General features: G+C 42.7%; 1 protein-coding gene across 1 annotated transcript; it reads left to right on the forward strand.

Annotated features, from left to right (window-relative positions):
* Positions 1-5,773: 5,773 nt before the first annotated feature.
* TYRP1 (tyrosinase related protein 1) lies at positions 5,774-52,048 on the forward strand. Its single transcript, XM_033948485.1, has 8 exons — positions 5,774-5,904; positions 8,647-9,129; positions 13,073-13,395; positions 23,811-24,015; positions 25,577-25,744; positions 34,162-34,341; positions 36,402-36,548; positions 51,770-52,048. The coding sequence occupies exons 2-8, from the start codon at positions 8,751-8,753 to the stop codon at positions 51,973-51,975; spliced, it is 1,608 nt and encodes a 535-aa protein (XP_033804376.1). The 5' UTR covers positions 5,774-5,904; positions 8,647-8,750; the 3' UTR covers positions 51,976-52,048.
* The last annotated feature ends 20,041 nt before the right edge of the window (positions 52,049-72,089 follow it).

The following is a 72,089-nucleotide window of genomic DNA, read 5'->3' on the forward strand; positions in this document are numbered from 1 at the left end:
GAGAAGTGGGTCTATTTGGGACCAAGTAAATAATATGTTAGAGAATCCAGTGGCTTTATCCTATGATACTATTTTATTTGGTACTCTTATGAGAGCTTAAAGCCAATTATCAATGAGAAATAACAAACTTCAATTAGTAATGACAGGGGTTGCCATGCAGCTTATTTTAAGAAATTGGAAAAACTGGGATAGGTTGAACGACAAATTCTGGTGGGAATCCTTGTGCTATACATATAAAATGGAGCGTTGCTTGGCCGTACAACAGGGACGATTTAAGAATTTTATGGATGTTTGGGAGCCATTGCCTAAATACTGTAAAAAGTAATAATTAATTTTATTTCATTGACAAGTAAACATACACATCTGGGGGTGGGGGGTAAGGGAAGGGAGTGGAATTGGAATTGATCTGGGAATTTTATGAATAGTTTCTTGAAGGTTTTGATATATTTATTTATTAGCTGGGGGAGGGGAAATTTCTTTGTGTAGTAATATTTGTAAGTTTGTTGCGCTTATTATATAACGTACAAAAAATGTGAATTATTTATTGTGCATTTGTAGTTTGAAAATCAATAAAGAATTAAAAAAAAAAAAAGAAGAGAAGTGGGTTGTGAACCAAGGAAGCCAGGATTCAAATCCCAAAAATGAGTATCCATTTAAAATGACATGAGAAATATCAACAACATACGTCCTGTTCATTTTCCATTGAAAGCAAGTAAAAAACACATTTCATTTTTTGTATATTATAAATAAATGTGCAAATTTATAAGAGTGGGCTCCTTTTATGAAGCCACGTTAGTGGCTTATCACGCGTGACTTTTAATCACGAGATAACCCCCGCGCTAGCCGGAAAACTACCACCTGCTCAAGAGGAGGAGGTAGCGGCCAGCGCGGCCAGAGGTTTAGCGTGCGCTATTACGCGTGTTAAACCGCTAACGCGCCTTCGTAAAATGAGCCCTTTATCCAGAAAACACATAAAACCTATCCAGCACAACCAATCCCAACCCAATATCCAACACTCTATTTACCCTTAGATCTCTCTAATACTCTTTTATCTACCAAATGTTATCTAAAACCCATAATTTCACCCTATTCTTATCTCCTAAAGACCTCCACTTCCCTTTGGTAACTCTTTACCCAACATATATTACCTTAAAAATTCTATGTCATCGCTTATTCTTTTCCTTCAAATTTTGAATGTCATTTTTGTTTTAGTTTGGATGTAATCCGCCTTGAACCGCAAGGTAATGGCGGAATAGAAATCACTAATGTAATGTAAAGAATGTACACTCTTTCCAAAAGAACATGCACTCTTAATGGGAAACGCCATAAATAGCGCTGAAAGTTAGGTGCTGAAAAGATTTGCACAGACTCATTATTCTATGAAGTGCACCCGACTGGCAGAGTGTAGTCATGCCTAACTTTGGGTGCCAGACTTACACCTGAAAGAAAAGGTATAAGTCCAGTACCCAAAGTTAGGTGCAGATTGACACTATCCATGACTAGGCACCTAACTTATTGATCACCCATATCTAGGTTTGCCAGATTTTCTAATATTAGTAACATAATGAAAGGTCATTTTACATACTCATATTTAGGGGCCTTTTTACTAAAGTGCAGTAAAATCTGGGATTAGTGTGTTCTAATGTTGGACTTTCCTGCAATCTATTTAGTGGCATAGCGAGGGTTAAGGATGCCCAGGGCAGAGGTGCCTCCGCATCCAACTCTCTGCCCCCTGCTCCTTCTGCGCCCCTCAAGCCCCCCAATACCTCTTTAAATCAAGTTCATTAAAATTTTGCTATCTCACTCCAAGGGAAATACCATCTGTGCAGCTTACAGTCTAAAATAATAAAAGCAAATACACAGACGCATGAAATTAAGGGAAAAAGGGAGGACATACAAATTCTGAAAGAAAGAGTTTAAGGGTAACACATTTGGGATATTTTGGATAATACCTCCAGCACAATCAGTAACACCGAATTTAATATACATAACATAACTTTATTCTTTATTCTTCTATACCGCCTCAATCAAACGATTTCTAGGCGGTTTACACAGAAGAGAGCTGGACAACCAGCAAAATACAAATAGTTAAAAAAATATAACATGTTTCCTATATATACACAATGTAAAATTTTTGTTATCAATAAAGCTTCAGTTAAGAAATGAATTTATCAAACAGTACAGTCTTAATTTCTTTTCAAAATGCGCCATAGGACAACATGGCTCCACTAATGTAACTACCCAACCAGGACTGTTGCTTACTTGCTTGAAATGCAAAAGTCCTGTCCAAAAAAGATCTGTATCTGCAGCCGGTAATTTTAGGATAGGTGAATAAATTGTAATTCCTAGTTATACTCATAGGGCTGTATAGCACGAAATGGGATAGAAGGTAGATTGGGGCCAGTCCCCAAACCAGCTTAAAGCAAATACAAGATAATTTAAATATTACTCGTGCTTCCACCAGTACCCAATGCAATAGAAAAGAGAAAAGTTTTCAGATCGGATTTAAACCTATCGACCAAGGTTGTTGACCGAAGAGATATTGGTAAAGAATTCCAAAACTTTGGGGCACTAACAGAAAAGATGACTTCTCTAACATGCTCATTGACTAATTCCCGATAAGATGGAACAGTAAGAAGTTGTTTATTTGCTGATCTTAAAGGTCTGTTATATACAGGCTCAAAAGGCATACAAGGTAAAGAGACTCATCTGTAGTTAGTACCTTGCAAGTTATCAAAATTATTTTATATATGATACAATGTTTTACGGGAAGCTAATGAGCTTCTTTCAGAAATGGAGTAATGTGAACAGATTTACGAAGATTATGTATTAACCGGTTAGCAGTATTCTGTATAATCTGAAGTCTGTGTATATCTTTCTGATATAGCCCGACATAGAGTGAGTTACAGTAATCAAGTTGTTGGATCACTAACGAGTGCAACAAAATATTCAAGCTTCTGTGAACAATAATGAACGAATTGATATAATCAGACACAATTTGAAAAACAATTTTTTACAACCTTAGAAATTTGTTGAAATGCTACTAGATCCTGTTATTCAAGGATTACAACAATATATAAACTATCATTTCCTTCTTTCAGAGGACTTAAATCTGCTGGGAAGCTTAGTAAATCTATGGCATTCAAACTGGTTGAAATTTGGAATGGGCTTCCTAATTCCACCAGAATGATAGGATAGTATTTACAATTCCGGAAAGATCTAAAAACTTGGCTGTTTACATTATATTTGAAAAGTTTACCTGCTGAAGTGCTGTAGCAACAGTATACCCCAATCTTTTTAGCTTTTAATTAATTTTATTTTTTAACTTTATTTCAGTGTTGTCCTTGAAATGATGCACTTATAATTACTCCACTCTTAGGCTTTTTTTCATAGGTTTATTCTTATGTCATTCTAATGTAATCAATTGTGAATCGAGTCGACCTCCCTCGGGAGATGACCCGGTATATAAACTGAAGATTAGATTAGAGTAGAAGATTACGCCTAAGATCTTAGTCCTTGTTGCAAGAGGAATCGGTGTGTATCCCAATTGAATCTGTGATTGTAAAAATTATTGATGTTGATTTGTCTGGAATTAGTTTTAGGGCTCTTATTACTAAGCTGCGATAGTGTTTTTAGCGCACGCAGAATTGCCGCACATGCTAAACCCGCGCTACGTGGCTAGAACTAATATCAGCTCAATGCTGGTGTTAGCGTCTAGTGCGCGCTAAAACTGCTATCGCAACTTAGTAAAAAGAGCCTTTAGTCTTTGAGTATTCAACCAATTTGTTATATGTGTTAAGTTCTCATTTATGGAAGCAGTTTCTGTTTTCGAACAAGATTCAATGTCATTGGCATATACAAACAGAGTAAATCCTAAAGACTATGCCAATGTCAAAAGTGGTGCAAGATAAACATTTAACAGGAGGGGTGATAGAATTGATCATTAGGAAACGCCCAACCCTGTATTGTAAGTTTTTAATTCTGTATCCTTCATTCGCACTATGCTGAATCTTCATCGTCAGCTTCTCCGGCCTGTTGTTTGCTCCAGCATGTCACTTCCTGGCCTGTGCTGCTCCATAATGGGAAAACAGTACTCTTTCACTAGCTCATTCAGTGTACCTCAAAGAGGATTACAACAGCATCAAGACTTTACTGATTCGTGAAAGTGACTTACAATCAGAGAATGATACGGTGGTTGTTACCCGCGGCTAGCCACGGGTAACCCTCCAAAACGGTGACCAAAAAAAAAAGTTCACCGTGAGATCGGGGACAAGGCCATTCACTGCCCCATGGAGCGGTGAATGGTTAGCACGTGTGGTGAATGAGCGTGAACGTGTGGTGAACAAGTGTTCGATCCGGCAGCCCCCTCTCTCCCGCCAGCCATCCGGCCATGCATCTCCCTCCCTCCTTCCCTCCTTTTCCCTTACCTTTTCTTGTTTAAACTGGCAATTTCTATAAGCTATGAGCTGTATTACAGCTGGAGCCTTGAAGTTGCGTCGCATTGCCTGCTGGAAAAGTCTCCTCTGACGCAACTTCCTGTTTTCGGTTGCATTGGAGGAGACTTTTCTAGCAGGCAACCTGACGCGACTTTAAGGCTCCGGCTGTAATACAGCTCATAGCTTATAGAAATTGCCAGTTTAAACAAGAAAAGGTAAGGGAAAAGGAGGGAAGGAGGGAGGGAGATGCATGGCCGGATGGCTGGCGGGAGAGAGGGGGCTGCCGGATCGAACACTCGTTCACCACACGTTCACGCTCATTCACCACACGTAATACAGCTTTATACAAATTGCCAGTTTTGCCACAAGAGAAGGTAAGGGGGAGGGAGGGAGGGAAATGCACGGCTGGCCGGCGGGAGGGAGCTGCTGGCGGGAGGGAGCTGTGCGTGAAGGGTGCTGGGGGTGGGGGGGATGGAGAGGAGAAGACGCTGAAGATGGGGATGGGGCAGTGAAAGGGACAGCGGGGATAGGGATGGGACGGTGAAGGGGACGGCAGGGACGGGGCAGTGAAGAGAATGGTGGTCCGGGGACGGGGCAGTGACGGAGACAGAATTTTTCCCCGTGTCATTCTCTACTTACAATATGATCACAAATCTCAAAAAACTACTCCCTTTTAATCTTCTGTATAACTTCAATACATGTTAATTGTGATTTATATGTTGCTTTTCATGACTTTATAAGAATGAAAAGAAGAAAATTTGGTGTTTTCACGTTTTAAATAGGTAAAGTTCAAAATTTGACTTTCCTGGTCACACAAGCAAAGTTTTATGGAAATTTTCTATACTCTTTAGCATAAACAATTAGGAAATTACATTGACTGCCCAGGAACAAAAATTGTGTTACATAGTGTTATCAAAAGTTCATGCTAGCCTCTGTTGCTCATTAGAATTTAGTCTCGTAGATCAAAAGACTTAACATAGTTTTTGTATTACTCTGTAATCAAAAGGCACCATGTAATTGGTGCTCTAATTAAAAAAAAGACCCAAACCCTTAATAATCCACTTCTCTTAAAGGAAAGAATTGATTCATTTTATTACGTAGAAATGTTGTGCCCTGATTAAAAAAAAAACACAAAACAAAAACTGGTTCTTCAAACCATTCTATGCTTACTTTGTTTCTAATTACCACAGCCCCAGCTTAAATCTTAAAATCACAAGCAAGTCAGCATGAAACTAGTCATGTGCTGGCAGTCATTGAAGTTGAAAAAGATTATAGGGGCGGGTGTGGGGGGATGAAAAAGAAGTCACCAGGCAGAGGTTGCCAGGCCAAACCCTTCTCGCTGCAAGACAGGATTAACAGAGCCTAAAACATGAAACTCATTTGCTGGACTGCTACAGAAGTTTGAAAGAAGCTGCTAAACTTTGAGGACACCTCTGAGAACCAGAAAAGGATTCATAGGCAGCAGCAGGTACTGTATCTGGAATTCATTTTGGATAGGATTGTAGTCTACCTTTTTGGCTTTAACCCTTTCAGGACCATAAGGATCGTAGGCCAATTTTTGTGGTTTTGACGACATTTTTATGGTAAAAAGGGCTTGCAGATGCCAAAAAAATGATTTTTTTTTGTGAAATATCATTATTTTTATTTTAAAAAATCACACTTCTGGCTTATGGACAGTGTGGCAAGTGAATCTTCTCATCAATCTAGCAACGACGCTAATGAATGAATGTCGGAACCAGTTTGTTTACATAAAGGCAGTATCATATGGAATCCGTACATATCAAATTTAGAACTGTAGACTATCCCAATCAAAATTTATAGGATTTTAAAGTTATGGGACAAATATGTCCCTTGGTCCTGAAAGGGTTAACTTGCTGATGGTTATTTAACTGTTTGCTGACTTTTGCTGTGCAGACTGATGTCAATGATGCCACAAAAATAGTATAATTTCTTGGTTTCTTCTTTGTAAAACTTTTAAAAAAGTTTGTGTTTTGAAAAAAAGTTACTGTGCTAAATATTTAAGAACTGTTTTAACACCCAAAGACTGCATGATTAAACTGAGCTGGTTGTATTACTTGTAGAGACTAGAGGAGGATCTTTAGTTTTCTTATCCTGTTTGAACAGTAAACCGTGCCGTGCGTTTTTGGTTGGTGTTTACATTTTTCAGACTTTTTCCTAATTTTGAGGTTATGTTTTTTCTTCAGTTCACTTCAGATTTCACATTAGGATTTTATAATATGGGCTCCTTTTACAAAGGTGCGTTAGGGCTTTAACGCGCGGAATAGCGCACTCTGAATTGCTGCGCACGCTAGAACTTAACGCCAACATTGAGCGTTAATTCTAGAAGCATTGAGCGTTAGTTCTAGAAGCATAGCGTGGGTTTAGCATGCGCTAAAATCCTGCGTGCACTAAAAATGCTAGCGCACCTTAGTAAAAGGAGCCCTATGTGTGAGTCAACTGTGTGTTAATTGTAAGACAGTTATTGTTAAATAAATTTTACGCACACAAAATTTTCAAAGATATGCTAGTGAATGGAATGTGTCTTAGTGAATGGAATATGTCTTATCAAATGCACACCACTAGTAATAAGCAGTTATTTCACACATTTCAGAAACGCTAGATGTTTTCAAATTATCTTTGCTATTGTGGTAAATCATCTAAAATATTGTAATGAAGAATCTGGAATAAATATATCTTCCAAATTCTTCATTACAATACTTTGGACGATGTACCACAGTGTTCAAAGAATCAAACTATATATATATATATATATATATGCACTGATAGATAGACAGATATTTATTTAAGTATTTATATACCACTAAGAGGTATATATTTGGGTACTCAAGAATTTTTCTCTATCTGTCCTGATAGGCTCACACTCTATCAGATGCCCGATATGGTGGTGCCTCTCCCCCACCCTCTTCTCCACCCCCACCTCCACATGCTCCTTCCCCGCCCCTCCTGCCTCACGCGTACTGTTTCCCTTCCCCCATACCTCTGTAACTTTGCAAGCAGAAACTCCCAACCTACTGTTGCCCCAGTGTCGGCTCTTCCTCTGACATCATTTCCTAGGCCACAGGAAGAGTCGACGCTGGTGCAACAGCAAGTTGGGGGCTGCTGCTCATGCCAGGAATGTTACAGAGGTATGGGGGAAGGGAAGAGGTATGCACTAGAGAATGACACGGTGGCTGTTACTCATGGCTAGCCACCGGTAGCCACGGGTAACCTGCCGAAACGGTGGGGAAAAAGAAAGTACTCACCACAGGTATGGGGACAAGGCCATCCACCTCCCCGTGGAGTGGTGAATGGCCTTGTCTACGCAGTTAAGGAAGGGAACCCGCGCAGTCACTTATCACATGCAGCCCCTCCCTCCCTCCCGATCGCCGCCGTATCTATCTCCCTCCCTCCTTCCTACCTACCGATCTCTACCACATCTATCTCCCTCCCTCCCTCCCTTTACCTTCGTGGTGCATATTAATTTAACTTGTTCAAGCAGCTCGAGCCTGAAGTCACATGTGTCTGCAGAAGCTTCTCCTCTGGTGCAATTTCCTGTTCCGTCAGAGGAGAAACTTTTGCAGACGTGACTTCAGGCTCGGGCTGCTTGAACAAATTAAATTAAAACAAGCCATGAAGGTAAGGGGAAGGGAGGGAGATGCACAGACCACATGAAGGGTGCTGAAGGGGGGTGGCGAGAGGGAAGGGGATGGAAAGGAACAGATGCTGAAGGGGGTTGGAGGAGGAGGTAGTGGAAAGGAATAGATGATGAAGGGAAATAGAGAACAGAGTGGGGAGAATATGTTGAAGGGAAATGTGGAAGACAAAAGTGGGGAGAAGACACTGAAGGGAAATGGGGAACAGAGAGTGGGGAAAAGACGCTGGAAGGGAAGAAGACAGAGATGCCAACCAATGGGGGTGGGTAGGGTGGAGGGAGAGGCACATTAACAGAGCAAATGGAAGAGGCAGAGAGAAGGCAGAAAGTGGATGGAAGGAACTGAATGAGGAGAAGATGAGGAAAGCAGAAAACAAAGAACAAAGATAGAAAAAAAATTATATTTTTCTTATTTTTTGCTTCATGATAAAGTAGTATATTAAAAAAACAAAACTGGTCCAAGTAATATTCATAGTTCTGATATGTTTTTGAATAAAGAGGTACCTCATAAAGCTTTACCTCATTTTACTTTTATTTTTCTCTCCATTTTTCTTACAGCTTTACATGTGAAATTCCTTATGCAGAATCCATCTGTTCCGGATACCAAGTGAATTAAGTTGTTGTTTTGCTTCTTGTCTTAGCTTCTGTTCTTTGCTCTCGCCATGCTGCAAAGAGTTAGTCCCTGGAATGGTCTCCCACTGTTGCTACTACTACTGCATTTACCTCAAGGGGGAACACAGTTCCCACGTCAATGTATGACACCTGAGATCCTTAAGAGCAGAGCATGCTGCCCATCACTAACCCAAGAGATCTCAGATCCATGTGGCTTCTCACTGGGAAGGGGCCAGTGCATGCCAGTCACTATAGACTCACGACCGCATGGCTCCCAGTATCCATATGTTGGCCGAGACGACCGGGAACGTTGGCCTACTCGCTTCTTTAGCTGGACCTGTCTCTGCACTGGCAACTTCTCTGGATACAACTGTGGGGCATGTAAGCCAGGTTGGACAGGGGGCAACTGTGATCAACCTGTCCTAGCAGGTAACTAAAACAAAGGGTTGCAGCTTGCTTAACAGACATTGTAGATGCTTCAGAGGTAGACAGGGGAGTATGGGGCTGAGGGTGAAAGCTAGACTAAAGCAGTTTAGGATATATTTGGTCAAACTGCCTTTTTTTCATGAAAAGATTCACCCAAAGCAGTTTACAATACTTATTTATTTATTTTAAAAACTTTGTATACTACCTGAAGTCACAGTGGTTTCCATGTAAACATATATTAAGCAAAAACAAATAAATGTAAATGTTTTGTTTTTTTAAAAAATAAGATTGGATTTAAGCTCCTGTGTTTCTTGCATTTGTGGTGTTCCTCATTGTTCTTTGAATTTTTTTGAAAAGTTAATGAAGTTATAATAGTTTAGGGGCTCATTTTCAAAAAAGAAAAATGTCCAAAAAGTGGCATAAAGGGGCAGATAGATGGTTTTATTTTCACCAAACCCTTCCAATTTGCTATTTTCCAAAACCTGTTTTCTAGCTGGATTTCTATGCTGTTCATCTGCAGTCATCTAAATCTCAAAGGGGCATCTAAGAGGCATGGAGTGGGTGGAACTAGAACTGGCTTATGACTTGGATGTTTTTCTGCCATAATCAAACATTTAAGAATATGTTTAGGTCACAATTTGGATATATGGGGACAGACTTGTTTAATAAAGAACAAGGGTGTCTATTATCTCCTTTGCTGTTTGACATTGTTCTGGAACCCTTATTATTGGCCATTCAACATGCAAAGTAGATTCAAGGTATTCCTTACGCAGGTCGGGTATATAAAGTCTCTGCTTACGCAGATGATATTTTGCTTCATTTGAGGAATCCTGAAATTAGTAATATGTGGAACATTACTGTATATTAAGCCCCCCATGGACCGCTATAAATGCCGGCTTTTTCAGATTATGACTGGGGTAGCTATGCAGATGATAACTCGCATTTGTAAAAATTGTGATCGACTTAATTTTTCTTTCTGGTGGGTGAGCTTATGTTTAACCTATAAGTATGAGAAAATGAATGCCGACATACTAGGACTTCTAAGATATTTAACTTAGTTTGGGGTCCATTGATGTCTTTTGTACAATTGTTATAGTTCTTTTATCCTTCTTTTTGCTGGTATAATTCAAACACATTCAGGGGGGGAGGGAGGGGAGGGATATATCTTTAGTGTGATTCCTTGATGTAATTGTGGGGTGGGGGAGGGCTTATATTGTTGCAATGCTATTGATCAAATTTAAGTGCTTAGTTGTTATTGTTACTGATATGAATATTGTGTTGCACTTTTTATTAGTAATGGAAAATCAATAAAGACTTTAAAAAAAAGAAAGAAAGAAAAAACAAGTGCTAAAAAGGTGCCCAAACTGACCAGATGGCCATTGGAAGGATGTAAGCATGACCCCTACACACATTTCTTAGTGGTCACTGACCCCTTTCTACCCCCTAAAGATGTGAATAAAATAATACATACCTGCAGGTTTCTGGAATAGCCTAGTGAGTGTTGTAGTCAACCATAGAGATGCAGATCCAGGCCCATCTCCCATTCTAACTACTACACTTATAAGGGAATATATGAGCATTCCAAAACATACTGTACCTAACTGTATACCACCCCAATAGCCATTATGCCTGTATGGTGGTTATGGTGAGATGTGTACTGTACTGTATTGCATTTAAAATCCTATTTGGCATTTTCGCTACTTTGATTCCTTTAGACTGGAATATTCATAGTAGAGAATGATACAGAGAAATATTTGTCCCCGCGACCCCTGTCCCCGCCCCATCCCCACAACCACTTTCCCCGCAGCATCCATACAAACCTCAGTACTGCAATATTTAGCTTATTTCTTCCTTAGAAATCAAAATTCTGGCTGCTGAACTAGAGAAACAGATGTTCAGCTGGCAGGGCTTTGTTTATAAATTTTTATCAACACAACTAATATACTACGTTAGCCTAAAGCAAAAAAAAAAAAAAAAAAAAGAAATATAATTTTTTTTCTACCTTTGTTGTCTGGTTTCTGCTGACCTCATCTTCTCATTCAATTCCTTTCATCCACTGTCTGTCTTCTCTCTGCATCTTCCATTTGCTCTGTTACTGTGCCTCTCCCTTCACCTCCCCCCCCCCCAATTGGTTTGGCACCATCTTCTTCCCTTCGCTCCCCCCTAGTCTGGCATCTCTGTCTTCTTCCCTTCCAGTGTCTTCTCCCCACTCTCTGTTCCCCATTTCCCTTCAGCGTCTTCTCCCCACTCTTTCTTCCCCATTTCCCTTCAGTGTCTTCTCCCCCACTCTGTCTTCCCCATTTCCTTTCAACGTCTTATCCCCACTCTGTCTTCCCATTTCCCTTCAGCGTCTTCTCCCCACTCTGTTTTTCCATATTTCCCTTCAGCGTCTTCTCCCCACTCTGTCTTCCCCATTTCCCTTCAGCGTCTTCTCTCCACTCTGTCTTCTACATTTCTCTTTAGCGTCTTCTCCCCACTCTGTCTTCCCCATTTAATTTCAGCGTCTGTTCCTCTCCACCCCCCTTCAGTGTCTGTTCCTTTCCTTTCCACCACCACCCTTCCCTCTTGCCACCTCACTGCCCTTTAGCACCTCTTGAATGGTCTGAGCATCTTCCTCCCTCCCCCTTACCTTCGCGGCATGTTTTAAGTTTAGAGAGCAAATTGCTCAAGCTGCCGGAGTCTGCCTGCAGTCGCATGCGTCTGTGGGCGGAAGCTTCTCCTCTGACGCAACTGTGCATCAGAGGAGAAGCTTCCATCCACAGACGCAAGCAACTGCAGGCAGACTCTGGCGGCTTGAGCAAGTTGCTCTCTAAACTTAAAACGCACCGCGAAGGTAAGGGGAAGGGAGGAAGATACACATGATAGATTTGGCTGGTAGGTAGGAAGGAGAGAGGTGACCGTGTGTGTTCCTTCCCATAACTGCGGGGACTACTCCTTGTGACCCTGGACAAGTCACTTAATCCTCCATAGCCCCAGGCACGTTAGATAGATTGTGAGCCCACCGGGACAGACAGGGAAAATGCTTGAGTACCTGATTGTAAAACCGCTTAGATAACCTTGATAGGCGGTATATAAAATCCTAATAAAAAGGCTATTCACCCCTCCACGGGCGGTGGATGGCCTTGTCCCCGTACCCACAGTGAGCACTTTTTCCCCCTCACCGTTTCGATGAGCTAGCCACGGGTAAAAGCCACCATGTCATTCTCCAATTCGGAGATCTCATCTTGCCAGAAGTTCTCAAAAATTAAAAATTACATTTTCCACTCTCAGTTTTAAAAACAGAACCTTTAAAAGATTTAGTCATTCTTTTGCTTTTAAATTAACCAAATTCTGGAATGCTTTACTGCTTACATTAAGAAATTTGAGTTCTTTTGCTTTATTTCAGAAAGCTTTGAAAACTTTTTTGTTTGCTAAACATTTTGGAAATTAACTATTTTAGTTTACTTTTTTTGTTAAGTTGATGTATTATGTATTACATTACTGTTAATTGAGTTGAGCTCCTCTTGGTTGATGACCCGATTTATAAAACTAAGTTTTAGTTTAATATAGTTTAGTTTACCTGGACCTTTTTAAAATGAAGTTCACTGCAATGCCTTCTAGGGTACCTCATTCCTCTGATGAGATGTCTCTGTGGCCAGTCTAACGTTGACCCCTCCTAAATCTCAATGGCTTCTTTTGTGCATTTTTCTTTTGAACATTTTTTAATGGTTCAAAAAGATAGACACACATCTGAAAAATGGCCATTTTGGGGGAAAAAAACCAAAAACAACAACCCAACTACAAGATATAGACATTTTGCAGTTTTGAAAATGGGCATATTTGGTACTGGATTTCTGTGCATCTTCTACAGAACATCCAAACTCATTCTTGGAAGTCATGTAGAAAATATCCTTCCACCTCACTTTTATTGTATATTACTTTCAAACTTTTTGTTTTGCATCCTTAGTAAGGAGGAACGTTCTGGATCTAAGTGCAGCAGAAAGGCTTCGTTTCATCAGTGCCCTAAACATGGCCAAGAGAACAGTGCATCCTGTTTATGTCATAGCTACTAGGCGATATGAAGAAATAATGGGGCCAGGTGACAACACAACACAGTTTGAAAATATATCAATTTACAATTACTTTGTATGGACCCATTATTATTCTGTCAGTAAGACCTTCTTAGGTGCTGGGCAGAAAAGTTTTGAAGCAATAGATTTCTCTCATGAAGGACCAGCATTCCTTACCTGGCACAGGTACCATCTTTTGCAGCTGGAAAGAGACATGCAGGTAAGAACATTTCCAACACAGTTTCATCTACAACCTGTTAATCTCTTCTAGCCATTCCCTGTCACATAATTTTGTTTTCTATTAGCCACCAGGATATATTGACACTGCAGACTGATATTTATTGAACCAATATAAATATCAAAAGAATGTTGTACAAGAGAAGAAATATGTGGTCTCAAATGTTAATGTCCAGCAATTCTTATAAATGCCTCGGTGTCCCATTGTGCTAAAAGTCTACAAATATATTCTATATTTATATTACTCACTGTGCATGATAACACCCAATTTTAATGTTTATTTTTTTAGTGCATTAAACGTGTTGTTCACTAAAGAATATAGCAACCTGAAATAAATAGCATGTAAATTGTGTTATAATAACAAGCATTAAAATTTATATGATCATGGACCTATGACAGTAAGCAAGTGCTTGCAAGCTCCCTATTACATTTTAACCAGCTGTTTTGCATAATTTTGCATACTATAAACTCATGTTAATTTTTTACCACAAAGTGCATCAAAACCAAAATCTTTAATATTGTATCACAATTTAATATTTATTTTGATCCAGCTATTTCTACTTGCATCTTTGTACTTTTAGCTTAATTGGATCCAATGCTGGAATTTTGTGCCGTGGATACTTCCTTCGCAACTGTCATAGGCTGTCTCCCCTATTTTATATTTCCCCAACATCCCTGGAAGGTCATATACTGAAATGCATCATTTTACCATACATTAATAAAGAATTTTGTATGGTATTTTGCACATGTGCAATTGAGATGAATAAAAAATAGCATATGTAACAGCTCCAATGCTCATAGGAATTCTATGAGTGTCAGAGCTGTTACTGCTGCAGACGGCACTAAAAACCATGCTACGCTTTTGTAAAAGGAGGGGTTAGTTATGCAAAATTTACAATCCATAATAAAACCCTTAGCATTCCAGCGTGCCTCTGTGCCTCCGCATGCGCAATGGAATCAGTCTGCAGCAGTTTCCCCATCGCCCTCCCTCGGCGATGCTGCGAGCCTGGAGCCAGTGTCAACCACCACGACGGTGACTCCCACCCTCTCTCCATCTGCCAAGTAAACCCCGGGTGAGACCAAAAATAAAAACAACCGCTGTAATGGCTTAAATCGGCGGCGGTGGCTAGAGGGGCAGGGAGAGAGAAAGAAAGAAAGAAAGAAAGACAGACAGACAAGGGGGCAGGGAGAAAGAAAGGGGCCAGGGAGAGAGAAAGACAGACAGAAAGAAATAAAGAAAGGGGGCAGGGAGAGAGAAAGAAAGAAAGAAAGACAGACAGACAAGGGGGCAGGGAGAAAGAAAGAAAGGGGCCAGGGAGAGAGAAAGACAGACAGAAAGAAATAAAGAAAGGGGGGCAAGGAGAGAGAAAGAAAGAAAGAAACGCCTCAGTGTCCCATTGTGCTAAAAGTCTACACATATATTCTAGCACCCATTAATGTAATGGGCTAAAAATCTAGTATATATAATTCATTGAGAAGTAGCTTTGGGGCATTTACAAGAAAAACAATTTGAAGCCTGATTCAAATTTGGTGTAAGTATTATGCTGAGGTTCTGTATCAGGAGCAGTAAAAGGTATGGGAAAAAAAAATCCTGGCTTCAAGAATTAAACAGAAAAATTCACAATGTAAGCTGATTCCTCTGTCTGGAGTCTTTATTTTCTGATTCCAACTAGCTAAGTATGAAATGTTGAAACAAAATTTAATTCACCATAGTTTGGGATATAAACACAAAATTCAACTACAGATATAGGCATTCCTTTAGAATTATCTCAGTTTTGCCTCCCTTTACCTCTTATATAGGACCCGAAAGGGATCCAACCATATGCCTTTGAACCTTTATGCAAATGAGCCCTTCAGCAGCAGTTTCCTCCACTGCCTTTCAGATGGTCTCTTTTAAACAACTTAAACTGTTTTCATTATCAGTCTATGGCGCATTTCCAAATTTTCTGTTTTACAGTCTCAGTCCATGAAAGTCCTGGTGCAAGTAAAATCTGCTTGGCACCAAAATGTTCATTACATATTTTCTGTTTGATCCCTCCTACAAGTCTAGAGCTCAAATAGCTAGTAGATATTTTGCATAATCACTCTTAATAGAGAAGGCCTGACCTCTGTTATGCCCTCCCTTATCTGCTAGCAGCAAAATATACTATATATATTTCCAAAAACAGGCAACTTGATTTTCTATCCATTTACATTTGCCCATGGGAAGTATAGGAACTCACCTGCTAGATATAAAGCACACATCTTTAGGGTTAATTTCCTATCTCCATCTCTTCATTATCCTCAGGAGCCCTCTCTTACTTCCACAGATATATTAGTGACTTCAACTTCCAAGGGTTGCAGAAGACACTCCTCCACTCTCACTTCCCAGGTTGTAAGAGTTAAAGCAGTTCTCTCCCAACCTCTTTGGGTAACCAGAACTTTTTTTTTTTTAACCTCCTTATACCTTTCCTGGACACCTAGCAACCCTTTACTCAAAGACTGTGGATGCCCACTGTTGTCTGCCATCTTACTTGCAGCAGGGAAATACAGGGAAATACTTATAAAACCAACTGGAGGAAATTTTTTTTTCACTCAGAGAATAGTTAAGATCTGGAACACGTTGCCAGAGGATGTGGTAAGAGCGGATAGCATAGCTGATTTTAAGAAAGGTTTGGACAAGTTCCTGGAGGAAAAGTCCATAGTCTGTTATTGAGAAAGACACGGGGGAAACCACTGCTTGCCCTGGATCAATAGCATGGAATATTGCTACACCTTGGGTTTTGGCCAGGTACTAGTGATCTGGATTGGCAACTGTGAGAACGGGCTACTGGGCTTGATGGACCATTGGTCTGACCCAGTAAGGCTATTCTTATGTCTTCTATTCTTAAGGGGATAGGGTGTTTCAAAGGATATTGGGCTTGAGATGGCCACTTTCTTAAAGTCCCCTCTCTTTCTTCCTCACAGTTCATATTAATATCTAATAAGCTGTTTTACATGATTTTGTATTGCAGTAATTCTAATTAGTTATTTGAACAAATTTTTTGGAATGCTGTAAATTACAAAATTCTATTCAGTAAAAAGGTAAAAGTCTTTGCAAATGATAGGCTGCATTCTAAACCTTTTTTCCCCCACAAATAATGCACACTAATTAAGGAGATTAGGAAGCACTATTTATAGAGTTTTCCACTCTAGTCTATAATGGAGTATATAGGAAGATGTTGTGATATCAGAGAGAAGGCTTCCGGTTCAGGCGCAGGCCACGCATAGGAGCCTTTTCCCATGGCTTTGTGCACTGCAGCACTCAGGGATCCAGCCCGAAGACACCGCATTGATTGCATTGTGGACCGGCGGCTGAAGAACGCTGTCTTGGGCCCGATGGGCGTGCTGACCTTGTGGACCGGCACCGGTCCATGGACCGGTGGTTGAAGAACACTGCCTAAGACATCAGAAATATATGTTTTCTGATGGTCTTAGGGTGACCCCTGTGAAAGGGTCATTCGACCCCCAAAGGGGTCACGACCCACAGGTTGAGAACCGCTGGTCTAATGGAAGTGTAACTGGATGGGAACCCCTGCCAGGTTCTAATAGACTCTGTCAGCATCAAGACTCTTATACAAAGAGAGACTGTGACCTGGCTGCAAGTATATTATGAATGGACCTTGGTACTTTAATGGATGAATGGAAACCAAAGATAATATCCTACTGCCCAGGTGTCCCTCAAGACCCCCAGTAGGACAGGCCCAGCTGGGATCAGCAGTCTTGCTGTAGATCCTTTACCCTGTTTGGGCTGAGATTTCCAAAAGTTTGGAGCTCGCTGGGCACAGCTAACTGCTGGTTCTCAGGGAAAGGGTCTTTCACTAAGATATTTCCTTTGGAAAATCCTGACCTCTCTGTGGAGGATCCCATCGACAGAAGTGGTGGGAATGCACTGACCCCTGAACTTGGGGGCTGCAGTAGATGAGGATCCAGAATCGGGAAAAGAGGGACAGGATACCCCAGACCCACTGGATAGCCTGCCCGAGTGGAGAGGGGGTGGGTCTCCAGGGGATTTTAAGAGAGCACAGGTCGAAGATGAATCCCTTAGGAAAGCTCAAACTCAAGTTGTGATAGTCGATGGGAAACCCGTGGGCAATCAAGATAGCAACCCCGTACTTCATAATTAAGAGGGACCTGACATATAGGGTAGCCAAAGGAACCCTGGAAGGGGAGGAGATAAAGTAGCTGTTAGTTTCACCTTAATGTAGCCTTATTGCAGGCAAGTTATGCAGTTATCCCATAGTCATCTGCATTGAAATCACTTGGGGGGAGGAGAAAACCTGAGAATGGATCTTGAACCGGTATTTCTGGCCAGGCCTATACAAAGAAATAGAATTATTCTTTCAATTCTGCCCAACCTGCCAGTTCAATAGTCCTGCAAGGGTTCCACCGGCCCCTCTTGTGCCTATGCCCCTGGTCAATACCCCCTTTTATCAAGAGGCTATGGACTTTGTGGGACCTCTAGAGTGTACCATATGGGGCAACAAGTATATCTTAGTTATTCTGGACTATGCCACTTGATATCAAGAGGCTATTGTTCTGTGCAACATGAAGGTCACCATGGTGTCCATTGCCTTGTGGGAAGTTTTCTTCAGGATGGACCAAGGGACCACATTTATGGCCAGGGTCATGATGCAGATGTGTGCCCTGCTAAAGGTGAAGATTTTACAGATATCTGTTTACCATCCAAAGATGGATGGTCTAGTGGAGTGTTTTAATAAGACTCTTAAGCAAATGCTAAGAACATTTGTGGTTGAAGATAGTAAAATTGGGATTCTCTCCTTCTGTATGTGCTGTTTGACATTTGTGAAGTACCCCTGAGTATTATGGTATTTTCTCTATTTGAATTATTGTATGGGAGGAGGCAGAAAGTTGTACAGAGAGTCTTCCAGCCAGGGGACAGAGTCTTGGTCCTACTGCCATCCTCTGAAAGCAAGCTTATGTAAGTGACAGGAACCATATGAAATGTGCAGAAGACCTAATCTGTTAACTACAATGTGACAAAAGAAAAGGCAAAGGTCTTCCATGTCAGTCTATTAAAGAAATGGGTCCCTATGACTGCAGTCTTAGTTTAGAGGGATGGCTGTGGCCCGGAGGTCATGACTGAGCTTGGACCCTTATAAGTTCCCTTTAATAATAAACTTCCCTCTTCACAGAGAGCTAATCTGGAACAGTTGCTAAAGCAAAATCAAGATGTGTATGCAGGCCGGACTCACCTTGCAATTCATGACATAATAACAGGTCCAGGAATAGTAGTCCGACAGAGGCCCTATTGGATTCTGGCAGCTTAGCAGGAGGCTGTGTCAAAAGAAGTATTGGATATGCTGAAGCTGGGTATTATTGAGGACCTGACCATTGTGTTGGTGCTGAAACCAGAAAAGAACATAAGAACAGCCTTACTGGGTCAGAGCAATGGTCCATCAAGCCCAGTAGCTCATTCTCATGGTGGCCAATCCAGGTCACTAGTACCTGGCCAAAATCCAAGGAGTACTAATCCAGAAGGTGAATACTGTCTCCAAGCTGAAAGGACAACCCATGCCATGGGTCAACAAGCTCCCAGTTCATCTCTACTCTGCACCAAACCTGATATTCGTAGGTACCCCTTACTCTGCCTGCCAAGAAGAAGACAGCCTTTTCCATACCCCATGGTTTGTTCTAGTTTACAATACTACTCTTTGGCCTTCACAGAGCTCTTGCTACTTTTCAGTTCTTGGTTGACCACCTTCTAAGACTGCATGGGGACTATGCGGCTGCCTACTTAGATGATATTGTCATCTATAGTAAGGAATAGAAGAGCCATCTCATTCAAGTAGAAGCAGTTCTGGACAGTTTATTGACTGGGGATTAATGGTCAATCCAAAAAAATGCTTCCCTGGAGAACAGGAGGTTCAGTACCTGGGATACTTGGTTGAGAGGGAATGGCCAAGTGAAACCTCAGATTCAAAAAGTGGAATCCATTACCTAGGTGTCAGTACCTCAGAACAAAAAGCAGGTGTGAACCTTCTTAGGGCTCATAGAATACTATAGATGATTTATCCCAGAATTTGCTGGAAAGGTAGAACATCTGGCCCACCTTCTACAGAAGAATGTTCTTGAAAAAGTGCAGTGGATATCAGAGTTGGATAGGGCATTCATTCAACTATTATTATAGCTTCAGTAAAGGAACCATGGACATCATTAGTTTCTATGAGATAGGAGAAAAAAGATTTGAGTATGGGAGTTAGAATAGATTTAAATGCTAAGTAGAATTTTACTTGTTAGACCATCTGGCTCAATTTTTGACCATACCTTTAAGGGCATTGTCTATATCCTAGGTGTTAATAGGTTTTGCTAATGGCCCAATATCAGCAGAAGAAATAATAGGATGTGCAAAATTGGTAAGGAAAGTATCTACATGATTTGATGTACCTTGTTCTGTAGGGTATAATGATTTATAAAATGTTTGGAATTGCTCTGATGGTGTTTTATTTCAGATTTGGATTTTAGATCATTGGCAAGTAAAGGAGAGATTCTATAAATGGGTGTCCTGATTGCAGGCTTCAGTAGGCATCCTACTGCTGTCTAGCAGACAATTGGGACACATGTAGGTGTTTGCAGTAGTGTACCAAGGACGGGGTGGGGGTACGGACCGCCACGGGTGCCAGCCCTAGGGGGGTGCACAGCCATCTGGATCTGGAACCTCCCGTACTGCTCTAAACGGCACCTGCACCTCAGTGCAGCTGCCGTACTTATTCCGAAGCAGAGTCAGCTACCAGATTCTCTTGTGCATGAAGTGCAGGAAGGTCCCGCGATGACTGCTTCTGCTGCCTCTGCTCCAGAAGATGTAAGTGACATCGGAGGGGGTGGACCGGCATCCGCAGTCATTGTGGGACCTTGCTGCAACTCCCTGCGTATGCCGGCCCACCTCCTCCAATGTAGACCTTGCTGGTTTGGGGGGAGAGAGGAGCATAGAAGGGTGGTAGAGGGAGAGAAAGGAGGTTTGGGTGGTATGGAAGGGTGGTGGAGGGAGAGAAAGGGGCAGGGTGGTATGGAAAGTGGTGGAAGGAGAGAAAGGGCGGCAGGGTGGTATGGAAGGGTGGTGGAGGGAGAAAAAGGGGCAAGGTGGAATGGAAGGGTGGTGGAAGAAGAGAAATGGGGCAGATGCTGATACAATTGGTGTTCAGGGAAAGAGGAGAGAGACAGAAGGGGGATGGATGCAGGATTGAATTGGGTTGGAGGGAAAAAAAGGAGGCAGATGCTGATGCAATTGGTATGTGGGGAAAGGATACTGGATGGAATTGTGTTGGAGGAAAATAAAGGGGGCAAATGCTGATGGAAGTGGGGGGAAGGGAGAGAAGAGAGTGAAATGCTAGACCATTGGAGGAGGGAAGGGAAGAAGATGGATGCCAGACCAATGGGGGTGAAGAGAGCGATGGAAGGGGAGGCATAAAGTTTCTGGAAGGGGAATAGAAAGAGAGAAGATACCATATAGAAGGGGCAGAGAGAGTGTAGACGGTAGATGAAAGGAAGAGAGTGACAAGAAGATCAGGAAAGCAGAAACCAGAGAAGACAAGGTAGAAAAAATTATATTTATTTATTTTTTTGCTTTAGGGGAGATGCATTGCTGTTTCTGTGGTGTTGCATTGTATGCAGAGTCCAGCTTCTTAGTGGTTCAGTTTAATCTTTGTCTACTTATTTCTATTTTAAACCCCTTTTACAAAACTGTAGAGCATTTTTTAGTGCCAGCCGTGGTAGTAACAGCTCTGATGCTCAGAATTCTATGAGAGTCTAAGCTGTTACCACCATGGCTAAAAACCACACTACAGTTTTGTAAAGTTTTGATGTGTGAATTGTTACTAAAAATCATGTTTTTCATACAGATGGGGGGTGTCAAAAAAATGATGGGCCCCGGGTGCCACATACGCTAGGTACACCACTGGGTGTTTGTTGTAATTGAGGGAGATGCGTTGAGACACTTAAGCTCACCCAAGGCTGGGCGTGGTTTCACCCAAAAGTATCTCCATAGGTATCACCCTAGGTATCTCCATAGGCCGTGACAAATTCCTGAAATGTAGGCTAGCAAAATGCTGGCTTACATTTCAAATAGACACGGCCGCTGAGTGGATCACGGCAAGGGAATCCCCCTGCTGCGATCAGCTGAGTGGCTGCAGCAGGGAACCCCAGCAGGAAGGATGCCAACTTCCTCCTACCGCCGAACCCCTCCCAAAGCAGCCAGACAGAATGAATGCCCATTCCTTCCTGCTCCTGAACCCCTCCCAATGAACTGGGGAGGAGGGATGCCTATTCCCTCCTGCTCCCAAACCCTTGCAAATTCCTAAACCCCCCTGCCAACTGGTGATACCCCCCTCTAGACAACCTACATCTGTAGACCTCCCAGCACCCCTAAATCCCCACCGTACCTTTCCAAAAAAAGTCCGGCCGGATGGATGCTTACATCCTCCAGCCGGCAGGTCCGCCACTCCAAAATGATGAGTGTTCCCCTTCCCAGTGCATTCTGGGATGTCCCGTGGAGGGGGACTTATCGTATATACTCAAATATAAACCGGGATTTGGAGGCCAAAAAAGTGGCCCAAAAATGGGGGTCTCGGTTTATATTTGGGTCAATGCCCCCTCCCAATAAGGAAGCCGCTGAGCACCGAGAAGCACCATCAAATCGCACTGCTGCACATGCCGTTCAGATGAGAAAATTCGATCGCACAGCCGGTAAGCAGCGAGGCAGGAGTTTGAAAAGCTTGCCCCTGCCTGCTGCACCTCCACCACGGATCGGCAGAGGACCCACTGTACCTGCATCTCCACCACAGATCGGCAGAGGTATGAAGATAGGGCCTGGGAGGGTGGGGGACAGAAGGCAAAGCCTGGGAGGAAGAGTGCAGAGTGACAGGGGAAGGAAGGAAAGGTGCTGGATGAAGGGCCTGACAGAGGAAGGGAGGAAGGAAGGGTACTGAGTGCAGAGCCTGACAGGGGAGGTGAGGAAGGAAGAGTGCTGGGTGCAGTGCCTGACAGGTGATGAAGGGAAGGAGGCTGGGTGCAAAGCTTGACAGGGAGGGGCTGGGTGCAGAGCCTGACAGGGCAGGGCACTTGAATACTAAGCCGTCCGACTTATATTCGAGTCAACCATTTTTCCTCCTTTTTGGGGGGAAAGGGGGTCTCGACTTATATTCGGATCAACTTATATTCGAGTATATACGCTAGGTGTTTGACTAATATGAGCCTTAGGCCACTCCCACTGCATCCCAGGATGTACCGTGAAGGAGGCCTAAGACTCCAATTGGCTCAGGTGCATTAGGCATCTGAGCAAATCAGAGACATAGACCCCACCCGGTGCATCTCAGGTTGCACTGGGAAGGGAAAGGCCTGTCATTTTGGAGTGGCAGGTCTGCCGGCTAGAGGGTGGCCATTTTGGAGTGGCGGGTCAGCCAGACTTTCTAGTGGAAAGGTACAGGGTGTGGGGGGGGGAACTTATGGTTGCTGGGGGGTCTACAGGTTTGGGGGTCTGGGGGGATGTCCCTGGTTGGTGGGAGGGGGGTTGGGAAGTTCTGCAGGGGTAGCAGCAAGAGGGAGTAATCATCCTTCCTAACTGGCTGCTTTGGGAAGGGTTCAGCGGCAGGAGGGAGTGGGCATCCCTTCTGCCAGAGTACTTTGGGGGGATTCCCTGCTGCCATAATCAGCTCAGTGGCTGCATCTATTTGAAATGTGGGGCGGCAGCATTTTGCTGGCCTACATTTCAGGCGTTTGTCGCATCCCTAGGGAGACACCTAGGGCTGCTTAAGCTCACCCAAGGCTACTTCCGGGTGAAACCACACCCACACCCAGCCTTGGGTAAGCTTAAGTGTTCCAACGTGTCTCCCTCAACCGCGACAAATGCCTACAATGTAGGCAACCTGCCTCTGTTTTGTTTTGTTTTAATGTGCCTCCCAATTGGCTGCTAGGCAGTGGTAGGATGCCTACCACTGTCTACAATTGGGACACCTGTTTATAGAATCTGCCCCTTTGTGTCTCCTTGATAGGAGGTGCTAAGTTTATCAACATTAATTGCTACCAGATTCTCTTGTGCTAGTGCAGGTTTTAATGCAGTAGTTGCTGAGACTATACTGGACACAGTCTCAACAATTACCGTCCAGCCTTTGTGCTTTGCATGTTTTAAGTTTTGCCTGTCAAAACCTACAGTTAAAGTCATAGCACAGAAGATGTAATTTTGTTTGACTGTTGTCTGCTTGATGATAAAGTCATCCCTGAGCACTCATTTATTAGCTGGTGGAGCTGATAGCTCCATATATATTTTGACTTTCTGGAACTCAATTTCTTTATGTATTCATTGTATTATAAATAAAGCCATGCAACCATTGATTTTAACGTACAGAGATATGTTTGAATATTCAGGAAATGCTACGAGATCCATCATTTGCTCTCCCCTACTGGAATTTTGCTATTGGTGGAAGCAAGTGTGATATCTGCAGTGATGATCTGATGGGAGCAAGAAGTAACTTTGACTCTACTCTGATAAGTCCTAATTCTGTCTTTTCACAATGGCAAATTGTGTGCGAACACATAGATGACTATGATACATTGGGAACCATCTGCAACAGTAAGTCTTACTTATGTTTAGAGATCTTTTGCACATGAAAACTGTTTGTGAAAAATCTGATTCAGTCAAAATTGAAATATATTTATGAGGCATTCAGCAGGTGCATAATTGCTTTTTTAAAAAAAAATTCCATCCCTCTCTGTTCTACAGAGCACCTAAATTCTGGGGGCCTGGTATTCAAAGCTGTTTAAGTAATTGCCTGTCACTGTACAACTGCCAATATTCAGCGGCACTACAACAGGGAATGCCGCTAAACATAAGCGTTGGAACGGTGGGGGGAAGGCCAACAGGGGCTGTGGCCTCCACAGAAATTAGCCGTGGCTCCAGGGCTGGCGTTAGAGGAGAGCAAACACTATCTCCTGCAAGTGAATTCACCTATGCTCCGGGGTTCTAACACTGTGCTTGCCGGCTTCCTGACCCTTCTCCTCCAAAACCAGAAGTTACGTCTTGAGGGGAGAGGGAGGAGAAGTGAAGCCGGCAAGCACAGTGTTAGAGCCCCAGAGCATGGGTGAATTCACTTGCAGGCTACGGTGGGAGATAGGGCAGCGAGGGAGTCAAAGGGAGGGAAGCTTACAACTCGCTACTCCTGCTTGCTTCGGGCCTTCCTCACTACCAGTCCTGCCTTTGCAGAAACAGAAAGTGGGTAGGACCCGGCAGCGAGGAAGACCCAAAGTAAGCAGGAGTAACAAATTGTGAATGCTGCACTGCCAACGGCCGTGTGAGACAGGGAAGGGAGAAGAGAAATGCTGCTGCACCCAATTGGGGAAAGGAGAAGAAAGAGAGATGCCAAGTCCATGGGAGGGAAGGAAAGAAAAGAAGAAAAAGAGATACCAGACCATGGAGGGGGAGGGAGAGATGCCAAGGCATGGAGGGGGGAGGAGGGAAGGAGACAGATGCCAGACCAGGGGAAAGGAAGGAAGGAGGGAAGGAAAGAAAATGCCAGATAATGGAGGGGGAAGGGGAGATGGAAGGAGAGGAGAGAGATGCCAGGGCATGGGGGAGGGAAGGGAAACTTAGGAGACAAATGCCATACCAGAGGGAAAGGAAGGAGAGGAGGCAAGAGCATGGAGGGTGCGGGAGAGATAGGAGAGGAGAGAGGTGCCAGGGCATGGGGGTAGGGAAAGAGGGTTATGGTTAGATGTACATTTAGCACCCTATATGTGAAGTTCACAGCATTGCCCTCTAAGGTGCACTCTGTTGGCATGTCTACGTGGCCAGTCCATTCCAATGCTGGCTACTCCCATATTTAATGGTGCTGATTTGGACATTTCTATCTTGGGACTTCTTGTGGTTGAAAACGATGAATAAAGTTAGATGTCCTGGCAGTCCAGAAGTTTTGGCAACCAAGACATCCTTGTAGGTGATTTTTGAACAAAAATAATATTTGGCTCTCTTGTTCGAAAATGGCTGTTTCTCCACCTCTAACTTTGGATGTCTTGCAGGAAATGTCCAAAGTCGGACTTGGACGAGCTATCAAAAATGGCCTTACACGCATATACTTAGTTTTAAAAAAAAAAATTCCTGCATTGATTTTGTATGCTTTGTATTGACTTTATTTCAGGTACTGAGGGTGGGCCAATTCGAAGAAACCCTGCTGGAAATGTAGCCAGACCAATGGTCCAGCGTCTCCCCGAACCCCAGGATGTTCTTCTCTGTTTAGAACTTGACTTATTTGACACACCACCATTTTATTCCAATTCTTCTGAAAGTTTTCGCAACTCAGTTGAAGGTAATGGACCATAAATGATAACAGAGCAGAGATCAGGAATCTGATATACTATTAACAGATTGGTGGGGGTGTATTAGCTGAAATATTTTTCAAGCTGTTAAAGACAAGAGGAAACTAATGGCATAATGGCTTCTGATCTACAGAACTATAAAAGAAAACCAGCAATGAGTCTCAAAGTGGTAAAATGTCCATTAAACCTACACATTCTTATGCTTTGATCTTTCTGAAGCAGCACAGCTTTTGCTGCAGATTGGTAGGGGAAAATTCATAAACATAAATATGCAAATAAATACTTCTACAAAATCACTTTGAAACATTTCCAATATTCTTAAAATTCATCCACAATACATAGAATGCTTAAGTTTAGGGTTACCATATTTTTCTCTAGGAAACCCTGGACACATGACCCCGCCCTGTTCTGCCTCTAGCCCCGCCCCCATTCCACCCCCAAATCCCACTCCCACAAAGCCTCCTCTCTTCTTCCAGACGAGCTCCAGCCGGGAGGGCTTGGAACATGCGTGGATATGAGTGACGTCATGCACGCATGCTCGGAGGTCCTCCAGATGCGGCCGGAGCTCATCAGGGCTTTTCAAAACCCGGACAAATGCCGGGTTTTGGAAAGTCTGTCTGGGAACCCGGACAGTCCCCTAAAAAGAGGGCATGTCTGGGTTTTCCCAGACATCTGGTAACCCTACTTAAGATTGCGAATGACAAAAAAATGCAGCACAAGGACTCCATTAGAGGAAAAAGAGAAACCAGGAGGTTGAGTACAACTGATAGGGACACCAGACCCCATGGTGGGTGGGGGGGTGAGCAATATGACTAATAGGAATTCCAGGGCTCTTCAACCAAAGATAGAAAGAAACTGCAGGTAGCCCTCGATTTGGTGCCTCTTTTGCACCAGTACACACATCTCCAACAGCTCACTGTTGCTTATTGAACAGTTAACTAACAGTTTGTACTTTTTATTTAGGGATTTTTTGCCAGATTGCATTTCAGTTTGGGTAGTTGTGGGTGAAGTTGGGGATCTCTTTAAACAGTTTTATTTTCTTATGGAACCATTGTATTCTTGGTATTCTTCATTGTAAGCGGTATTGTGGTTACCTCCATGTTCGTTGTGCTTTTCTGCTGTATGCCTTACTTGGTTGTTTATATGTTTGTACCTTCTGTAACCAAGAATAATAAAGATATTCAATGGCGTAGTAAGGGGCATGGGGGGGGCAGTCTTGGTAGGGGTGCTGGCACCCATCCTCCTGTCCGCCCTCTCTGCTCTTTCCTGACCCCCCCCACCCCGCCAAATGCACACACCCCTCCCGTCCCTTCCCTCATACCTCTTTAATTTTCCTTGCACCAAGCAGCATTGCGAATTTGCTGCCCGTGTCAGTGTTGTCTCTGATGTCACTTCCAGCGCCCGCACCTAGGAAGTGACATCAGAGCAGCAAGTTCATGAGGTTGCTCGCGCGTGGAGGAAGGGGGGACGGATAAGCGGGTAGGGGAGAGGTGCAACCGCCCCAGGCACCACTCGTCCTTGTTACCCACTGTAGATTTTTATAAAAATTTTCTGCTGTTGACTTCATACAACTCAAGATCAGCAGCAGGAGGTGCCAGCTCATGGGATTTAAACATGCTCACAGTGTTGGCACAGAAGAAACACGAAGGGCGATGGGGACTGATAGTTCAGGCTCCTGCTAACAGTTATCTGAGGGCAGAAAGAGGAGTAGTGACAGGCAGATACCAGGGACAGGGATGGACAGAGAGATCGGGCAGATGCTGAATAAAGCTGAGCTCCCGGCACAGGGAAGAGGTTTTTAGGAATTGGATAACATTGTGGGGAAAGGAGAGTCTGTTCCCCAGTGGTGGCGCCCCTCCCTGCCCTCTTTTCCATTCTCCCCCCCACTGCGTGCTTGCCCCCTTCCCTTAAGTTTTCCAGGTGCTAGCAGCATCACAAACTTGCTGCCCACGTCATCTCGGCTCTCCCTCTGATGTCACTTCCTAGGCGTGGGACCTGGAAGTGATGTCAAAGAGTGCCGACACTGATGCAGGCAGCAAGTTTGTGATACTGCTCGCACCGGGAAAATTAAAGAGGTACGAGGGAAGGGAAGGGTTGGAGGTCAGGAAGGAGCAGGGTTGGCGTCCCCACCAAGATGGTGCAGGGGTCAGACTACCCCCTGTACCCCCCCCCTTTACTATGCCAATGCTGTTCCCAAAGATGGCCTCTACTTTATACAGGGTGGAAACAGGTTACTGGCATTAACATTTAAAAAGTAGATAGAATGACTTTTAAACTAGTTCATGAGGGAAAGGCTTGTCACATAGGAAAGCATAGATTATATAAGGTATCTTTGAAGGATATTGGCACAATAAAGGAGACAAAAAATCCATGCAGATTTTGTTATAACACCTAAAATAATTGAGATGTATTTTAGAAAACTGACAGATATAATTATTCCAGTTTGCATCTGTTGTCAGTATGCAACAACCATTATCTAAGGCATTAAATAAAAATATAGGCAGAAGGACCTAGATGCACTAAACAGGATTGGTATGGAATAATCTTCCGCTACAGGTAATTGAGGCCAGCAGCGTGCCTGATTTTAAAACAAAATGGGATCGTCAGTGGGATCTCTTCACAGGGAAAGGTAGGGGAGGGTTATTGCGGTGGGCAGACTTGATGGGCCGTGGCCCTTATCTGCCGTCTGTTTCTATGGTAAGACCGCAGTCCAATTTTTGGCCGATTCCAAAAAAGTGACTAATACTCAAACAAGTTTGCGTGCAAATGATTTTGGCGGAGGTTTGTTGTAATCCCCATTCGATCCCACCAATGAATCGCTCCGAGAGCGACTCTTAGCCCAAACAGCTGAGAGGCAGGGGAAGCCCTGAAGCAGCCTCCTGCCACTCAGCTGTTTGGGGCAGGAAAACTTTTTTTAATTTTTTAATGGACACAGGTGTTATGTGTGTTAGCCACACACAATATCTGTCCCCATTACATAGTAACATAGTAAATGCCGGCAGATAAAAGACCCGAGTGGTCCATCGAGTCTGCCCAACCATACATGCTCCATAAATTAATTTAGTTTAAATGGTCCTTTTTCTTAGATATTTCTGGGCCAGAAACCCAGGCCCTGCCCAGTGGTGTGTTTAGGTTCCATCTACTGGAGTCTCCATCAAAGCTCACTCTAGTCCATCTTACCCATCCCAGCCATCAAAACCCTCCCCAGCCCGTCCTCAACAGAATGTCCATATACAGGACACAGGCCGTGCAAGCCTGCCCAGTACCAGCCTTAGCTCCTTCAATGTATACCCATTATTTTCTGATTAAAGATCCTCTATGTTCACCCCATGCTTGTTTGAAGTCTGTTACTGTTTTTTTCTCCACTACCTCCCTCAGGAGCACATTCCACGCAGCATTCCACGCATCAACCACACTCTCCGTAAAGAATTTCCTAACATTACTCTTGAATCTACTACCCCTCAACCTGAACCTCAAGTCATGCCACCCCACCCCCCAAAACGATAACTGTGGGTCCATCAAACCCCCTGATGATGAGGGCCATCACCGTGACAGCATGAACCCAGGGAGGAGGGATTCCCATTCCTTCCTGCCTGAGCAACCCAGTTGCGCATCTGGGCCACCTGGACCCCTCCCCCCCCCCCCCGACACTACCCCCCAGCACTCCCCTAACACCCCCTTCACAAATATCTCCCTTCCCACTACCCCACCAAGACCTCAAAAGATAGCCCTGGTTGTTTGGTGGGCTGGGGAGTGTCAGCTCAGACCCCCCCCCCCCGCTCAAGCACCCACTCAGCCTCTCCCCCTTACCTTGCTGAAGAAGCCAGCAAGAGGGATGCCCATTCCCTCTTGCCAGCAGGCCTGCCTCTTTGAAATGGTAGGCCTTCCCCTTCCTGGTGCAGTTCTGGTGCAGCTTAGAGGTGGAATTTGAGTGGAGGTAAAATTTACTCCGTTAGCAGGGATACTCAATCTACTATCTGGGTAACTAAGTGGATAAAGTTAGTCACCTTCCCCCCAACTCCAGACCCCTCATTGCCCCACAAGGCTCAAGCCCCACCTGATTCCCCCCCCCCCTCCCCATTGCCAAAGGGGCTCTGCCTCTTAAAGAGGCCACCATATGAAACACTGCTGGTCCAGAGAGTCCTTGGGCAAGAGCAATGCCCAGTCCAGCGCCTGAATTATCTCTACGCTAACCAGTTAGTGTGCAGTGATATTGATGTGCTACTGGTTAGAACAGGAATGTTCACTCTGCCATTGACAAGCCGCCTATAAAAAAAAAAAAAACTTTTTAGTACGCGATGAATACACAAAGATTACAAAGTTACCACGACACTTTAGCATGTCTTATGGCTATGGGGTGCCATTTTGAGTAAGATGCCAAACTGGGTAGGAACAACCAGGCATTGATAGTTCTGTTGATTGAGGGGCTATGCTTTGATTGTTTTATTGCTAATTGTGGGGTCTGTTTATTATGATGCGCTTAGCCGTAATAGAAGTTTAGCACACAGAAAAACAAGTTACCACAGGACACGCTCAAGTGTCATGCAGTAACTTTGTAATCTGCATGCACTAACTGCCCACTAAAAAATTTTGCCTTTTTTTTTTTTTTGAGGCGGCATGTCAATGGTGGAGAGAGGGCACAGACAATTCAGGAACCCTTACGACCTTCTCCTAAATAGGAAGTGGTAAGTGCTCCTGTGGTAATTTAAAAAAAAGGCTGTTCACTAATAGCAACATAAACACATGGAGGGGCATAATAAAAAAAAAAAACGTCCAAGTTCCCTTTTGGCCTAAGGCCTTAAACGTTGAAAGTAGAAGGGAAAATGTCCATTATCAAAAAAACGTCCAAAAGGAGGTTTTTAAAAAAAATAATGGCCTGCCTCTACGTTCAGCTGTTTAAACGCCCAGACCACCACTATGTTTAAACTTATACCATATAATCAACCTAAAGAAAGCCTAAGTCCCAAACACCCAACACAAGAGCTTTTAGGCAAAGGAGGAGCCAGTCCTTCACCTAAAAGCTGTATTCTGTAACCGGTGTCTGTCAAAAACAACACCGGTTACAGAATCTACCCCCACCCCCCGCTCGCCAACATCGGGCCAGGAGAGAGCCCAAGCCCTCCTGGCCCCGCCGATCCAATCGGGGAAAGAGGGAGTCCAAGCTCTCTTGCCCCACGAGTCGCGGCCCTCCATCTTGCCCCGATCAGATAGGCAGGGTCAGGAGGGCTTCGGCTCTCTCCTGCCCGGATCAAGTTGTGAGGAGGGCTGATCGCTGCAGGAGAGATGTCTCATCTCTCCTGCCATGATGGTGATCGCCCACCCCCCTCTGAACCGCCCCCCTCTGAACCGCTGCACTTCGGGGTGAGGATCGCCGGCAGGGGAGATGCCCTGCCATGATGCTCACCCCGAAGTGAAATGGTTCAGAGGGGGGTGGGCGATCATCATCGCGGCAGGAGAGATAAGCCATCTCTCCTGCAGTGATAGTTGCGGTAGGCAGGTTGCTGGGGCCGCTGAGCTGCAGCGATCAGCCCAGCGACCCCTTTTTCAGCACGTATACCTGTTTTGACTTCTATGTCAAAACGTGCCGACTAGACAACCTGCCTAAACTTTGGTTATACCTGCTGTACGCCTATGTCTAGGTCGGCCCACCTCCCGCCTACCTCTCGCCCTTTCCCCTCCTCTAAAAACGCCTCTTTTTGCTCTATGCATTTAGAGGCAGGGGAAAGGCCTAAGCTGGTTTTAGATACGTCTAAAACCAGCTTTGATTATGGGTACTTGGACGATCAAGCTTTTTGATCGTCCAAGTACCCATTTAGGCCACTTTTTAGACTTTTTTATTATTATTACTAGCTGATCACCCGGCGTTGCCCGGATATAAATTCCCTTCAGGAACATTCACTTGAGGATTAACATCACACAAATTTTCAGTTTCGGCTTAACCACATCACACCACAGTGGCACTTCCTTATATACTGTTGACTGTGACATCATTCTGACTGTGTGACATCATTCCCCAAGCTTCACACCATTGGTCAAAGCAATATCTGTCTTTTTCGATGAGTCTTTACATGTCATCCTCTTCCCACCCCCACAGTATTTTTTTCCCAGATAGCAAATGATATGTATACCAAGTTTGGTTGAAATCTGTCCATGCGTTTCGGAGTTATGCTGGAACATACATACATACATCCGATTATATATATATATAAAGCTGATGCTCCGGCGTTGCACGGGTATTTAATTATAGCAATAAAACTGTAAATGGATTCAAATAAAGATACTTTATAGTGGTGAATGAAATTATTTTTTTACAGCTTAATAAAAAGTACAATATTCAAATTATAATGTGAAATATTTGACAAAATGAATACAATACAACTAACGCAAAACGTGATTATAAACAAAATTTTTAGTTTCACCTCAAGGAGCAAGAACATATAAATTGTTGGGTGAACCCACCCTTGAGCAAGCAACATAGAGTTGTGGGCCGCGAGACCCCCAGAACATATCACCCCAGGTAGTGAGGGATCTGCATACCAAGTTTCGTTCTAATCGGTCAAACCGTTTTTGAATTACTGTGAGAATGGCAGCTTTTTACTTTTTTTCCATTGACATGAATGGTGAAATCTGATGTTCTGTTTGTAGCTCCGCCCACATGTGCAGGTGGGCCGTGAGACCCCTAGAACATATCACCCCAGGTAGTGAGGGAGCTGCATACCAAGTTTCGTTCAAATCGGTCAAGCCGTTTTTGCGTGATCGCGGCACATACACACATACATACCTCCGATTTTATATATATAGATTATGAGCCCCATGGTCATTAATAGAAAAAAATAGAAAATTGAGGTTTTTAAGGCCTCAGTAAAAATGGCATTATCACGTGGAAAGACCCCTGTGAGGGCGCACTAAGGCCTACTTTTAGTGCTGCTTAATGAAAGGATCCCTAAATTTGTTTTACTCAGAACTAGCTCAAGGGACTGTAATGCCCTGTGCCAACTTTTGCATCGGCGCTTGCCCCCATAATCTAGTAGTTCTCCCTTCATCTCAAGTCTCCCCCTAATGCTTGTGATAGAGGGTGCAAAAATTTTGAATCTCTCTCTCCATACCTGCAGAGGGAAGAGAAGAGAGAGAGAGAGATGCTGGACTGGGATTTTTGCCACCCTTTATCACTGGCACTCTGAGCCAGGCCCTCTCCTGGTCCATAGGTTGAGCCAGCTCTGGCTTTACTATATGTATATGTTTTTTGTTGCTGTGGGTTCTATTTTGAAGAGAAAATGTCTAAGAAATGGAGCATTATTAACAATAATAACAACGCAACAGCAAAAGCTAGATGCATAGGAAAAGGAATGAACAGCAGAATAGGAGGTGCTATTGCCTTGCTGAAATCATTAATGAGACTTAATTTGGAGTACTATATGTAATTCTGGAGACCATACCTTCAGAAAGATATAAACCAGATACAGTTGGTCAAGAAGGTAACTTCTAAAATGGTCAGCAAGGCTTTTCATGGAGCGTTTGTGAATAGATTTTAAAACATCTCAGCATCTATGCTCTGGATAGGCAGGATAGGGAAGAGAGGGAGAAAAATGGATTGTAAAACTGTGTAGATAGTATACGAGAAAGACTACATGGCATTATTTTCTATTTTTCCCCTATATCTATGTCCCCTGAAGAATTTAAGATTGCATATCTTGAAGATATGTCTAGCTATGGAACTTAGAATTTTATAAAGTTTTCATACAGTATGGCAGCAAAGATATCCTATATAATAATACCCTTAGCGCGCATGCACACTTCAATCTTTATGGCTCCGTGCGTCTGTAGTTCTGTGGCTGGCAGAGAAATTGTAAAGTGTGCAGCACAGGTGCGTTTGGCGCGTGCACACATGATGATTTGCTTTGAGTGGCGGTTTAACCTAATCCAGCAGTGGTTACTGTGTGCCGGTTGCCCTTCCCAACACAATGCGTGATAAAAAAAAAAAAAGGTAGGATGGGGCACAATAATTGACAGGGAGAAAGATTTAAAGAAAAAAAACCCCAACAGATGGGACATTGACAGACTGACACACTGAAAGACAGGTAGGTGGGAGTGAATGACACACACAGAAGGACAAGGGGCCAGGGAGAGAGACTGAAAGAAAAAACAAAACAGACAGCTGACAAGGAGAGAGAAGCACACAGAATAAATGACAGACAGCGGCCAGGAGACAGACAGCTAAAAAAAGAAAGAAAGACAGACAGACAGAAAGTGGCCAAGGAGAGAGAGAGAAAAAAAAGAAAGACAGACACACACATCTGTTCTAGCATCCATTAATGTAACGGGCTTAAAGACTAGTTCTATAATGTTTTCATTATTTGTATGATATTTGGTTTATTTGGGGTTTCTTTTTTTTTCTTTTTTTTTTTAGGTTACAGTGAGCCTTCTGGGAAATATAACCCTATTGTTCGAAGTCTTCATAATTTGGCTCATCTCTTTCTGAACGGAACTGGAGGGCAAACTCAACTGTCTCCCAATGATCCTATTTTTGTACTTTTACACAGTTTCACTGATGCAGTTTTTGATGAATGGTTGAGAAAGCACAGTGCTGGTATGATTAAGTTTCTTACATAGCCACTGTTCGGTTGGTCAGGCATATGTCCATCATATAGGATTGAATTCTATAAATTGCACTTCCAAATCAGGGGAAAACATGCTCAGAGTTATTCTATAAATGGGTGTAAAAGTTAGGCACTGTTTAGAGAAAAGCGCTTAATGCTGGCAACTGTGCCTAACTTTAGGCTTGACTATTTATGTCAACTGAAATATGGTATAAATCCTTGCCCCTAAATTAGGCACAGATCCCCCCTTATTCTATAACTATGTGTAAAATTAAGGAGCCTCCCCAATCTGCACATGACCTTCTCATTTCCGTTCTCCCTTTTTGGACTCACAAGTAAATATAGGTGCAGATCTCACGCCTAAATTTATGCATATGCATTTTAATGAAACCAGTTAGCATCAATTATTGCTCCTTAAGATCCCAATTATCGGTGCTAATTGGCTTCTTATTCAATTAAGTTTCAAGTTTTATTAGGATTTTATATACCTCCTATCAAGGTTATCTAAGCGGTTTTACAATCAGGTACTCAAGTATTTTCCCTGTCTGTCCCGGTGGGCTCACAATCTATCTAACGTACCTGGGGCTATGGAGGATTAATTGACTTGCCCAGGGTCACAAGGAGCAGTGCGGGGTTTGAACCCACAACCCCAGGGTGCTGAGGCTATAGCTTCAACCACTGCACCACACACTCCTCCAATTACACACACAAATTAGGCATGCGCCCAAATTTACCCATGCAATTTTTAGCACTTTTTTAAAAATAGAATTTGGGGGATAATTTCTGTAACAGCTAATCTGTGGTAGGCAGGCGCCAGTGAAAACCATAAATTGCCTTGTATAATTTCCTGTAGGAGAAAAGAGTACTTAAGGCAGCCAGCTATGTTTAAGTCACACGTCTTAAGATGATTTTCATATGCAACCAACCAGCTAGACTTCACCTGTAATTAGCGTAAATCTAACTATGCAAACACTTGGAGTTGACTGGCTAACATAGCTGAAAATATGTTGTTAGTGAATAGCCATCATGAGAAATAATGGGAATCATGGTAAATGTTGCATCATCCTCATGGCACACCATAATAAGGACGTGGAAACGTGACCCCTTGTGCAGTAGCTAAGCACACCATTGTGAAGACGGCACTGGCCGGGGCAGGAGTGACTTGGGATCACTCCCGCCTGTTGATCACTGGACCGCCAACACAACTAATGGTATGCCCTTTTAGGGAGTGTGGGCACTTTAAGGCAGGGGTGTCCAACCTTTTGGCTTTCCTGGGCCACACTGGCCGAAAAAAAATGTTTCTGGGGCCGAAACGCTGCAGCAAGACAGAGGAGGGAGCCGGCAAGACAGTAAACACCCGGGGGCAGCAGAGGAAAACACTGCATTGCCCTTGACCGGGGCCACACAAAATACTTCACGGGGCCGCATGCGGCCTTTGGGCCGCAGGTTGGATACCCCTGCTTTAAGGGAATGGAGGGGGTTACCTCTAATAGCCCCTGTAAGCTGTGGCTCGTGCTCAGCATAATTCATTTACCATGGCAGTCAGCAACCTGTGGGAGTGTTATACCACAAGTTGCTGACTCCACTGGTAAGTCAGGGCCTTTCTGCTATAAACGAAGGGGTGCTGAAAAGTTCTCAGCCCAGCCAAAACGAGACTGGCGTGGAAATGGATCAATCAATGATTTGAAACAATGTCAAAACCTAGAATTTTGTTTGGCACTTAACAAATTGAGATAACACTCTTTTCGGCTAGAGTGGCAAAATAAAACTCAGAATTTAGGAAGCTGGTTGGTTGGGCTGAGAACTTTTCAGCACCCAATCGTAGCTATTTCTTTCAAGAAACACTCATATTATACTTACAGACTGCTCTCTAGTTAAACCTGTCATTCCTAGGGAATGCATTTGAATGCAAGCAACAATATAACATTTTACAATTGCTTTTTTCAAGTGAGAATGTATCTGTGCTTCAAGTGCAGTATGAAATATTTCAGATGTTACTAGTAGTTAAAAAAAAAATCTAATCTTTTATTATATATATAATCATAAACAGATATATCACTTTACCCATTGGAAAATGCACCAATTGGACATAATCGACAATATAACATGGTACCATTCTGGCCTCCAGTTACCAATAATGAAATGTTTGTAGCTGCACCAGAAAATCTGGGATACATGTATGAGGTTCAGTGGCCAAGTAAGTATTTAACCCTTTACAGTTATTTATCTTCCATTTCCTATTCTCAAAGGTATAATTGTAAGTTAATAATGACTACCACATGACAGCATGTACAATGAATCCCTAGTATCAGATACGGAATCAGGACAGCACATTGGCAGGTAGTAATCATAGTAGAGTCAAACCTCGGTTTGCGAGTAACAACGGTTTGCGAGTGTTTTGCAAAACGAGCAAACCATTCTCGCAAATCTTGTCTCGCAAACCGAGCGTTGACTCGATTTGCGAGCACACCCCCCCCCCCAAGAACCGGTATCGATTTCCCCGCCCCCCACCCCATGAACCGATGCCCCCCCGCCCGAACAACATACAGCCTTACCCCCCCATCTGGCACCGGCATGCAGCCCACAGGACGTGCCGGTGAGGAACTGTGCAAGGCCCAGGCAAGAGGCAGGAACCTCTTTCACTGGCACCGGCACGTCCTGTGGGCTGCGTACCGGTGCCAGATGGGGGGGGGGGTACAGCTGAATGCTGTTCAGATGGGGGGTGCCGGTTCACGAGTGGGGGGAGAGAGCGATGCTGGTTCTCAAGAGGGTAGAGCAGTGCCGCTGGCCTCGGGGGTGGGGGGGGGAGTGGGTGGGAATGTATCAAGCGAGTTTCCCTTACTTCCTATGGGGAAACTCACTTTGATATACGAGTAATTTGATTTACGAGCATGCTTCTGGAATGAATTATGCTCGTAAACCAAGGTTCCACTGTATTTATTTGTAATCTTTTGGTATAAAGGGATCTATATATGCCTTCAAAAAGAACAGTTGCAACCTAAGGGGTGGGATACACTATAGCCCTCCCCACAATATCTTCTATATTACAACTGTTTATTAACAAAAGTCTTCAGGCCCTCAGAGGTGCCACCAGATACTCAATTATGTCTCATAGCAACTGGCTTTATGCCCCCTATCATCATCGGGTCTCTTTAGTTTTTTAAAGTTTTTTTTTGTGCAATGCTATATTTTCATGTTAATTCAATAAATCTATATATATAAAATCGGAGGTATGTATGTGTGTATGTGCCGCGATCACGCAAAAACGGCTTGACCGATTTGAACGAAACTTGGTATGCAGATCCCTCACTACCTGGGGTGATATGTTCTGGGGGTCTCTCGGCCCACCTGCACACGTGGGCGGAGCTACAAACTGAACATCAGATTTCACCCATTCATGGCAATGGAAAAAATGTAAAAACCTGCCATTCTCACAGTACTTCAAAAACGGCTTGACCGATTTGAACCTAACTTGGTATGCAGATCCCTCACTACCTGGGGTGATATGTTCTGGGCGTCTCGCGGCCCACCTGCACAAGTGGGCGGAGCTACAAACAGAAAATCAGATTTCACCCATTCATGTCAATGGAAAAAATGTAAAAAGCTGCCATTCTCACAGTAATTCACAAACGGCTTGACCGATGTGAACGAAACTTGGTTTGCAGATCCCTCACTACCTGGGGTGATATGTTCTGGGGGTCTCGCGGCCCACCTGCACACATGGGCGGAGCTACAAACAGAACATCAGATTTTACCCATTCATGTCAATGGAAAAAATGTAAAAAGCTGCCATTCTCACAGTAATTCAAAAACGGCTTGACCGATTTGAACGAACCTTGGTATGTAGATCCCTCACTACCTGGGGTGATATGTTCTGGGGGTCTCTCGGCCCACAACTCTATGTTGCTTGCTCAAGGGTGGGTTCACCCAACAATTTATATGTTCTTGCTCCTGGAGGTGAAACTAAAAATGTTGTTTATAATCACGTTTTGCGTTAGTTCTATTGTATTCATTTTGTCAAATATTTCACATTATAATTTGAATATTGTACTTTTTATTAAGCTGTAAAAAAATAATTTCATTCACCACTATAAAGTATCTTTATTTGAATCAATTTACAGTTTTATTGCTATAATTAAATACCCGTACAACGCCGGGGCATCAGCTATATATATATAAAATTAGATGTATGTATGTATGTTCCAGCATAACTCCGAAACGCATGGACAGATTTCAACCAAACTTGGTATACATATCATTTGCTATCTGGGAAAAAAATACTGTGGGGGTGGGAAGGGGATGACATGTAAATACTCATCGAAAAAGACAGATATTGCTTTGACCAATGGTGTGAAGCTTGGGGAATGATGTCACACAGTCAGAATGATGTCACAGTCAACAGTATATAAGGAAGTGCCGCTGTGGTGTGGTGTGGTTAAGCCGAAACTGAAAATTGGTGTGATGTTAATCCTCAAGTGAATGTTCCTGAAGGGAATTTATATCCGGGCAACGCCGGGTGATCAGCTAGTAGTTGATAAAAGTTAGAACTTATCTTGGGTGGTTCAGCCAAGAGGGATAGAGTACTGCCAACATGTTTCACCCTATTCGGGTTTCCTCAGGGCACAATCCCTACAATAAAACATAACTTAAGTGCTCAATGCTTACTAAAATTCATTGCATCAACCAAAAACAACTAAACTATTGGCTTACCTCAGAACTATGTGTGCTCTATACGACGTGGCCACCCGAATGAATGATCTAAGATGGCCGCGGCATGTATTGTGTCTCATTAAATACTCTACATGCACAGCTGGGACTGATGTCATCCAATCAGCTCGGGAATGCGGTGGTAACCACAAAACCGATGGTCCCAGGCTAGGCATACTTGAACACAAATAAACACTCCTGCTCTTACAATACTTAAGACACGCTGAAAACATGGCATCCCAGCTAGGGTTGCCAGATTTTACATTCATAAAATCTGAGCCACTAGACCCACCCCCGGGCCCACCCATCCCCGCCCCGTTTCACCCCATTCCTGCCCCTAATTCCGCCCTAGCCCTGCCCCCTTAACCATTTTAGTCTTTCTTCTCTGGACCCTTTTCGAGTAGTACTGTGTCCTTTTTCATTTACAGCGATAAGTGCTGGACGCAGTAGTCCAGGTGAGGGCGTACCTTGGCCCGATACAGTGGCATGATAACCTTCTCCGATCTGTTTGTGATCTCCTTCTTAATCATTCCTAACATTCTGTTTGCCCTTTTCGCCGCCGCCACACATTGCGCGAACAGCTTCATTGACTTGTCGACCAGTACTCCCAAGTCTCTTTCCTGGGGGGTCTCTCCAAGTACTGCACCGAACATCCTGTATTCGTGTATAAGATTTTTGTTACCGACATGCATCACCTTACACTTATCCACATTAAACCTCATTTGCCATGTCGCGGCCCATTTCTTGAAAGTGTTTATGTCACGTTGCAGGTCTTTGCAATCCTCCTGCGTCTTCACTACTCTGAATAACTTCGTATTGTCTGCAAATTTAATCACCTCACTTGTCGTACCAATTTCCAGGTCATTTATAAATGTACTAGCTGATCACCCGGCGTTGCCCGGATATAAATTCCCTTCAGGAACATTCACTTGAGGATTAACATCACACAAATTTTCAGTTTCGGCTTAACCACACCACACCACAGCGGCACTTCCTTATATACTGTTGACTGTGACATCATTCTGACTGTGTGACATCATTCCCCAAGTTTCACACCATTGGTCAAAGCAATATCTGTCTTTTTCGATGAGTCTTTACATGTCATCCCCTTCCCACCCCCACAGTATTTTTTTCCCAGATAGCAAATGATATGTATACCAAGTTTGGTTGAAATCTGTCCATGCGTTTCGGAGTTATGCTGGAACATACATACATACATCCGATTTTATCTATATATATATAAAATCGGATGTATGAACATAATAAGAACATAAGAACATAAGCAGTGCCTCCGCTGGGTCAGACCACAGGTCCATCTTGCCCAGCAGTCCGCTCCCGCGGCGGCCCGAACAGGTCACGGCCTGTCTGAGTCACCAGAAGGGGCCCCCTTGCCACCTTGGTTTCCCATTGAGTCTTATCTTCCCATCGAAGTCCTAACCCACGACCTGGTTGGATTTCTATACTTATTACTTGGTTTGCTTTCTATACCTGTGTTACATCCCAGCACCTCTCTCAGTATCCCACGATCCCCCTATCCCTCAGGAATCCGTCCAATCCCTGTTTGAATCCCTGTACCGTACTCTGCCTGATCACTTCCTCCGGTAGCGCATTCCAAGTGTCCACGACCCTTTGGGTGAAGAAAAACTTCCTTGCATTTGTTCTGAACCTATCTCCCTTCAGTTTCTCCGAATGCCCCCTCGTGCCTGTTGACCCCTTCAGCCTGAAGAATCTGTCCCTATCCACCCTCTCTATGCCCCTCATGATCTTGAAGGTCTCTATCATATCTCCCCTGAGCCTCCTTTTTTCCAGAGAGAAGAGCCCCAGCCTATCCAACCTCTCGGCGTATGTATGTATGTGCTGCGATCACGCAGAAACGGCTTGACCGATTTGAACGAAACTTGGTATGCAGATCCCTCACTACCCAGGATGATATGTTCTGGGGGTCTCGCGGCCCACCTGCACACGGGGGCGGAGCTACAAACAGATAATCACATTTCACCCATTCATGTCAAAGGAAAAAATGTAAAAACTGCCTCCGCAAAACCGGCTTGCCCGATTTGAACGAAACTTGGTATGCGGATCCCTCACTACCTGGGGTGATATGTTCTGGGGGTCTCACGGCCCACCTGCACATGTGGGCGGAGCTACAAACATAAAATCAGATTTCACCCATTCATGTCAATGGAAAAAATGTAAAACAGCTGCCAACGCAAAAACGGCTTGCCCGATTTGAAATAAACTTGGTATGCTGATCCCTCACTACCTGGGGTGATATTTTCTGGGGGTCTCGCGGCCCACCTGCACACATGGGCGGAGCTACAAACAGAAAATCAGATTTCACCCATTCATGTCAATGGAAAAAATGTAAAAACTGCCATTCTCACAGTAATTCCAACTACCTGGGGTGATATGTTCTGGGGGTCTCGCGGCCCACCTGCACACGTGGGCGGAGCTACAAACAGAACATCAGATTTCACCCATTCATGTCAATGGAAAAAATGTAAAAAGCTGCCATTCTCACAGTAATTCAAAAACGGCTTGACCGATTTGAACGAAACTTGGTATGCAGATCCCTCACTACCTGGGGTGATATGTTCTGGGGGTCTCACGGCCCACCTGAACACGTGGGCGGAGCTACAAACAGAAAATCACATTTCATCCATTCATGTCAATGGAAAAAATGGAAAAAGATGCCATTCTCACAGTAATTCAAAAACGGCTTTACCGATTTGAACGAAACTTGGTATGCAGATCCCTCACTACCTGGGGTGATATGTTCTGGGGGTTTCGCAGCCCACCTGCACACGTTGGCCGAGCTACAAGCAGAAAATCGGATTTCACCCATTCATGTCAATGGAAAAAATGTAAAAAGATGCCATTCTCACAGTAATTCAAAAATGGCTTGACCGATTTGAACGAAACTTGGTATGCAGATCCCTCACTACCTGGGGTGATATGTTCTTGGGGTCTCGCGGCCCACCTGCACACGTGAGCGGAGCTACAAACAGAAAATCAGATTTTACCCATTCAAGTCAATGGAAAAAATGTAAAAAGCTGTGGGACCGATTTGAACGAAAATTGGTATACAGATCCCTCACTACCAGGGGTGATATGTTCTGGGGGTCTCGCGGCCCACCTGCACACGTGGGTGGAGCTACAAACAGAAAATCAGATTTCACCCATTCATGGCAATGGAAAAAATGTAAAAAGCTCTGGGACCGATTTGAACGAAACTTGGTATGCAGATCCCTCACTACCTGGGGTGATATATTCTGGGGGTCTCGCGGCCCACCTGCACACGTGGACGGAGCTACAAACAGAAAATCGCATTTCACCCATTCATGTCAATGGAAAAAATGTAAAAAGATGCCATTCTCACATTAATTCAAAAACGGCTTGACCGATTTGAACGAAACTTGGTATGCAGATCCCTCACTAGCTGGGGTGATATGTTCTGGGGGTCTCGCGGCCCACCTGCACACGTGGGAAGGGTGGGTTCACCCAATAATGTATATGTTCTTGCTCCTGGAGGTGAAACTAAAAATGTTGTTTATAATCAAGTTTTGTGTTAGTTGTATTGTATTCATTTTGTCAAATATTTCACATTATAATTTGAATATTGTACTTTTTATAAAGTAAAAAAATATTTTCATTCACCACTATAAAGTATCTTTATTTGAATCCATTTACAGTGTTATTGCTATAATTAAATACCCGTGCAACGCCGGGCCATCAGCTAGTATATATATATAGCTGATGCCCCGGCATTGCACGGGTATTTAATTATAGCAATAAAACTGTAAATGGATTCAAATAAAGATACTTTATAGTGGTGAATGAAATTATTTTTTTACAGCTTAATAAAAAGTACAATATTCAAATTATAATGTGAAATATTTGACAAAATGAATACAATACAACTAACGCAAAACGTGATTATAAACAACATTTTTAGTTTCACCTCCAGGAGCAAGAACATATAAATTGTTGGGTGAACCCACCCTTGAGCAAACAACATAGAGTTGTGGGCCGAGAGACCCCCAGAACATATAACCCCAGGTAGTGAGGGATCTGCATACCAAGTTTCGTTCAAATCGGTCAAGCCGTTTTTAAATTACTGTGAGAATGGCAGCTTTTTACTTTTTTTCCATTGACATGAATGGGTGAAATCTGATGTTCTGTTTGTAGCTCCGCCCACGTGTGCAGGTGGGCCGTGAGACCCCCAGAACATATCACCCCAGGTAGTTGGAATTACTGTGAGAATGACAGCTTTTTACATTTTTTCCATTGACATGAATGGGTGAAATCTGATGTTCTGTTTGTAGCTCCGCCCACATGTGCAGGTGGGCCTCGAGACCCCCAGAACATATCATCCCAGGTAGTGAGGGATCTGCATACCAAGTTTCGTTCAAATCGATCAAGCCGTTTTTGCATGATCGCGGCACATACACACATACATACCTCCGATTTTATATATATAGATTGAAGAGCACGGGCCCAGCACCGAACCCTACGGCACTCTACTCGTGATGCTTTTCCAGTCCGAGTATTGTCCATTTACCCCCAACTCTGTTTCCTATTCACCAGCCAGTTTTTAATCCATGTGAGTATTTCACCCTCAATTCCATGGCTTGCATTTTTTCGAACCTTGTCAAACGCCTTCTGAAAATCCAGATGTACAATGTTGACATATCCATTCTTTCAATAACTCAACCATTATCCACATATTTTTGTATAGGTGACCACAATTTTTTTAATTTAGCCTTTTTGCCTCTTTTTTTTCATTATGGCTCATATTTCCTAATTAAGCAAACAGAGTTCCACCAGAATTGAAAAGATAACAAAGATTCATCCTTCCATATTTCTGTTCTGTGTTCATAAAGGAAAATCCTTTTATCAAGGTGCGCTATGGGGGTTTGTGCTTCAGACATTTCATCACACGCCAACCCCCGCAGCTTGATAAAAGGAGCCCTATATCTGCCAAGGGTATATATGGAAATGGAGTAGATATTTCACCATTCCCAGAAGAAAATGTTTATAAACAACTTGAAAACTGAAAGTGGACAAAGCTGGATGGGATACATCCCAGAAAATTGAGAAAACTGGCAGAACCTTGTAAGGATTTAATAGATCTTTGGAGAAAAGAATGGTTCTCAAAAAAGATATAGCAGAATTAGAAAAGGTTCAAAGAAGAGTGACCAAAATGAAAAATGGGTGGAATGAGATCAGGACTTTTCAGCTTGGAAAAGGGACGGCTGAAGGGGAATATGATATTGGGTGTAACACTGGACCAGATCCTAACCATGAAAGACAAGGTGGACTCCATAATCAGAAAGGGTTTCTTCACTCTTTGGAAGCTTCGGTCCATTAGAGCATATTTTGATGTGTTATCATTTAGAATTCTGATACAATCCCTCATACTGAGTCAACTCGATTACTATAATATCGCCTACTTGGCAATTTTCCAGAAGAATATGCAGTGACTACAACTAGTGCAAAATACAGCGATCAGACTGATCTTCGGGTTGAAGAAGTTCGATCATGTAACATCTTCCTACCGACTTCTGCATTGGCTGCTGATGGAGGCATGTGTGAAGTTTTAAGTTTGGTTGTTTCTGTTTTAAAGTACTATTCAGCTTAGCCCCTAAATACATAATGGACCTTTTCTCTTTCTCAGCCAACAGACATAAGAGAAGCTCACACTTGAATTTTGTTTCCCCTCTGGTTAGAGGATGTAAATTTAAAAGACATCATCAACATCTTTTCTCACATCAGGCAACATTATGGGGTAAAGATCTAGAACAATTGCTTATGCCTACTACTTATGGGGATTTTAGGAATCGCCTAAAAACATATCTGCTTCTTAAGTACTTAGGCAACTAAACTGCACAATCTCATTCCACAATTACTGATCCCTAGAGCTGTTAATCACTAGCTTCTAATTTTGTTAAATCCACTCAATTTGTAGCATCTTTTAATCATTGTAAACTGCATAGAACTTCACAGTCCTGCAGTATATATAAACTGTTGTTATTATTATTATATGATTGAGATCTACAAAATCCTGAGTACAGGCTAGAGATTGGATCATCAAAGGTAAAAAGAACTAAAATGACTGCACTTAACTTCAAAAAAGGGAATTATGATGCCATGAGGAAAATGGTGAGAAAGAAACTCAACGACAGCGCAAGGAAGATGGACTCCGTAGAAAATGCCTGGGCCCTACTCAAGGGCACAGTGCACGAAGCACAGAACCTGTGCATCCCCAAGTACAGGAAAGGGTGCAAAAAAAATAGAACAAAAAACCCAGTGTGGATAACAAATGCAGTAAAAAAGGCGATAAGTGACAAGAAAGCATCATTCAAAAAATGGAAAAAGGACAAAACAGAGGAGAACCAAAAGGAGCATAAAAAACACCAAAAGGAGTGTCACCGAGTGGTTAGGAAAGCAAAAAGAGAATATGAAGAGAGACTGGCAGGGGAAGCAACAAACTTCAAATCATTCTTCAGGTACGTTAAGGGGAAGCAACCAGCAAGGGAGGAAGTGGGACCCTTGGATGATGGGGACAGAAAGGGAGTGGTAAAAGAAGAAAAGGAGATAGCTGACAGGCTAAATAAGTTCTTCACGTCAGTCTTCACGAGGGAGGACACAACCAAAATTCCGGAACCTGAGGAGATCGTAAAGGGGGAGCAGGATGACAATCTGGTCCAACTAGAGGTAAGCAAGGTGGATGTCCTCCGGCAGATAGACAGGCTAAAGAGCGACAAATCGCCAGGTACGGATGGCATTCACCCAAGGGTACTCAAGGAACTAAGGAACGAAATAGCTGAACCACTTCGACAAATATGCAACCTAGCCTTAAAAACTGGAGAGATTCCGGAAGACTGGAAAATAGCAAATGTCACGCCCATCTTCAAGAAAGGCTCAAGGGGAGACCCAGGAAACTACAGGCCGGTGAGCTTGACCTCGGTCCCGGGAAAGATGATGGAAGCACTGATTAAAGACAGCATCTGGGAACACATCAACAACTATGGGCAGCTAAAGTCGAGCCAGCATGGCTTCTGCAAGGGCAGATCATGCCTCACAAACTTATTATACTTCTTTGAGGGGGTAACCAGCCAGGTGGATAAAGGGGAATCCATAGATATCATTTACCTTGACTTCCAAAAGGCCTTCGACAAGGTGCCACATGAAAGACTACTAAGGAAGCTATGGAACCACGGGGTGAAAGGGGAGGTCCACCGATGGATCAAAAACTGGTTGGCGGACAGGAAACAGAGGGTTGGAGTAAAGGGCCATTACTCAGACTGGCAATGGGTCACGAGCGGAGTTCCACAGGGGTCGGTGCTGGGACCGCTACTTTTCAACATATTCATTAATGACCTGGAGGCAGGAACAAAATGTGAGGTTATTAAATTTGCGGACGACACCAAACTATATCGCAAGGTAAATAACATGGAGGACTGCGAAGATCTCCAAAAAGATCTGACAACACTGGAAGAATGGGCCAAAAAATGGCAAATAAGTTTCAACATAGGGAAGTGCAAAGTCGTACATATAGGGGAAAAAAACCCGATGTTCACTTACAAAATGGGGGGATCAGCGCTAGGGGTGAGCGACCTTGAAAGAGACCTGGGAGTGATGGTAGACACAACATTGAAGGCGTCGGCGCAGTGTGCAACAGCCTCAAGGAAAGCAAACAAAATGTTGGGTATCATTAAGAAGGGTATCACGACCAGAAAGGATGAAGTCATCCTGCCACTGTATCGTGCTATGGTGCGCCCGCACCTGGAGTACTGTGTTCAATTCTGGTCGCCGCACCTCAAGAAGGACATGGAGGTACTTGAGAGAGTTTAAAGAAGAGCAACTAAGCTAATAGAGGGTATGGAGGACCTCTCATATACTGACAGACTGAAAAGGCTAGGGCTTTTCTCCCTGGAAAAGCGGAGACATGATAGAAACCTTCAAGATCATGAAGGGCATAGAAAAAATAGGGACAGATTTTTCAAATTAAGGGGATCAACAAGTACAAGGGGGCATTCAGAGAAATTGAAAGGAGAGAAGTTTAGAACAAACGCTAGGAAGTTCTTTTTCACACAGAGGGTGGTGGATACATGGAACGCGCTACCGGAGGATGTGATAAACAGGAGCACGCTACAGGGGTTCAAAGAAGCTTTGGATAGGTACTTGGAAGACAAAGGGATTGAGGGGTACAGATAAGAGTAGAGGTAGATTATAGGGATGGGATTAGAGGTAAGTTATAAAATTAATCAGGGATCACTGTTCAGGCACTAGGCCTGATGGGCCGCCGCGGGAGCGGACCGCTGAGCAAGATGGACCTCTGGTCTGACTCAGCGGGGGCAAGTTCTTATGTTCTTATATGGAATGAGTATGTTTAACCTGTAACCCGTTCTGAGCTCTTTGGGGAAAATGGGGTAGAAAATGAACCAAATAAATAAAAAGTGAATCGACTTTTCACTCTTTCAAAAAGTATAAACACTATGGGACTCTCAATGAAGTTACATAGAAATATATTTAAATAAACAGAAGGAAATATTTTTTCACACAATGAATAATTAAGCTCTGGAACTCATGTGTGGTAACAGCAGTTAGTGTGGCTGGGTTTAAAAATGTTTGGACAAATTCCTGGAGGAAAAGTCCATAGCCTGCTATTGAGATAGACATGGGGGAAGCCAATGTTTCCCTGGTGTTGGTAGCATGGAATGTTACTACTATTTGGGTTTCTACCAGGTACTTGTGACCTGGATTGGCCACTTCTAGAAAAAGGATACTGTGCTAGGTGGTCCTTTGGTCTGGCCCAGTACGGCTATTCTTATGATAACTTTTAAGAAATGCCCCCAATCTGCCCATTTCTGTTACCCCCTGTTTTTTTACTTGCATGTAAAATTTAGCTGTGGATCCCATACCTAAATTTACTTACATAACTTATAATTGATTCTAATTAGTGCCAGTAATTGCTAGTGAAAGCGTTTTGGTGTAAGGCAGCATGAGGCAATGAAAGCCTGACAGTTGAAAAGAATGTTAGAAGAACAGCATTGATTGAAGATTTATCCCTGACACAGCAGCTGTTTGGGCCGTGAAAGGCTGACAGCATCAGAGTTCATTTAGCACTTCAAAGTCCTGCTATCATTAGCTGCCTCATAAATAAGCTTGTGTGAGCTATTAAGCTAAGTGAAACATTTTTTATATACTCGCTGGTTGACTTGAACACTTACAAAGATAACATTTAACACAAGAAGGGGAGGCTTTTTTTATGCTAGTGATTAAAAAGTAGGAAACAAAAAAGTGTTTCTATATTTCCATGGCTGAAGCGCATTGCGGGAGCATGGTGGGAGCGGGACCACAGAAGACAAACGTGAATAGGGATGGAGGAGTAATAGACACTGATCAATTTTCAGAGGATTGTGTTCGTGAGGAGCTAGCTAAAATAAAGATAAACAAAGCAATGGGGCTTGATGGTATACATCTGAAGGTGCTGAAGGAACTTAGGGAAGTTCTGGTAGTTCCGCTGACTGACCTCTTCAATGAGTCTCTAGAGTCAGGAATGGTACCAGAGGACTGGCGAAGGGCGGATGTGGAAGTAAGGAAGAAGTAGGGAATTACAGGCTGGTAAGTCTGACTTCTGTGGTAAGCAAATTAATGGAAACACTTTTAAAATAGAGAATGGTCAAGTTTCTGGAATCCTGTGGATTACAGGACTGGAGGCATTAGAGGTAGGTCTTATCAGACAAATCTGATCAATTTCTTTAACTGGGTAACCAGAGAATTGGATAGAGGATGTGCGCTAGATGTGGTGTATTTAGATTTTACCAAAGCCTTTAACCCTGGACCCAACAGGGTCCCTGTAAGTCCTATGGTAAAAAATTGTGGATAAATATGCCAGTCCAAATTTACTGATCTGTAAAAAGCTACACGTAAAACATGGGCTCAAAAACCTTTTTTTACCATAGGACTTTCAGGGACCTCTGAAGAAGACATTCTGTCGAAACACGACCGTGTTGTGTTTATGGTCCAAGGCTTTCAACGGACTGAGTCCTAGAAGTTTTTATGTGGTTTGCCAAGTTTTAATATCATTTAATATCAGGAACATCATTTCTCCACATTGTTTTTTGTTTCTCTTTGGATTTGTCTGTGGAGATAATTGGGTTAATTTGCTTGTTCTCATTGTTATTGGGGCCATATTACATAGATCATAGAAATAGAAACTGAGACATCCAGATGAAAATTGAGACACATTTTACATAGAACAGAATCTATATTTTACATAGAACAGAATCTGTCAACATATAGCCTGTTCTACAAAACAGGGAAGTGAATATTTATGTTCTACCTCATACCAGATTATCTTTGTAATTTTAGAAACATAACCGGTTATGTTTCCCTTGCTGCCATAGTGACCTGTTACCTTGGGAAGCAAAAATCCACTGAGGGATTAAGGTGGCAAATCTCCTCATCTCTCCAGTGGAGTGCTGCTCAGTAGCATCTGGTCACCAAATCTTAAATGTGCTTGAGATAAAATGGATCTCTTTAGGATATGGCCATATAGGCCTAGATTCTGTAACCGGCGCTGTTGTTGGTGGCCACTTTAAAAGTGGCTGCTGGTTGCATATCCATCATGTGATGATACTAGGTACAGACTCGCTGCTCCGTAGGCTCTTTAAGTCACCTAATGCCACTTGTAGCATTAGCTATGCCTGCAGTGTTATTAGGCAGCCTAAAGTACCTCCATTGCCAACCTTGAAACTCAGTTAACGCCATTTCAACGGTGTTTTTTGTTGAGTTTGGGTACCTACTGACACCTAAGAAACCAGCACCATTTAGAGACTCCGGGCCATTTAAGTTGTCAGCATCTATGAACTTGCAGTGTCCTTGTCCTGCCCAGAACATGCTAAGGCCATGTCCCCATGCTATTTGCATGCGCTTGGATCTAATACTGCATATCTCAGAGCTTTGTAAAATGGGGACTTAGACATTTATGCAAGATAAACATTTTAAGTGCCAGTTTATGCTTGTATTCAACTCGAATAGGGATTGAAAAATGAGGGCCATAATGAACTCAGCATCAATATCCATATGGTCAGCAGCCTCCACCTCTGTTCATTTATTGTTCTCCTGCTGTTTAGCAGACATAAACTAAATACACTTTGCAGACCCCTCCCACGTCCAACAGGGCTCGTTCTAGGCATTTTTGACTTGGACGAAAAGTTGGACGAAAATGTGGTATAAAGATGGACGATTTAGCGACTTGGATGATCAGATCGGCAGGACGTATAGTTAGACAATTTTTTTGAAAATGAGTCCTAGGCTGTTTTTACTATGGACGACTTGCGAGATGGACGAAAACGGACTTAAACGTTCCTTTCGATTATGCCCCTCTGTGTCTATGGAAAAATAGAAGTTAGGTTCTAGCCATACATGTGATACTTCAAAACTGTGGAAAAAAGAATAATGGATCACTAACAGCCTGTTTTACAAAGCTGCGCTAGCGGCTGCCGCGCGGCAACAGCCCCAAAGCCCTTTAAATCTCTATGGGCTTCAGGGCCGTTACCGCGCAGCAGCTGCTAGCGCGGCTTTGTAAAACAGGCCCTAAGACACATTACATACTTCTTTCTTTTTGGAGTTGCTGCTTGTAATTCACTCTCTGGACACTCGGTGGCCATTTCCAGAAGCAAATGCCAAAACTGTGAAATGAAAGTGAACGCAAAGAAAGCAGTTTTTTAAGTATACAGGTCCATGAATACCCAAGCACAATATTATAAATGGTGAATAGCAGCCACAATTCATGCAGCAATGGATACACAAAATTAAGCCAGTGAGGATTTCAGGATATCCACAGTGAATATTCATGAGTGAGATTTGCATTCAGCTGTTCTAATGCATGCAAACCTCTCTCATGAATATTCATTTTGGATATCCTGAAAACCTCATTAGCTGGGGGGGGGGGGGGGGGAACCCACCAGAACTTGTTTAGGAACCACAGATCTAAGTGGTGTATATAAATCTAGGAAATCTCTTGAGGACTGGGAGTGAAGACCGAGGCCTTCTTGGAACAGAAACAGAGAATTTGTTATATAGACCAAGAGTGTCTGTTCATTTTTTGTTGAATTCAGGCTTATGCCATAATGTACAATGACGGCCATACTGTAAACCAGTGGTCTCAAACTCAAACCCTTTGCAGGACCACATTTTGGATTTGTAGGTATTTGGAGGGCCGCAGAAAAAATAGTTAATGTCTTATTAAAGAAATGACAATTTTGTATGAGGTAAAACTCTTTATAGTTCATAAATCTTTCCTTTTGGCTAAGTCTTAATAATAATATTGTAATTTATAGCTAAAGAGACATATGATGAAGATACTGTTTTATTGTACTTTTGTGATTATGATAAACATACCGAAGGCCTCAAAATAGTACCTGGCGGGCCGCTTGTGGCCCCCGGGCCGCATGTTTGAGACCACTGCTGTAAACCTATGTGGCAATTTATTTCTTTATTCATTCATAATGTCATAAGGCTTGGAATGACCATGCTCTACATTCTGTAGTTGTTCAATAATATGTTCAAAGCCTGAAATATGAGATCATCTAAATTTGCTATTTACTTGGCTATTTATAACATACAGCCCCAAAATGCTAGAGCCATAATCAACCGAGGTCTTCAAAACTAATTTTTGTTTTACTTTTCTTCTGATAGAACGTGCCCTCAACATCACAGAGGTCATCACTATCACTATTGTGACAGCATTGATTCTAATTGCACTGGTGTTTGCTTTTGCTACATGTGTTATTCAAGGCAGAAGAAACAAGGATGAATGGAATCAGCCCCTTCTTGATGATCAGTACATTCACTATTCTGAAGAGTATGAAAAAATCCAAAATGCAACTCACTCTGTTGTGTGAATGAGCTTTCTTGATGTTTCATTTCAGTACAAGATGTTGATTGATTTCTAAATAAACATTGAGTGTCAACAGATTTGAATTTCTATTTTTCCATACGATTAGACAGTATAGACTTTGCATAATGTACTGTATATTTCTTAATGATAATGTAAAAATAGTCACCACCTTTTAACTTCGCCTAAAAGAAAGTCTCTTGAGTATGGCTGTAACAGATTAAGGGGTTTTCCCTCCCCCATGCAAATATTAAAGCCCCGGGCAGCAGGAGATACTAATCAGAAAGAAAAAACTACATATCCCAGGATGCACTGGGCTCAGCAGCTTAGAGCTGAGTTACCCCAGAGGAGGTGGAACAGTTGCTGAGTCACAGGAATGGAACCTAGACAAAGAGGGATACTTCTGCCCCAGGTTGGATTCATTCTAGAGAGGTCCCTGAGGGCGAAAGAGGAACTCTCAGGTTTGCCCTAGAGATAGGCAGAGGCAGGCCTTAGGAAAACAGACTGATGCCTGCAGCAGTTTGGATAAGGTAAGCCAAATTCATTCTATGTGTGAGGCAAATGATAAATAAAAATATCTTTATATGCAATTGTGTCTTAGCTGTATATGTACTCACTTCTCTGGGCGTGCCAGGCTAGCCAGTCAAACCAGGCTAGTCTACTACATATGGTGCTTCTGCCTGGTTTTTCAGCTTCAGCTGAAAAGAAGCTGACCAGGAGTCTGTAGAGGCTGGGAATCTCAGTACAGAAAGTTTTGTTGTTGTTTTTTTCTCAACTGCCTAAGGAGACAAGTTCCGGCAGAAAGAAAGGGAATTGCAAACAGTATATTTAGAGCCAGAAAGGCAGGCATTTGGTTTCTTTTTGCAGAATAGAGCTTGTGTGTATACAGCTCCAGTGTGCTGACAGGCCTAATTAAGCCACTGTTGGTACTTGCTAAACCAACAGCCTATCTGTGCTTTACAGCAGTGAGAGCTGCCTTAATTAGCCCCACTGAATTCAGCTGGGAGCTGCTGCAAGAACAGGAACTGTTGGGAATCCTGGAGTGAATTTATTAGATAAACACAGCACCACAGGCTGTGTAAGAGATAACAAAAAAGGTGCTGCTTGCTGTAAAACAAGTGCTTACTCTAGAAATTGTGACTGCTGCATAAAGAGTGTAAAAGAAGCAGTAGAATTCCTGGTGTGAAATGCTGTTTTAAAAATCAGTACTCCAGATTATACTGGTGAGAGAGCAGAATATGAGAACCCAAAATGGGAATCTGGGTGCAAGAATGGCAAGAGACCTGGCTGATCTTACATCAAAATTCTGGAAGGGTCAGAGGATCACAAGAGATTAAGTGCCCTGGAGCCAGTAGACAACCAGCAGGCAGTCAAGGGACTAGCCAGCAGAGAGAAGCAGGTTTTAAACCCAGGAGAGTAGGAAAATGGAAGCCCAAAAGTTTCAAGAAGAGAATGGAGATCAGTGAGGGGCACCAGGTGGCAGTCCAAACCTTGACTCATGGACAGCCCAAGAGAAGGAGCCGAGTCAGACCCTGTGATTTAGAGCCCACTGAAGATTAGAAAGGGGTATCTGCCATGGTATCTCAGCCAGAAAGGAAAACAGCTCCAAGAGGTCTACCTGGAAGGGCTCCAAAGCCCACCTCCAAATCTAGCTACTGCGCTAGAACAGGCTAAGCACCAAATTAAAGACCTGTTAGAAGACCAGCTATTTGCTGTTAAAATGTGTAGCTAAATTAAGGGAAGAAAAGAAAACCCTCCAGATGCAGCTGGTGGAAGTCCAGGACCAGTTGTTTAGGCAAAAGGAAACTACGGAAGAGACTCGAGAAGCCAACAAAGCTGTTCAGACTCAGCTGACTGAGATGGAAGTATCTAAGAATAAAATAGTGGAGGAACCAAATGAGGAAATTGGCAACCTCAGAGCAAGGAATGAGGCATTGTCCCAAAAGTTAAAGGAACAAATTTGCCTTGTAACAGTCCAAAGTAGAGGCTGCAAATGGCAAAGTTGAGCAGCTGTAGCAGGAGTTGACGGTGACAGTGCCAGGCTGGAAGTATACCAGACTGCGGGAGCTAAATGAATCAATATGAGACTGTGAGGCAATAAAAGCCAAAGCATGGAGGTTGAAAGAGCTTAATGGCAAGCTCCAAAGAAAGTTACAAGAGATGGACATCCAGGAAGAGGAGGGGGCAAAATGGCTGGGAACACCCAGCAAAAGTGCACTCGGCTAAGAAAAAAGAATGATGTATTCTCCAGAAGTTGAAGGAGACCCAGACTCAGCTTGCTACTAATAATAATAATAATAATTTTATTTCTTATATACCGCTGTACCGTGAGGTTCTAAGTGGTTTACAGTAGAAATAGAAGAAATGCATTAAGTAAGATTAATTAAGATGAAGAGAAAGTACTTAGAGTTCCCTGACTGTCCCAAAGGCTCACATTCTTGCTAAAGTACTTGAGAAAAATAAATTAGTTAGGTTATAAACATAGAGTTGAAGAAGGTAGGAAAACAGTTCATAGGAAAATTAATTTCGAATACATTATACATTATATATTGTTCAAGGCGGAATACGAATTATAGGAATTACCAAAAGAATTGCGTAATAAAGATTATCTAGATAAATTACATAACAGTGATTCGTGTACATTACATGGTGTGGTAGAGGATTCAATTTTGAGAATTACATATCAAGGGAATCAAGTGATAACAGAATATAGTGGAGATTATCAGTATATATGGTATACAGATTGGAAGTTACCTAATAATGAAGTAAGAAATTTATTGGATAGTGTGGAAAATGTTTATATAGGAATCAGAGTATGTATGATAGGAAAGGTTCTAAGAATTGAATTAATGTGTTATTCTATCGAGGGAGAGCTTGTGCATAAAGGGAGGCTATTAGTTGGTAATGACGTGTTTTCTGAATAGAAATGCTTTGATTTCTTTTCGAAACACTTTGATGTCTGTTGTATTGATCATTAGTTTGGTGATTGTGGGGTCAATTTTTGCTGCCTGTGTCGCTAGAAGGCTGTCGTATAGTTTCTTAAGACGGGTTCCATTATTAGGTGGGAAGGTGAATAGGTTTTGAGTTCTTCTTGATCTGGATGAGCGGTAATGGTTTAGGCGGTTGTTTAGGTAACAGGGGGCAGTTCCATGGGTTATCTTAAACAGCAGACAATAGAACTTGAATTGAGTTCTTGCTTTTATCGGAAGCCAGTGAGAGTCTATATAGGCGGGAGTGATGTGGTCAAATTTGCTGAGACAGTAGATGAGTCTGATGGCAGTGTTCTGAACTGTCTGTAGTTGTTTTATCATATTGTTAGGACATGTTAGGTAGAGGCTGTTGCAGTAATCCAAGTTACTGAGTGTGAGGGATTGTACAATGATCTTGTAGTGTTCTTTGGTACTGTGAGGCAGGAGTGCCAAAACAAGTAGAAAAATAAGATTTGGAGCTGCAAGCCATTCAAGAGCAGCTAAAAAAGAAACAATTCCATCAAACGGAAGAAGAATCAGCCCAAGGTTCAGGGAAGTAGCTTCCCGATGCCCTTATAGGGCTGAGAGAGACTAACTGGGAAGAGAGTACCCAGGGTGACCCTAAAGAGAGGGGTCTGACAAACTCTACAGAATTCTGGAAGGAGTTAAGACAGGCATGCATGAATAATGCCATGGGGATTTGCAGTTCAGTTCTACCCTGCACCTAGGCACCAAGATGCCAGTACATTAACTACAGATGAGAAAGGCTCTCAATCCACAGGACATAACAAAGATTCCCTGGATAGGGGGAGATGGAGTCCAAGCTCTGATAATGGGAGGAATGGACTCTGATTTGGTTACTAGGGACAGTCATACTCTTAAACCAAATCTCAAGTCTACAGATCCAAGTGATAAAGTGTCAAAAGGCCAAATGTGTCAAAAGCCAAAGGAGGCATTAGTCCAGAGCTCTTCAGCATGGGAGGGAACCCAGAAAATGACAGCCAATAGTCCCTTAACTATTATGGACTACAAGAGGAAGAACAGATGGACTCAGTCAGAATCACGATGCTACTGCTTGCTGTGCCCTGTTTCCTTATGTATGCTTGAAGCACGGAGAGTAACAGTCAGGGTTGTGGCCCTCGGGTAGGCTTGGCGATTCAGAATAGTGGATAAGCTCCTAAGTGCCCTGGGAATGTTTTACCTTCCACCCTTGGGAAAGGGGCCCTTAGTAAAAGCAGGTGCTCATCTTATTAAGGATGAGCTGAATAAGGGGTTTTCCCTCCCCCATGCAAATATTATACCCCCAGGCAGCAAGAGATACTAAACAGAAAGGAAAAAATACAGATACCAGGATGCACTGGGCTCAAAAGCTTATAGCTGAGTTATCTCAGAGGAGTTGTAACAGTTGCTGAGTCACAGGGGCAGGACCCAGACAAAGAGGGATACTTCTGCCCCAGGTTGGGTTCATTTTAGAGGTAAAACAAATTCATTCTATTTTGGGTGGGGTAAATGATAACAAATAAAAATTCTCTTTATATGCAATTTTGTCTTTGCTGTATATGTGCTGACCTCTCTGGGCAAGCCAGGCTAGCCAGCCAAACCAGGTTAGTCTACCACAATGGCCTTCAACAAAACAGCAAAACACTACTTTTAACTGTTCTGGCCAGAAATTGGCATGATTCCTTAGACACCATAAAGCAAACTTTAATTTAATGGTTATCAAATGATCATGATTCAGAAGTGATCAACAGGAATCAAATTTATGAAAATCTGATCCACAATATACTAGTATAAAAACAATTCAGATTCTGGTCCAAAATGAAATATTGTAAAAGAGGTGTCTTCTGGTTATTATAACAGTAAAACCTTTATACAATATGTGAAACCTATGGGTACATCTTACATTCAGGTTCTATATTAGTTTTCAAATAGAAGAATTTCCCTTTGCATGCTTTTTTGCCAGTTTGATTCTCACTCAAAATTAGCCTCTGCTTTTTGTGTGGCTACTTATCATATGCAAACTTATACACATACTTTTGAAAATCCAGAAGCATGCACATAAGTCTACTTCTTCCTCCAACCACATTTCCAGGACTGTCCGCCTCAGTGTCAGTAAATTTAGGTTTCAACATGCAAATAAGGTAAGCATTTTTCAAAGACTATATTCAATGTGTTGCATATTTGAAAATGATTTTGAAAATTGACCTAATGTTACTTCAGGCTTCCAGCTTTCCCATTTCATGGTGATACTTGGTGAAGACGAATAACTGGTAATAGAGAAAAATAAAACTATTTGGTTTGTTACCTCCTTCATCCCCTCAGTATAGTCTACATGCACAACCTGGCCTCTGGCAGTGCTCTGGTCTTTGTCTTCCCACTCAATTCTGAAGGCCACACCTTCAAAAAGATATAAAAAGGATGGAGTTGGTTCAGAGGAAGGCTACAAAATTGGTATGTGGTCTTTATCATAAGGCGTATGGGAACATACTTTGGAGTTAAGGCAGAAGAGGGGAGATATGATAGAAAATACCTATGTAATAACTATGTAATGTAAATGCACGAGTCGAGTTTCTTTCCCTGGAAAAGCGGAGACTTAGAGGAGACATGATAGAAACCTTCAAGATCATGAAGGGCATAGAAAGAGTAGACAGGGACAGATTCTTCAAATTATGGGGAACCACAAGTACAAGGGGGCACTCAGAGAAACTGAAAGGGGAAAGGTTTAGAACAAACGCCAGGAAGTTCTTTTTCACCCAGAGGGTGGTAGATACATGGAACGCGCTACCGGAGGATGTGATAAGCAGAAGCACTCTACAGGGCTTCAAAGAAGGTCTGGACAGGTACCTGGAGGACAAAAGGATTGAGGGGTACAGATAGGAGTAGAGGTAGGTAATAGGGGTAGGATTAGAGGATTAGAGGCAGTTACAAAATTAGTCAGGGACACTGTTCAAGCAATTAGGCCTGATGGGCCGCCGCGGGAGCGGACCGCTGGGCAGGATGGACCTCTGGTCTGCCTCAGCGGAGGCAACTTCTTATGTTCTTATGTTCTTTCATTTGAAAGGAAACTCTGCAATGAGAGGGCACAGGATGAAGTTAAGAGGTGATAGGCTCTGGAGTAATCTAAGGAAATACTTTTTTACAGAAAGAGTGGTAGATGCATGGAACAGTCTCCCAGAAGAGGTGGTGAAGACAGAGACTGTGTCTGAATTCAAAAGGGCCTGGGATAGGCATTGGGATCTCTCGGAGACAGAAAGAGATAATGGGCCATTTGGCCTTTATCTGCCATCATGTTTCTATGTTTCTACACTGACATTGGATTCACTCTTATTAGTGTTTTAAGACTTTCGTGTTTTTGTATAGCAGACAACTCTCCCCACCCCAGTTGGTCATGATGTTGGTGGCTCCAGGACCTACAAATGACAACTATTTAGTGGTTGTTTGGCTTTTGAAGGGCAATGCATAGAAAATACACATGACTTGCTCATGGCTAAGATGTTTTTCAATCTCACAATCACTTCAGTAACTTTTTAAAAAAATATATAGATCAATATTGACCTGTTCTTTATTATCAATGAAGATTGCCACAACTTTGCTGGTTGGGCTGAAAACTTTTCAGCGGTCCCTCGCATATCATAAAGCAGGGGATACACTGAAGGCTTACCATTGGAATACTAGACCAGTGTTTTTCAACCTTTTTACACCTATGGACGGGCAGAAATAAAAAAATTATTCTGTGGACCGGCATCAGTCCGTGGATCGGCAGTTGAAGAACACTGGGCTAAGTCGTGGGCCAGACCCCGCCCATCTCTACCCAATGTCCACCCCAGACCCTGCTCCCATAATAGTACTAATTGCACCTTGCACGTCCCTTGCCTCATCTGGAAGCCTTCTCTCTGCCGTTGCAATGTCAGAGAGAAGGCTTCCGGTTCAGGTGCAGGATGCCCGTAGGAACCACTGCCCGTGGCTTTGTGCACTGAATCAGTTAGGAAGAGGGAGCTGGCTCGAAGATAACGCCACATCGATCGCACCGTGGACCGGCGGTTGAAGAACACTGTTTTGTGCCTGATGCACGTGTTGGCCCTGTGGACCAGCAGGAAATTTCTGTGGACCGGCACTGGTCCATGGATCGGTGATTGAAAAACACTGTACTAGACCACCTAGAAGAGCCCTAGCTGCAACTATGGGCTCCTTTAACAAAGGTGCGCTAGGGCCTTAACGCGCACAATAGAGCATGCTAAATTCCCGAGCATGCTAGCCACTACCACCTCTTTTTTAGGAGGCGGTAGATTTTTGGCTATAGCGTGCGGTAATTTTGTGCGTGCACTAAAAACCCTAGCGCACCTTCGTAAAAGGAGCTCTATATGTTGGTTATTTTCTGACTGGTGTTCCTTTTCATCTATTATTTCTCTTCTTTTTCTTCCATTCCTACTGTTTCTTTATTTAATTTAGTTTAACTATTATATAAATTACCTTGCTGTAATACAGTGAGAGATAGTCTAGAAAATCAATAAACTGAACTGATGTTACAGCTGTGCCTCCTAGCAATCTTGTTCTCATCAGAACATTCAAACCATTCTCCTTGTTATTATTCACAGTAATTACGCAGATGATACTGATCATTCTCTCTCAATTAAACTAATGTGATAGGTAATTTGATCTAGTATAAATTGAAGGACTGTGCTGACAGTAAGAAAACACATACCATGTTTATAAAAGCTGGTGGTAGTCTTTTTTTTTTTTTTTTGTGAAGAGGAGAAATATGAAGAAGCTGATAAAAGAAAAGGCTGAATTGCTTAACACATATTTCTGTTCTGTGTTCACAGCTGAAGCATCGGGAGCGGGACCGCAGAAGACATATTTATCTCAGAGCCATAATGAAGCATGATGTAATCTAGTGTCAAAACTGACCTTTCTATTTCCCTGACAATGTATTCTTAATACCAAGTTCAATAATTTCTGAGAGCAGGCCCCCTCCCCTCCTGAGCTTCATTGTCCTTCAGTAGTGATAGACCCGAATTGATTTTCAGAGAATTGTGTTCGTGAGGAGCTAGCTAAATTAAAGGTAGGCAAAGCGATGGTGCCAGATGGTGTACATCCAAGGGTGCTGAAGGAACTTAGGGAAATTCTGATGGTTCCGTTGAATGAACTTTTCAATGCTTCTCTAGAGTCAGAAGTGATACCGGAGGACTGGAGAAGGGTGGATGTGGTCCCTCTACACAAAAGTAGAAGTAAGGAAGAAGTGGGGAATTACAGGCCAGTAAGTCTGACTTCTGTGGTAGGCAAATTAATGGAAACACTTTTAAAACAGAGAATGGTGAGGATTCTGGAATTTGGTGAATTACAGGACCGGAGGCAACATGGATTCACTAGAGATAGGTATTGTCAGTCAAATCTGATCAATTTCTTTGACTGAATGACCAGAGAATTGGATAGAGGGAGTGTGCTAGATGTGGTGTATTTAGATTTTAGCAAGGCCTTTAACAGTGTTCCACACAGACGTCTAATAAATAAACTGAGTGCCCTCAGGATGGGCCCAAAAGTGACGAGCTGGGTCAAAAACTGGTTGAATGGACGATAACAGAGGGTAGTGGTCAATGGAGATTGCTCTGAGGAAAAGGATGTTCTAAGTGGTGTGCCTCAAGGTTGTGTTCTTGGGCCTATTCTTTTTAACATTTTTATAAGCAATATTGCTGAAAGGCTGCCAAGTAAGATTTGTCTCTTTGCACATGATACCAAACTCTGCAATAGAGTAGACATTCCAGATGGTGTGAATAACATGAAGAAAGATAGTGACAAATTCCATTCAAAATTCCATCAAGAATATTTTCATTGCAATTACACAAGTTGTGGAGGCCGTAATTACTTGATGCATATCAGAGGAAGGCAACAAAAATGGCATAGGGTTTGTGCCATAAGGTATATGAGAAGACACTATCTATATCAGTGTAAGCATGGGGGGGTATTTTTCCAGTTAGTTATATAGCTGCCTATTTGATAACTCGAATTCTTAAAACCAGCTATTAAATATTTAATACAAACAAGTTATTATCTGAATCAATTCAATTTTATCTCCCACAGTTCATTTCATTACAGTACTTTTACAACTTTCGAATACTTAATTTATTAATAAATATCAGAATAATTTAGTCAGTAAACCTAATCCCCATCACTCACACTCACTTCCCAACTTTCACACACGTACTACAGTCATTGTGATTACTTTTATCCAAAACTGGATCTTGGTTAGTTCACGAGTTCATTAGTCCATGATCATCTAGTCAGAGAGGCTTCAAACGGAGAGTATTGGTAAGTTGTAAAAGTACTGCAATGAAATGAACTGTGGGAGATAAGATTAAATTTGAACTGATTCAGATAATACTTGTTTGTATTAAATATTTAATAGCTGGTTTTAAGAATTTGAATTAATGAATATACATGAGAGAGATTTGCATATAATGGAAGTGATAGCACGTGATAGCTCTTAACATGCACCTGGACTTGTATACTGAAGTGTGAAATATTTTTCAGAAAGGGGTGGGGCTTCCAATGGTCAAGAGCAGGCAGGAGAAACAAGCAAAGCAACAATTGATTCAGGAACTAGAGAGAGACAGTAATCAGCATATACAGAGCACAGTAACTAGAAATAAATGTTATAACATGTGCTAAAGTGCCACATTTAGGCAGGTACATTCCCTTAATGACCCATCCCTAAAGATAATTGGTACTCATCGTACCCTCATTTTTTTCAGTCACTGCCCCTTTAATTTGGAACTCTCTCCCTCTATACCTTAGAGCTGAACGAAACTTGCAGAAATTCAAAAGCAACCTAAAATGCTTGCTTTTTAAAGATGCCTATAACTGATTTTTACACACATATCTACTCCAGCAATTTTTAACTTTTTCCCTTTTCCTATTGTATTTTCCTTTTATGTATTCTTTCTATAAAATTGTAGTTCTTCCCTCTTTTCCCATTGTTTTCAAGTCATAAGTATGCTTGTTTAGTTCATGTATGTTTAATAATTAGTTCATGTATGTCTAATAATTTATAAATGTTTGTCTCCCAGCTATTTTTAAATACTTTGTACAACGCTTTGTACTTTTGGATAAGCGTTTAATCAGAACTTAAATAAACTATGAAACTATGATACCTGCAACTGATATGGTATAAAGTGGGTGCTCCTAACATAGGCACATTTCTGCCAACATATGCTAGTATTCCATTAAAAAACCACTTAAGAAAGGTCTGGATACTATAGACAGCACCGCGTGTCCATTATGTGATGGTATTGTTTATAGAATTGCGCCTTTGGCAAAAGTAGGCGCCAGAAATGTAGGACAGGGTTTTCAGGCTTTATAGTACCTAACACCACTCCCGGCGTTAGCCACACCTACATTGGCATTAGGTGTTATAAAATGCCTTATAGGTGCAATTCCAGTGCCATTTTCTTAGGCGCCTTTATTAAAAAAAAATAAAATAAAATAACAACAAACGCTTTCATTGGGTTTTAAACAGCGTTTTCAACTTAAGTTAGGCTCCCCTGTTATTGAATTGTTCTAAAATTGGCCCTGAAAATTCTTAGTCTGCTCCTGAACTATCTGGATAGTTCCAAGGAGAGCACAGGTATTTAGCTTAATTCTATGTATAGCCAGTAATGTTCAGCAGCTATCCTTATATCAATACCCCTTAAGTTAGAACAGTGATTGTCTGGTATTGCCGCTATTTCTAGAGCTTGCAATGAGGCAGCAGCAATGGACTGCTTTACTACTTGTAGTGCTGAGCAGTGCGCAGAGTAGGCTGACAGTAATCTAGAGAGGAAGTAAGTGGGACATTCTATCAGGAAGCAATAAGCTTACCAGTATAAAAGAGGATTACCTGCAATCAGATAGCTGAACACGTTGCAAACAACCATGGGGATGACGCTGGAGGACTCAGAAAATAGTTAAGCTCTGGAACGCGTTGCCAGAGAATATAGTAAAAGCGCTTAATGTGGCTGGTTTTTAAAAAAAAAAAAAAGGTTTGGACAAGTTCCTGGAGGAAAAGTCCATAGTCTGTTGTTGAGACAGACATGGGTGAAGTCACTGCTTGCCCTGGATTGGTGGCATGGAATTCTGCTACTATTTGGGTTTTGCCGGGGTACTTGTGACTTGGATTTGCCTCTGTGAAGATGGGATACTGGGCTAGATGGACCATTGGTCTGACCCACTAGGCTATTCCTATGTTCTTCTATTCTTAATCATGGGGATGATGGTGGAAGACCTTACCGGACTAGCACAAGACCAATTTCTCTTTAGATCTGTAACCAATCAAGTCGCAAGGACTCAAGCACAAGTTGATGGCACCTAAAGAAGACAGGAGAATGACTGCAGTTAGTAGATTTGAACTTAACCCTTACACATCAAAGGCACTTATTTTCTCTAGGAAGTCAAAGGTGAGACTCTCTGATCCACTATAGGGAGCAATTCTATAATAATGCACCACACATTAGGAGTCTAGATGAAACGTACTGAGCTGTAATTTTGTAGTAGCTTAGGATACTAACATATGTTAGCCGAAACATGCCTCCATTTAGGTGTGCCCACTTAATGTGCTTTTGAATAAAACTGTCCTTTTTAGGACTAAACAATCGTTAGTCTTTCCCTTCCTATTGTTTTTTTCCCTTTTAAATGTACTTTATCCTATTTTAAATATTGTAGTTCTTCCCTTTTCCCCTTTTGTATGGAGTTTACTTTTTTTTTGTCTTCAGTGGTTTTTCGTTTGTTGTAACTTTTAATGATTTCCCCAATTTTTACTATTATTGTACACCGCCTAGAAATTTATATAAGCGGTATAACAAACTTTTTAATAAACTTGGAAACTTGGAAACATCAAGTCAATAGAAGGCATAGATTCACATACATAAATGTGGCACTTTAGCAACCAACTTACAGTATTTTGCGAAAATTGACCCCACCATCACCAAACTGATGATCAAAACAACAGACATCAAAGTGTTTCGAAAAGAAATCAAAACAGTTCTATTCAAAAAACACGTCCTTACTTACTAATCTCCTCCCACTCGTACATGCTTCCTCCCCCGTGAATAACACATTAGTCAATCCCTCGAACCATACCTACCAAAAAATATCCAGATTCCTAAATAAGCATCTACCACATGTATCCAATAAACTTCTTCCTTCAATGTTAGGTAATCTTCTTCAGTTACCCGAATATATTGTTATTCTCCACTGTATCCTGTAAGTACTTGAATCTTTACTATGTAATTCCATCGGATAAATTCAGATATCTTCTAATTTGTAATCCGCTTAGAACCGCAAGGCACAAGCGGAATAGAAATCACTAATGTAATGTAATGTAAATGTAAATATTGTACCCATCCATGGTCCATCCACCTACCTTCCCCTGTGCACGCCCCCTTTAATTTACACGCTAAGCAAGTTAGGGGCTAAAGTTATAGAATTCCACCCAGCGCCCAACTAGCACTTGTGTGCATAACAGTCACACAAGGTCTAGTATTCTGTAAGCTTGCACTTGGAACATAAATGTATGCGCTGTTGTAGAATAAGGTTATTGGTTTTCAAATTCCTACAGAAGACCATCAGAATCCTAGGAATAGGGACAGCCATGTCAGAACATACTAAATGGACATCCATCTCGTGAGTATTTCTGTTCAAGAATAGATTTGATGGATGACCATGTATTGGAGACTCTGCGGCTGCCAGCTAAATGCACTGTGTTTGAGGATGGACTTGTCAGAGAGAGAGGAAGGCCCGTTCATCTACCAGCTTGCTGCACAGCATGCACCAGTAGATCAGGTGACCGGGGTGACCTGAGCTGACCTGGCACATGTTGTGCATCTTTGCGCTTGAGTTTTGACTGCCACATCATCAGGCACAGGGTTCGGAGCTGATATCTAGCAGGTGGCCATGATGACAATGCCCACTAACTTCCAAATAGCAAAACCCAGACTAAAAGCTGCCCAGACACCTGAGGGAGCTCCATAAAGGATCTAGAGAGGAAGTAAGTAACCCTAAACATACCACAATATAAAGTAGATACACAGTCTGCACAAGTTAACAAAGCAATTAAAGTCTCAAGAAAAGACATCTGATAGCTAAAATTTATAGCCAATTGAAATATTAAGAATAAAGCTTGGTTTTAACTGAGCAAGTTGCCAGTGAAAGTTTCCCCTGAATGCCCTTTTTATGGCGCTATTCTTTTGAATAAATACCTTGATATGCTGAAGAGGAGGGGTATGAGCGCCGCTGGAACTTCGCAGTGCTCCAGAACAGCAACCCTCAGCAACATTGAGGAATTGCTGAGGCAAATGCAGTGCGTCTCATTTCGTCGGTGATACCCCCGCTAGAGACATTCCAGAGGAACAGAATGGAGGCATCTCAACAGGGTTTTGAAACCACTTTGAGTCCCGACGTGAGAGCACCTCCCCGACATCCTCGAGCTACTGGATTGAGGAGCTACTGGAAGTCAGAATGCATTCTCCCTCGGAGGCTATGGGGAACAGTATGGTGATTGTCGATTCAGGCTACTAAGTCTTGCAGGGGGGCCTGAGTATCGAGGAGGATATCGTAACATCAGGGACTGGACCTGCCCAGGAGTGTGGACGAGGAGGAGAGCTACCAGCTGGTGAGCAGACCATTACACAAATAGACTTTCAATGTCCTATTATTGTAAAACCCCAAGAAGTTACACTGGACGCTTTGTGGGACCTGGTTGCCAATTTAGTAAAAACTGTGAATACTCAGTATGTGCATATGGATGGGAAAATAAAAGAGCAAGAAAAAGAAATCAATCAAATAAAACAAGAAATTGGTGACTCTAAGATTTCTTTGCAGAGTATAAAACATGAATTAAAATCTAAACAAATACAAGAGACACTAATGAAAGATAATGTTAATCTAAGAAGGAAGATAGTGACATCTGAAAATTTATCTCGGAGTAATAATCTTAGATTGATTAAGTTTCCTAGAATTACAACAGTAACTCCTCGAGAAATGTTAAAGCGTTATTTGAAGGAAATATTGGAAGTACCCGAGGATTCATTATCTCCATTTACGCAAATAAAAATCAGAATCAGCAACAAGAAAAAAGTCAAGGACCAATAAATGTATCAGCTTTACTTGAGTTATCTGACAAGGAAGCTGCTATTCCTGCAACTGAAAACTATACTATTCAAGAAATTTGTCAAATGATCTAACCAAACCATATCGACCAATCCCAGATCCTGACGCATACTATAGCTATCAACCTTGTAAACTCCCTGGGAATGCCCATGCTAATTTCTTGTTGTAAACCGCCTAGAACTGAAAGGTATTGGCGGGATAGAAGACATCAATGTAATGTAATGTTACGTTGGTAGTGACTTTAGCTCTTACACTGGATAAAAATTGGCTCTTGAGACTTTTCTTCAAAAATAAAGAAAAATAATTCTTGGATTCTAAGATACAAATGTTTCCTGATTTGGCAAGAGACACACAAAGGCGCAGAAAATAATTTCTTCTATTAAAACCTGGAGTTATAGCTCTTGGGGCAATTTTTTTTATCTTCGCCATTCTTGCAAGTTGTATAATTCAGTATAATTCTCAAAGATACGTTTTCTTTGAGCCTTTCCAGCTGACAGCCTTTCTTTCTCTATCTCGTCTGGAGAAGGAAAGGAAATGAGGGCTATTAAATGTATTAGATGCCTATTTCAGACGTTCAAATATTTGAAGGGTATTAACGTAGAACAAAATCTTTTCCAGAGGAAAGAAAATAGTAAAACCAGAGGACATAATTTGAAGTTGAGGGGTGGTAAGATTCAAAACCAATGTTAGGAAATTCTACTTTACGGAGAGGGTGGTGGATGTCTGGAATGCACTCCCGGTGGTGGAAAGGAAAACGTTGACAGAGTTCAAAGAAGCATGGGATGAACACTGAAGTTCTAGAATCAGAAAATAATAGTAAATATTGAACTAAGGCCAGTACTGGGTAGACTTGCACAGTCTGTATCTGTATATGGCCGTTTGGGGAAGGATGTGCTGGGGAGGGCTTCAAGGGCTGGGAAGGTGTAGATGGGTTAGAGTCGGTTTTGACAGAGATTTCCGCAGTTGGAGCCCAAGCACAGTACTGGGTAGAGCTTTGTATTCTTGCCCAGAAAGAGCTAAGAAGAAAAAAATTAAAAATTTTTTATTTAAATCGGATTGAGTAGTGAGCAGCCAGGATTGCTCATAGGTATGTAAAGGGTACATGACAAATGGCACAATGACGCAAATTTTATTAAAATATTTATTTTGTTTATTAATTGCCATAATGAATTATCAAACGATTAGTTGCGTCATCTGGGAGATCTTTACAGCTGCCAAACGCTGGCCTTTCTGACAAAGATCTCAGTCTCATAACCGTTATTCACCAATATATATCTTCAGTCCAATTTGACATCATAGGCTGTCAGCCAATCCACTAACAGAGGCTGTCCTTAGCTTTGGACAAAGGAAATTCCTTTACAAGTTTTTCAAACTCAAAGACATAGTTTTTAAAGTCATATTTTTGTTTACATTAATTTCTGAATATGCATAAACATATTATAACATATCCAAAGAAAACTTTAAATCTAAACCTGCTTATCTGTTTCAAGAGAGCCTGCATTTAAAAGTGCTGAAAAGTTCATGTCCCTGTCAGCACCATAGAAAGGAGGAGGGGCTATGCCCCCCTGCTCTGAGCTCTGCAAAAACTACAGTGTCTCTGATTCTAACATAACTATTTCCAGATGTTGCCTCAGGATTTTTCCTTAGAGTTTCTTCAGGTTTAAAATATGTAAAATATGTTTTTCAAAACCTACTCTTATGTTTAGTATACCTTCACACATCATTCATACATCATTCATTTGGGGCCCCATTCACACATCCAACACGATATATTGCATTCATACTTAATACTAGAAGGCTTTCTCTATTATACCCCATTTTGGGATACGCAATCTAATATGCTCCTAACCAGCTCAAGCACATCTGGTATTAATTAGAATCACGAGGCTCAAAGCGGGAAAAACTGAACAAAGAAACGCAGAGAGAACCAAAATGGAGTAAAGCCAAGAAGAAGCTACTTACAGAAAGACAGAAAACCAGAAAACCCCAAAATGGAGTCATTAAAACAAGATGAAGTTCTTAATACCTCTATGTATGTTACGCATTACCTGATTTCCTCTATGATCTGGCTTAATAGCAAAATACATAAAGAGAATATTATTATACTTTTTCTTTATATTAATCTGTAGTGTGTTTTTCTGGCCTTGGCTACATCCATATTCAGATTTTTATTCACCAACTTTCCAAACGCTTCTATTGGGCGTGGCCTTAATTAACACATATGCTTGTATTGAACCATACGAAAAGCAGGCGGTTTGTAGAACAAACTCCACAAAACACTGCACCATCATATCCTGCACTGTCCATTCCATTAACGTACCACAGCGCCCCCTAGATTACCCCCTCAGTAGACTGGATGTGCCTAAGGCCCTGCCCACAGGAGGAGCCTAAGGCTCCCAGGCCTATTCTGGTTGGCCCAGATGCCTCAGCTGGGGTTTGAGCTGCCTGGGCCAATCCGGCCCCATTCCAGAGCCGGCTCGTCTACCGGACGGGTGGGCTTGGCACCGTCCATCTGGCCAACATTTATAAGGTATGGGGGGTGGAATTGGTAGTGGGGGGGTCGTGAGGTCAGTGGGGGGTTCGCGGGTCAGCAAGGGGGCCAATCGGGGTTTCAGGGGGGTGGTTGTGGGGGGGGTCAATTTGAGGGCAGTAGGGCCAGGGATCCCTCCTGCCTGTATTTTAGTGGGGGTGGGGGTAGGGGGTCCACCTGGGCAGGAGAAGTTGGGCTCCCTCCTGCCTGATCTTGTAGGGGGTGGGGGTTCGTGTGGCCAGGAGGGTTTGGGCTCCCTCCTGGCCCCATCAGACTCTGGGGGGGAACTGGAGATCGCGGGGCAGGAAGGCTTGGGCTCCCTCCTGCTCTGAATGTAATTGGGGGCTCGGGGGGATCACGGGGCAGGAGAGCTTGGGTTCCTTCCTGCCCCGAATGTAATCGGGTGTTCAGGGGGGCCGCTGGGCAGGAAGGCTTGGGCTCCCTCCTGCCCCGAACGTAATCAGGGGTTCGGGGGGGGGCCTGTGGAGCAAGAGGGCTTAGACTCCCTCCTGTCCCGATAGTGTGTATGTGGGGATGTGATGTATCGCGGCAGAGGAGATGGCCAATCTCCCCTGCTGCGATGCGATCACTCCTCTACCCAAACTGCCACAACCCGCGGCAGGAGAGATTGGGCATCTCTCCTGCCACAGGTCACGGCAGTTCAGGTAAAGGGGTGATCGCATCGCGGTAGGGGAGATGAGGCATCTCTCCTGCCGCGATGGTTGCGGTGGGGGGGGGGAGTAGGTTGCTGGGCCAATGAACTGATCGCGCCAGCCACGATCAGCTCAGCGGCTCCTTTTCAGCACTTATACCTGTTTTGACTTGGTCTAAGTCAAACGTATAAGTGCCGACTAGGCAACCTGCCTAAAGTTTTGGTTATACCTGCTATACGTCTAGGTCTAGGTTGGCCCACCTCCCGCCCACCGCCCACCCTTTCCCCTCCTCTAAAAACGCCTCTTTTCTCTCTGTGCATTTAGAGGCAGGGGAAAGGCCTAAGCTGGTTTTAGATACGTCTAAAACCAGCTTTGATTATGGGTACTTGGACGATCAGGCTTTTTGATCATCCAAGTGGCCATTTAGGCCACTTTTTAGATGTTTTTTTGTTTTTGATTATGAGCCCCATAAGCACTTATAAACAATCGGAATCTATACAAAAAATAAAAATTCCCCTCCCATCCATCATTATCACCAGGAATAATACCAAACCAAAAAATATACACCATCCCTCCCGCTCTCATCCCCCCTGGATGTGTGGGTACAATACAACGGAAAATAAAGATAAAGAGCAACTATAACAAAGCAACAAAAGACGTCAATGGACCTCAAACCAATTTGAATAACTTATTATGCCCCAGCATAATAGTACTTCTATAGCGCTGCCAGATGTATGCAGTGCTGTATATTAAACATGTAAGAGACAATCCCTGCTCGAAAGAGCTTACAATCTAATCAAAACAGATAAACAGGACAAATAGGGGTTAGGGAATTTCGCAGAGGTAAAACAGACATTGGTACATTACAAGTAAGAGTTAGGAGTTAATAGCAGTCTTGAAAAAGTGGGCTTTTAGCCTAGATTTGAACACTGCCAGAGACAGAGCTTGACGTACTGACTTAGGCAGTCTGTTCCAGGTGTACGGTGTAGCCTGGAACAAGGATGGAATCTAGTTGGCAGCAGAGGAGATGAGTATAGATATGAGACACTTAACTGATGTTATCTACCTTTCATTGAATAAAAAAATATTGAAACAAAAAAATAGAGTGAAAGAGATAAATAGAGTGGGGACCATGTGAAGAGTGAGAGAAGCATGGAAAGGAGTGGAGTGAGAATGGAATAGGATATAGACAGGGTGAGTATGGGGCATGGAGAATGGAGGGGACTGTTTGTGGACAATGGAGTAAGTGTAGAATTAAGTGGGGGTATGTGGGTAGTGGAGTGAGTGTGAGTGGCGGAACTAGTGTGGAAAAGAGTGGAGCTGAAAGTGCAACTGAGAGTGTGGGTATGGATTTCAAACTATGTGCAATGGAAGATTCCAAGTTTATTTAAAATGTTCTATCCCACCCTAGGGGGTGCCTTCAGGGCAGCTTACAATCTTTAACAAATTTTAATAACAATACAATGTAAAAAAAATAAATTAAATAAATAAATACAACGTAATACATAAAATTAGAATTCCAGGTGTGCCATGAGATGCCGGCAAGGAGAAGAGGCGCCAGCACAGGGTGGCTGCTTACAGGATATGCCTCTCATGACGAGAGGTACTTCCTGTAGTCTGTCAGCCAGCACCTGTGCCTCTCTTCCTTGCCGGCACCGCTGCTCCTTCTCCTCACCTCTCTTTCTTCAACACCTACCCCCCCCCCCCCCACACACACACACATACACACAAACCCTACCGACAATAATAGGAGGCTCAGGGCCGTGGCTGGAGGACATCCACGCATGTCAATGTGATGACATCATGCATGCGCCTGACATCACCACATCAACGTCTGTGCATTTCCGAGTACCCTCCATCTGCAGCCATGAGATTAGTGTGCCGCACCTTAAAAAGTTTGTGACACACTGGTGTAGGCGATGAGGTAAGTAAGTGTAAAGTGGAATGGGAAATCGGATGACTGTGAAGTGTGGAGGCAAGTGTGGAATTGAATGGGGGGGGGAAGAGTGTGGAATTAAGTGGGAGTATGTGGGCAGTGTGGAATTAATTATGGGGAGTGGGGTTGAAGGTAGGCAATGGGATGAGTGTAAAAGTTGGGATGGACTGTAAGAAGGAGTTAAGACTTTTTTCTCTTTAACTAGTAAATTACAGCTCAGTCTTTGGTACAGTAAAGTAGATTGATATTTTGTCAGTTTCCTGGGCTTTGGGCATTTCATAACTCAGCAGAAGCTGGTTAAACATTGACAGCAGCTCTGAAAAGTCATTTTGACAATATTTAGCTGTTGCCTCTAAATCATACCTGCAGACAGCAACCCAGAGCCCTGCATTGTAACTATAGGAGCCAACTTTTCAAAATGATTGAAGCTGGTAAATTTACAACAAACTACCCTTCCCTGGACACAGTGATGAAGCCACAATGCTACCCACAATGAATATGAATGGGTTAGATTTGCTTACAATAGCGGTGGTACATGCAAATTTATTTCATACATTGTGGATATCCTGAAAATCTGACTGCCTGGATGACTGGATTGAGAATTCCTGATCATGGACATGCTCATCACCCACTGCATCCATAGAGCTGGTTCCTCAAAACTTTTCATATGCGACGTACCACTTAATTTGCCGTAACTGCACCCCAAATCTGGAACTCCCTGCCATCTTATCTGAGGGGAGAATCAAATATTGATAAATTTAAAGGAGCTTTAAAAAACTTCCTCTACAGAGACGCTTTTACTCCATAATTCAGGACTCTTTTATAATCTATGAAACACAGCTCTTAATTAAACCCCTCTTCCATTAAACTGCGCTAGCAGTTTTTAGCGCAGAG

This window comes from Geotrypetes seraphini, chromosome 1 (genome assembly GCF_902459505.1).
Source record: "Geotrypetes seraphini chromosome 1, aGeoSer1.1, whole genome shotgun sequence".
Classification (NCBI taxonomy): domain Eukaryota; kingdom Metazoa; phylum Chordata; class Amphibia; order Gymnophiona; family Dermophiidae; genus Geotrypetes; species Geotrypetes seraphini.

Excerpts from the sequence above, each read along its gene's own strand:
- TYRP1 (XM_033948485.1), top strand. The coding sequence starts at position 8,751 with ATGCTGCAAAGAGTTAGTCCCTGGAATGGTCTCCCACTGTTGCTACTA. Across the intron at positions 13,396-23,810 it reads AGCTGGAAAGAGACATGCAG|GAAATGCTACGAGATCCATC; the intron begins GTAAGAACATTT and ends TTGAATATTCAG. Across the intron at positions 36,549-51,769 it reads GTATGAGGTTCAGTGGCCAA|AACGTGCCCTCAACATCACA; the intron begins GTAAGTATTTAA and ends TTCTTCTGATAG.